Source organism: Bombina bombina, chromosome 8 (assembly GCF_027579735.1).
Source record: "Bombina bombina isolate aBomBom1 chromosome 8, aBomBom1.pri, whole genome shotgun sequence".
Lineage (NCBI taxonomy): Eukaryota > Metazoa > Chordata > Amphibia > Anura > Bombinatoridae > Bombina > Bombina bombina.
In genome coordinates, this window is record NC_069506.1 from 246616986 (window position 1) to 246689074 (window position 72089).

The 72089-nt window shown below is 38.1% G+C and overlaps 1 protein-coding gene across 1 annotated transcript; it reads right to left on the reverse strand.

The window, feature by feature from the left end:
• Positions 1-38966: 38966 nt before the first annotated feature.
• Positions 38967-39935, reverse strand: LOC128638971 (free fatty acid receptor 2-like). Its single transcript, XM_053691114.1, has one exon. It carries the CDS (start codon positions 39933-39935, stop codon positions 38967-38969), a length of 969 nt encoding a protein of 322 aa, XP_053547089.1.
• Positions 39936-72089: the final 32154 nt, after the last annotated feature.

Sequence of the window (72089 nt, forward strand, 5' to 3'; positions counted from 1 at the left end):
TTTAAATAGGAAACCTCATTCCATTTCACGTTAAAGGGACAGAAAGGTCAAAATTAAACGTTCATGATTCAGAGAGATAATGCAACTTTAAACAATTAAAGGGACATAACACTCATATGCTAAATCACTTGAAACTGATGCAGTATAACTGTAAAAAACTGACAGGAAAATATCACCTGAGCATCTCTATGTAAAAAAGGAAGATATTTTACCTCACAATCTCCTCAGCTCAGCAGAGTAAGTTCTGTGTAAAAAGTTATACTCAGCTGTTCCCAGCTGCAGGTAAACAAATTAAAAAAATGAAGAAATGAACAGCAGCCAATCAGCATCAGCAGTGCTGAGGTCATGAACTCTTACTGTGATCTCATGAGATTTGACTTAACTCTCATGAGATTTCATAGTAAGCTTCCTTTACCTGATTGGTGAAATAATATGAGAGTGCACGATGCTAGTCCCTTAAGATGTCCCAGGACAAACACACTAAAATGCTGCTTAGAAATCCTTTACAATGGGAGGTGGCTACTGAGGAACTTTTGAGGTAAAATATCTTTCTTTTTTACATAGAGATGTTCAGGTGATATTTTCTAATCAGCTTTTTACAGCTATGCTGCATCACTTTCAAGTGTTTAAACATTTGGGTATTATGGCCCTTTAAGGAGCATGCGCGTGTCTTTAGCATTTTATGGCAGCACTGTTTGCAACAGTGTAAACCATTTCTATAAACACTGTTGCAGAGACTGATAGAGACACATGCATTATCCTTGCTCACATTTGATTACTCTTGAGCAAAGGATATCAAGAGAACAAAACAAAATGGATAATAAAAGTACAGTGGAAAGTTGTTTGAAATACCATTCTCTATCCAATCCATGTAAAGGGAAATGATACCCAAAATTTTCTTTCATGATTTAGATACAACATACATTTTTAAACAACTTTCCAATTTAATTCCTTTATCTAATTTGCTTCATTCTCTTGGTATCTGTTGTTGAAAAGTATGTCTAGATAGGCTCAGGAGCTGGAAGCTAGCTGCTGATTGGTGCCTGCCCATATATGCCTCTTGCGATGGGCTTACCAATGTGTTGAGCTAGTTCCCAGTAGTGCATTGCTGCTCCTTCAAGAAAGGATACCAAGATAATAAAGCAAAAGTGATAATAAAAGTAAATTAGAAACATGTTTACAATTGTATACTTTATCTAAATCACAAAAGAAAAAAATGTGGGTTTCATGTCCCTTTAAGTTTAATTCTAACTTTACTGTCCCTTTAACTTGATAAAGCATATTCAATATTTAGTATCTTATCAATCCAAATTAAACGTATGTGTTGGCAACAGCTAATTTGAAGTATAACTATCTGTCTTACATTCTCATGTCTGCATATTTTGGTGCAACTCGTTTTAGTGAGCCCATGAGGCCGTCTTCAGACTCGCCAGAAACAGCAGTTATGAAGCAGCGGTCTAAAGACTGCTACTCCATAGCCATGTCCGCCTGCTCTGAGCAGGCGGACAGAGATTGCCGGAATTCAACCCAAACGAGTACGATCGGGTTGATTGACACCTCCCTGCTGGCGGCCGATTGGCCTCCGAGTCTGCAGGGGGCGGCGTTGCACCAGCAGCTCTTGTGAACTGCTGGTGCAATGGTGAATACGGAGAGCGTATTGCTCTCTGCATTCAGCGAGGTCTTGCGGACCTGATCCACACTGTCGGATCAGGTCCGCAAGATCTTTGATAATTCGGTCTCCATGTCTTAATTATTAATAATTTTTTTTTACTCTTGAGGTATGAGACAGGAATCTGTGGGATTTTTACTTTAAGAATACAAAAGGACAGAAACCTTATAAATCCAACTCTCAGCAACCTGCAGCTGTTAAATGTAAGAGCTCAGAAGAAGTCTGAGAGATTCAGAACAGCTGATCTGTGCTTTTCCTAAACCACATTACATGGGTCTGATATATGCTGAATTGTGGCCAGGCCTGAGAAATCTTTTTTTATTATTGGATTTTTAAGAACATAAAATAAAAGTACAATAAACTATTACCAAAATCAGGAAATAGAAAAAACAAAATAGCATAGACCTTGGCAATAGCACAACAGGTCAAAGTATGGAGGTTACAATTACCTTATATATTACCTATTAACAAAGGCAAGAAAATAAAAAAAAAAAGACAATAAAAAAGAAAAAGATTTTTCTTAGCCTACGCAGATTCATACATAACAAACTCCTATTGAGGTCCTACTGTTTCCTTCTATCAAGCCAAGATGTGTGTAAAGATAATAAGAAAAACAGTACAACACAACAAGACAAAACAAACCAAGACAAGACAAAACCAAACAAAAAGAAAATGAATTTGTCCCCTCACCTGTCGCCTCCTCCTCCCCTTCATTCCACTGAGAGACAGCTTTCTCATTAACACATTTCCCTTGCATTAGACACCCATAACGGAGGGAACATCCCATGTACCACTAAATCAGCAAAGGTCTGTGAACTTAGGAACGGAGACAGAATATTTTTCTGAACTGACAATGGGTAAGATATAATAATTGGTAGCCATCTATGGATAAATTTACTGATATGTTTTTCAGTAGAGAACTGAGTATGAAAAGCTTCAAACAGTATCTGGGACTGAATCTCTTTAAGAACGAGAGAAAAAGGGGGGGCCTTGTGCAAACGCCAATTCTTAAATAAGAGGAACCTAGCTGTAAGGATAATAGCTCTAAAGGAATCTAGAAAAATATTTTTTATTTGGTCATCTATTCTAAGAAAAAATACCAGCTCGGAAGTAAAATGACTGTCTAAGTTAAAGGACCGATTAACCCAGTACTGTATTTTTAGCCAGTATTGCTTCATCTTGGGACATGACCATAGCATATGTATTAGGTTAGCATTGATGTAGAAACACCTCGGACACGGAAAAGATTGAGAAGGGTAATAATGTGCCATTCTGGACGGGGGTAAATAGTATTTATTAACTAGTTTCAAGTTAGACTCTTTTATAGGAATGGGAAGAATACATTTATATACTGTTGCAAAGCTTTGAACAACCAATTCCGGATTTAAGTTAGAAAAAGTATTCTCCCAATTTTTACAAATTTTCTCTACTCCTAGTGCGCCTTGTTTAGCTAACATTATATCATATATAAGTGAGATTGAGGTTTTGCCACTTGAAAATTTATCAATACATGTGTCAATCTTGACCCAGTCAGATAGCCAATCCTCCCCGGGCAGTGTCTTCTGCACAAAATGCCTAATTTGAAAATACACGAATAGATTATTCCTCGCTAAATTAAATTGTTGAAAAAGAATACCTGATGGATACATTTGCCATGAATCCGCTAAAACCTGAGAAACCCTTGACAGCCCGTTCTCTTCCCATTTTTTAAAGACCCTATGATGTATTCCAGGCACGAACTCAGGGTTACCTCTTATGGGCAGATATTTAGAAAAGTGCGGATCTATTTCCAATTCCTTGCAAAATTTATGCCAGGCTATAATTATGTTTTTGATAGAAGAACACTTCGCTATTTTAGGAGATAGCTGCTTGATCCTGTTATGTAAGATTGCTTTTAATGAGAAGGGAAAAATGCATTGAGTCTCTAATTCAATAGTAGCAAAATTATTAGAATCAGAAATCCAATCAAGGGCAAATTTATCTAGCGTAGCTATATTATATATTTTTAAACTAGGAAGAGCCAAGCCAGCAAAAGTTTTTTTTTGCGTCAGCTTCACCAAAGATATACGTGATTTCTTGTTGTCCCAGATAAATTTAGATACATATTGCTCAAATTTTCTGAGATCCGCTTTTAAGAGGAACAGTGGAAGATTTTGTAGTGGGTACAAAATCTGGGGAAACACAATAACTTTTATTATATTAACACGTGCTGTTATAGATAGGGGAAAAGAGGCCCAAACTTCCAGGTTGATTTTTATCTTGTTAAGTAGGGATACAAAGTTCAGCTTGTACCATCTTTGGGGATTTCTATGTAGGATTATCCCCAAATATTTAAAGTGATCAACGACTTTGAAGGGATGATTTGAACAACTTGTTTTTGATTTATGAATCCAAAGTAACTCGCTTTTATCGAAATTAATTTTATACCCCGAGAATGAGCTAAATTCAGCAAAAATTTGCATAACTAAAGGTATATGGTACGCTGTGGTATCTAGGAAAAGTAACATATCGTCCGCATACAAAAGCGCTTTCAATTTTTGAGAGCCGATTGAGATACCGCTTATGTTTTGTCTTAGACAAATGGCCAGAGGCTCTAACGCAATGTCAAACAAAAAGGGAGACAAAGGGCACCCTTGCCTTGTTCCTCTACCAAGAATTATCTTGGGAGATAATATACCATTAATCAATAAGTATGAGATCGGCATCCGATAAATTTTATGGATAAAATAGAGAAATTGCCCTTGAAAACCAAATCTTTCTAAGACACTGAATAGATTCTGCCATGTGATGGAATCGAAGGCTTTTTCTGCATCTACTGTTAGAAGGGCCAGATCGGCGTATATATCTTTCTTTATTTTATCTCTATTCCAGAAATAATCCAAAAGCATCACTACTTTGCAAATATTTTTAGCCGAATTCCTTCCTTTAATGAAGCCTGTCTGCTCGGGGTGGATAATCTCATGTAAACCATTCGCCAATCTATCTGCAATAATGGAAGTTAGAATTTTATAGTCTACATTAAGAATAGATATTGGCCTATACGAAGCAGGGTCCTCTTTTTCCCCTATCTTTTTTCGGTATTAGGGTAATATTGGCTGCTGTGAAAATATTAGACATCTTGTTACTGGAAGAGAAATACTCATTATAGAGCCTTTCCAGGGTAAAGTTAATTTCTTGAGATAGTAATTTGTAAAATTCAGCTGGTAAGAAGTCTGGCCCTGCAGCTTTATTTAATTTTGCTTTCTCAATAGCCTTGGTGATTTCTTCTCCTGTGATATGTGTGTTTAAGTTTTCTAGACATTCTTTAGGAAATTGTGGAAGTGTGATCTGAGACAAAATTTTTTCAAGATTTACGATATTCACATCTGTTTTATTATAAAGTTTTTGATAGAAATTATGAAAAACCTTTCTGATCTTTTCCGGGTCCGTGAATCTATCTTTACCGTCTTTGATAGCTGTGATATAATTTTTGCTTTTCCTATTTTTAGTTAAGTTAGCTAGATGTTTCGCAGAGATACCATGAAAGCCTTTAAATTTAAGATTCAATTTAAGATCTTCATATTGTGATCTCTTCTTAAGATAAACCTCCCGATTATTTTTTGTCTCAAGATATTTACTCCAGTTGCTAGTTGATCTTTCATTGTAAAAGTTTCTAAGCGCGTTCTTATCCTGATACGCAAGCTGAATTTCAGTCGCTCTACTTTTCTTGTTCCATGCATTAATATATGCTTTTATTTCCCCTCTTAACACCGCTTTGGATGCTTCCCAGAATGACTCCACATTACAACTTTGTGCGATATTAAAAGTGACATCATCTTTCCATTTTTGCTTTAACCAAGAACCAAATCTAGGATTATTATATAGAAAACGTGGAAATATAAAACTTTGATTCCTATCTTTAGGTCTACTTAAAGAAGGGAAAGCTAATTATATGATAGCGTGGTCAGAAACAAGTATGTCCGCAATCTCAGATTTGGCTTTCAGTATCGATAAAGATTCTGACACTAAAAGCATATCAATCCTTGAAAAGGTCCTGTGTACTTTTGACTCACAGGAAAAAGTTCTAGAGTCTGGATACTCAATACGCCATATATCTAGAAGTTTGAGTTTCTGACAGACCTGTTTCAGACATTTGGCTCTTTTATCATAATCTCTTGTTTTTTTCTGCGATAGCCTATCTAACTCGGGACACATTGCGATATTAAAATCTCCCCCTAAAATAAGGTTTTGAGAGACAAATGGGAAAAGCTTGACTTTAATCTTCTCCCAAAACACCGGGTTGTGAATATTTGGCCCATAGATATTACAGAAAACAAAATCAACCTTATTAATCACAACTTGTAATATAAGAAATCTTGCCTCCGGATCGTACTCTACCTTTTTAACCTTGTACTCTAAATTTTTTTGCAGCAGTATAGCGACCCCTGCCTTCTTATTTTTCACTGGGGTGGCAAACACCTCTCCTACCCACTTTAGATACAACATACATTTTTAAACAACTTTCCAATTAAATTCCTTTACCTAATTTGCTTCATTCTCTTGGTATCTGTTGTTGAGAAGTATGCCTAGATAGGCTCAGGAGCTGGAAGTTAGCTGCTGATTGGTGCCTGCCCATATATGCCTCTTGTGATAATAAAAGTAAATTAGAAACATGTTTACAATTGTATACTTTATCTAAATCACAAAAGAAAAAAATGTGGGTTTCATGTCCCTTTAAGTTTAATTCTAACTTTACTGTCCCTTTAACTTGATAAAGCATATTCAATATTTAGTATCTTATCAATCCAAATTAAACGTATGTGTTGGCAACAGCTAATATGAAGTATAACTATCTGTCTTACATACTCATGTCTGCATATTTTGGTGCAACTCGTTTTTGTGAGCCCATGAGGCCGTCTTCAGACTCGCCAGAAACAGCAGTTATGAAGCAGCGGTCTAAAGACTGCTACTCCATAGCCATGTCCGCCTGCTCTGAGCAGGCGGACAGAGATCGCCGGAATTCAACCCAAACGAGTACGATCGGGTTGATTGACACCTCCCTGCTGGCGGCCGATTGGCCCCCGAGTCTGCAGGGGGCGGCGTTGCGCCAGCAGCTCTTGTGAACTGCTGGTGCAATGCTGAATACGGAGAGCGTATTGCTCTCTGCATTCAGCGAGGTCTTGCGGACCTGATCCACACTGTCGGATCAGGTCCGCAAGATCTTTGATAATTCGGCCTCCATGTCTTAATTATTAATAATTTTTTTTTACTCTTGAGGTATGAGACAGGAATCTGTGGGATTTTTACTTTAAGAATACAAAAGGACAGAAACCTTATAAATCCAACTCTCAGCAACCTGCAGCTGTTAAATGTAAGAGCTCAGAAGAAGTCTGAGAGATTCAGAACAGCTGATCTGTGCTTTTCCTAAACCACATTACATGGGTCTGATATATGCTGAATTGTGGCCAGGCCTGAGAAATCTAATTGTGAGTCTTTATTGGGGGGAGTGACAAAAATATAGACCATTGCTTGATTTTAGGAAAGAAGTTAGTGTCAGATAATTTAATATTATACTGATTTTATTATGTCTGTGTTCTTAAGTTCTGTTCCCCTTAGCACTTCTGAGAGTAAAGAAAAAATAAGTAACAAGTAACTGGTTACATAGTGTAATTAAAGGGACATGAACCCCAACATTTTTCTTTCACGATTCTGATAGAGCATACAATTTTAAACAACTTTCTAGTTTACTTCTTTTATCTCATTTGCTTAATTCTCTTTGTATCCTTTGTTTGAAGGAGTAGTAATGCACTACTGAGAAATAGCCTGAAAGCCAATAGCTGAAAGCCAAGAGGTATATATGTGCAGCCACCAATCAACAGCTTCAGTGCCTGCCTAGGTATAATTTTCAACAAAGGATACAAAGAGAACGAAACAAATTAGATAAGAGAAATACATCAGAAAGTTATTTAAAATTGCCTGTTCTGTCCAAACCACAAAATAACCAAAATAAACCAAATAAACCATGCCCCTTTATTCTGTCCAAACCACAAAATAACCAAAAATAAACCAAATAAACCATGCCCCTTTAAAATAGTAACAATGATAAAGATCAATGATTCAGTAAAAATTTACTAAATTCACTATTTCATAATGACTAAGAAATGTAAAGATGTTCAAGGGAGACTTAAAGGGGCAGTAAACCTACAAAATAATGTTATATAATTCTGCACATAGTGCAGAATTATATAACATTATCTTAGTGCAAACTTTATGCAACATAATATTGCTTCTAAAATTTGATTATAAAAGAGGATTTTTCAGACCGCCGCTCTTGCTCTGCACTATGTGCAGAATTATATACCATTATTTTGTAGGTTTACTGCCCCTTTAACAGCAGGGCAATCAAGTAACAATCAACAAAGACCTCATCTCTAATTTTCATGGACATACAGTCTTGCTAATGATACCGTGTTTCATGAAGATCTCATGATTTTAGGTTGTGAGGGATAAATTTTTTCTCTTGTGTTATTTAGTTTTTTCAGATGAGCGTTTATCCTTAAAAAGCAGATCTCCTGTCGTAAAAAGTCCTTATCAAGACACAAACCTTAGGTCAATTAGAGTTGAAACACTAGGATATCTTAAGACATGTTTTAATCACTTTTAAGTTACAGGGTGACAAAACATGACAGCATTCATGTTTGGTATCTAAATAATCCTTATGATGATGGGTTTGCTTATAAGGACGTGTGTATATGTACATAACTGAAATTATATGTGATCCTGTAGCTTCAGCCAGGGCTTCAATGAAGTTTATGGTGCGTCATAAAAAAAGGGGTGGCTACCCTCCTTGCCCACACTCTGGAAGGGGCCTGGCTAGGAACCTGACCTCAGAAAATATGTATTTAATTGTGAATGATTGTGAAGAGTTTTCTAATCAACTGAAATTCTTAGAAAGAGCTAATGCTTTTGTTTGTGATGCTGTTGTTGATGTTATTAAGATCAGTGCTAAGAAATTGGCACTGGCAGTTTTGACTTATGGTTGAAATCATGGTCTGCTGACATGGTTTCTAATTATAGACATTTGTCTCTTCCCTTTAAGGGAAAGGTATTGTTTGGGTCTGGTTTGGATGACATTTCTACGGTGACTGGGGGGGAAAGGTGCCTTTCTCTCTCTGGATAAGACGTCTAAGGGTAAATCCAGGGTTTCTAACCGTTTTTGTTCTTTTCGTCAATCCGAAAACCAGAAATCCTCTATCTCTTCATAGAGCAGGGTTCTTCCAGTTTCTGATGGAAGCGAAACCCTAATTGGAACAGGTCTTAGCAGTCCAAGAAGCCAAGTCTTCACAAAGGTGCGGCATCTGATCCAGATCTTCTGGTAGGGGGCAGATTATGCCTTTTTCAGGGGGCTTGGTTTCATTCCATTCAAGATCCTTGGGTTCTGAGCATTTTTTCCCAAGGATACAGAATAGGTTTAAGATCAAGGCCTCCCAGAAGTGGGTTTCTTCTGTCTCATGTTTCAAAGAAACCCAGTAATGGCTAGCCATTTTCAGTTGAATTCAGATCTGGAGTCTATGGGTGTAATAGTCCAGTTCCGGACTTGGAACACGGTCAGGGCTTCTATTCAAATCTCTTTATTGTTTACAATTAGCATGGAACTCAAAGAATTTTTCTGGATTTGAAAACTTTAAACATGTTTCTAAGGGTTCATATTTTCAAGATGGAAACCATTTTGACTATCATTCCTCTTGTTTGACAGGGGCTATTTATGTCCTCTTTTGATCTGAAGGAGGCTTAACGTCATATCCCTTTTTACAGGGATTATCATCAATTCCTAAGGTTTACTTTTATGGACAAGCATTTTTCAGTTGGTTTCTCTTCTATTTGGTCTCTTTTATTGGTAATAAGAGCTCAATGTGTGCTAATGGTTCTTTACCTGGACGATATTTTGGTACATGCTCCATCTTTACAGGTATCTCATTTCAACAAACTTTTGTTGTTTCTTCAAGAGTATGGTTGGAAAATAAACTTTCAGAGAAATTCTCTGTCCCTTCAGTCTAGGATCACTTTTCTGGGTGTAATAGTATACTCAGTCTCTATGACTCTGTATTTGGGTTAGAAGAAAAAGGACTGTAAAGGGCTTTAACATAGAGATGCATGATATAAATATGCATATGTATTTATATATATATATATGTGTGTACATATGTATTTATGTATTTACATATAAATATTGTAAATATTACACATTCCAATGTTCTTCACATAAGGAATATGTTCTAAGTATTTATAAATAGATATTCCTTTTATATATATATATATATATATATATATATATATATATATATATATATATATATATATATATATATATATATATATATATATATATATATATATATATATACACTCACCGGCCACTTTATTAGGTACACCTGTTTTTTTGTTGTTGTTTTTTTTTTTTTTTTTTTTTAAATTTTTTATTGAAGTTATAAGTCAATACAACAAAACAAATATGTCCATAGATAAAAAATAACATAGAACTATTGTATACATTGCAGCTACGAATACAGTACAACATAATGGGTTACTTTCTGAGACATCAGTACTGCGCTCTGACACAGTAAGACATATATAGAATAGATGGAGTAACAGTATACTAAAAACATGAGGCAATGACTAGCAGAATTAGTGCCTATATGGAGATAAAATATTCTGTAATTTGAGAGAGATATGTATAAATTAGATCTCCTACAATATAACCCCAGAAGGACATAAAAGATTTAGGACTTGCTCTATAGGAACTTCCATTTTATGTTATATAAGATAAAATGAGTAGAGAAATGATCCCCATATTGCCATGAAATATGCTCCTTTGTCTAGTTAGGTTTATTCTAGGCATAGGGGGTAAGCTTATTAAGTCTGGTCACTCTTGAACCAGAGTGTGTAAGGGGAAAGAGAGTAGAGGCAACGGGCAGGAGCCGTTCAAAAATAGAGGGGAAAATGAGGGGGAATGGGAGGAAATGGGGAAAATGGGGGGGGGGAGGTAAGACTTTTAAATTGACATGGAGTTGAGCTTTGTGAGATGAAAAGGTAGATTGGCTATGCGGATGTGGAAGAAGAGACGTCTAATACTACCCATGTTTTTAGACTAAGAGTGTTCAGTGCTTAATTACCCTAGAGATTACTGTGTGCCATAGAACTGGTGGGGCCTGTGTTATCTTTTAGGCTTTACAGGATATACAGGGAGTACCATTTACTGAAGCAGTGCCTAGCTGGCAGCCAAGATTATGTAGACTAAGGGGGACTGAACCATAAACTAGAAGGTACCTCTTCTGTGTGGTTAAGAGGTAGTCCAAACTACAGAAACTAAAACACATAATTCCTTCAATGAGTTTAGTGCCAGTGTGAGTCATAGAGGAGTTTATGCTAATAATGATAGGATTGGCTATTATATGGTAGAGAACCCATCAAATCTGACACCTTAGTCTGTCCAACACATCTAATTTACAGGAAGGAAAAGAGAGATGTGAGTGAGCATACAATGAGGGCCTAATCACATACTTTTAACAGGTGCAGAATAGGGCACTAAAGAAAAGGATATATATCTCCCCACCTCAGTTCCAAAATAATAGATAATGGGGGGTAGTTATCAAGCCGTCTACTTTTCTGGCTTCGCCAGCCCAATACGCCCGCCTAAGCTCGCCTACCTTCGCCGCCACGGACCTGAAAAAATACGCCTAAGTTATCAAATAAAGCTGTCAAAAAGCCGCGGGGCGATGAGAAGCGGACTGTGACAGTTATCACTCATCCGATCTCGCTGCTCTTCGGCTTTTTCCCAGCTTTATTGCTAGCCTGTCACTAAGCACCCACACTAACTACACTGTTCTATCCCTATACCGGCGCCCCCGGAGCCTCCCGCAACTCAATAAAGTTACTAACCCCTAAACCGCCGCTCCTAGACCCTGCCGCAACTCTTATAAATGTATTAACCCCTAAACCGCCGCTCCCGGACACCGCTGCCACCTACAGTATACCTAGTAACCCCTATCCTGCCCCCCCTACACCGTCGCCCTCTATAATAAAGTTATTAACCCCTATCCTGCTGATCCCGCACCTTGCCGCAACTAAATAAATAGTTTAACCCCTAAACCGCCGCTCCCTGAACCCGCCGCAACCTATATTAAACCTATTAACCCCTATCCTGCCCCCCTACACCGTCGTCACCTATAATAAATTTATTAACCCCTAATCTGCCTCCCCTACACTGTCGCCCCCTATAATAAATTTATTAACCCCTATCCTGCCCCCCACTACGCCGCCGCCACTGTAATAAAATTATTAACCCCTAAACCTAAGTCTAACCCTAACCCTAACGCCCCCCTAACTTAAATATTAATTAAATAAATCTAAATAAATTAACTCTTATTAACTAAATGAATCCTATTTAAAACTAAATACTTACCTTTAAAATAAACCCTAATATAGCTACAATATAAATAATAATTATATTCTAGCTATTTTAGGATTTATTTTTATTTTACAGGTACCTTTCAATTTTTTTAAACTAGGTACAATAGCTATTAAATAGTTATTAACTATTTAATAGCTTACCTAACTAAAATAAAGAGAAATGTACCTGTAAAATAAATCCTAACCTAAGTTACAATTACACCATACACTACACTATACTTTAATAAATTATTCCTATTTAAAAATAAATACTTACCTGTAAAATAAACCCTAAGATAGCTACAATATAATTAATAATTATATTGTAGCTATCTTAGGATTTATATTTATTTTACAGGTAACTTTGTATTTATTTTAGCTAGTTAGAATAGTTATTAAATAGTTATTAACTATTTAATAACTACCTAGCTAAAAGAAATACAAAATTACCTGTAAAATAAATCCTAACCTAAGTTACAATTAAACCTAATACTACACTATCATTAAATTAATTAAATAAACTACCTACAAATAACTACAATTAAATACAATTACATCAACTAACTAAAGTACAAAAAATAAAAAAAGCTAAGTTACAAAAAATTAAAAAAAAGTTACAAACATGTTAAAAATATTACAACAATTTTAAGCTACTTACACCTAATCTAAGCCCCCTAATAAAATAACAAACCCCCCCAAAATAAAAAAATGCCCTACCCTATTCTAAATTAAATAAAGTTCAAAGCTCTTTTACCTTACCAGCCCTTGAAAGGGCCATTTGTGGGGGCATGCCCCAAAGAAAACAGCTCTTTTGCCTGTAAAAGAAAAATACAACCCCCCCCAACATTAAAACCCACCAGCCACATACCCCTAATCTAACCCAAACCCCCCTTACAAAAACCTAACACTAATCCCCTGAAGATCATCCTACCTTGTCTTCACTCAGCCGAGCAGCGATGGAACCGAAGTGGACATCCGGAGCGGAAGAAGTTAATCCTCCAAGCGGCGCTGAAGAAATCTTCCATCCGATGAAGTCATCATCCAGGCGGCGCTGAAGAAAAGTCTTCGATCCGGCCGATGTCATCTTCAAAGAGGCGCTGAAGAGGTCTTCTATCCGGCCGATGTCATCTTCCAAGCCGGGTCTTGAATCTTCCTCCCGCCGACGCGGAACCTCCTTCTTCACCGACGGACTACGATGAATGAAGGCTCCTTTAAGGGACGTCATCCAAGATGGCGTCCCCTCAATTCCGATTGGCTGATAGGATTCTATCAGCCAATCGGAATTAAGGTAGGAAAAATCTGATTGGCTGATGGAATCAGCCAATCAGATTGAGCTCACATTCTATTGGCTGTTCCGATCAGCCAATAGAATGCGAGCTCAATCTGATTGGCTGATAGAGATTTTTCCTACCTTAATTCCGATTGGCTGATGGAATCCTATCAGCCAATCGGAATTGAGGGGACGCCATCTTGGATGACGTCCCTTAAAGGAGCCTTCATTCGTCGTAGTCCGTCGGTGAAGAAGGAGGTTCCGCATCGGCGGGAGGAAGATTCAAGACCCGGCTTGGAAGATGGCATCGCCCGGATAGAAGACCTCTTCAGCGCCTCTTTGAAGATGACATCGGCCGGATCGAAGACTTTTCTTCAGCGCCGCCTGGATGATGACTTCATCGGATGGAATATTTCTTCAGCGCCGCTTGGAGGATTAACTTCTTCCGCTCCGGATGTCCACTTCGGTTCCATCGCTGCTCGGCTGAGTGAAGACAAGGTAGGATGATCTTCAGGGGATTAGTGTTAGGTTTTTGTAAGGGGGGTTTGGGTTAGATTAGGGGTATGTGGGTGGTGGGTTTTAATGTTGGGGGGGTTGTATTTTTCTTTTACAGGCAAAAGAGCTGTTTTCTTTGGGGCATGCCCCCACAAATGGCCCTTTTAAGGGCTGGTAAGGTAAAAGAGCTTTGAACTTTATTTAATTTACAATAGGGTAGGGCATTTTTTTTATTTTGGGGGGTTTGTTATTTTATTAGGGGGCTTAGATTAGGTGTAAGTAGCTTAAAATTGTTTTAATATTTTTAACATGTTTGTAACTTTTTTTATTTTTTTTGTAACTTAGCTTTTTTTATTTTTTGTACTTTAGTTAGTTGATGTAATTGTATTTAATTGTAGTTATTTGTAGGTAGTTTATTTAATTAATTTAATGATAGTGTAGTATTAGGTTTAATTGTAACTTAGGTTAGGATTTATTTTACAGGTAATTTTGTATTTCTTTTAGCTAGGTAGTTATTAAATAGTTAATAACTATTTAATAACTATTCTAACTAGCTAAAATAAATACAAAGTTACCTGTAAAATAAATATAAATCCTAAGATAGCTACAATATAATTATTAATTATATTGTAGCTATCTTAGGGTTTATTTTACAGGTAAGTATTTATTTTTAAATAGGAATAATTAATTAAAGTATAGTGTAGTGTATGGTGTAATTGTAACTTAGGTTAGGATTTATTTTACAGGTACATTTCTCTTTATTTTAGTTAGGTAAGCTATTAAATAGTTAATAACTATTTAATAGCTATTGTACCTAGTTTAAATAAATTGAAAGGTACCTGTAAAATAAAAATAAATCCTAAGATAGCTAGAATATAATTATTATTTATATTGTAGCTATATTAGGGTTTATTTTAAAGGTAAGTATTTAGTTTTAAATAGGATTCATTTAGTTAATAAGAGTTAATTTATTTAGATTTATTTAATTAATATTTAAGTTAGGGGGGCGTTAGGGTTAGGGTTAGACTTAGGTTTAGGGGTTAATAATTTTATTACAGTGGCGGCGGCGTAGTGGGGGGCAGGATAGGGGTTAATAAATTTATTATAGGTGGCGACGGTGTAGGGGGGGCAGATTAGGGGTTATTAAATTTATTATAGGTGGCGACGGTGTAGGGGGGGCAGGATAGGGGTTAATACATTTAATATAGGTTGCGGCGGGTTCAGGGAGCGGCGGTTTAGGGGTTAATACATTTATTATAGTTGCGGCGGGGTCAGGGAGCAGCGGTTTAGGGGTTAATATGTATAGAGTAGCTTGCGGTGGGCTCCGGGAGCGGCGGTTTAGGGGGTAATAACTTTATTTAGTTGCGACGGTGTAGGGGGGGACAGATTAGTGGTGTTTAGACTTGGGGTACATGTTAGGGTGTTAGGTGTAGACAGCTCCCATAGGAATCAATGGGATGTCTGTCAGCAGCGAACTTGTACTTTCGCTATGGTCAGACTCCCATTGATTCCTATGGGATGCGCCGCCTCCAGGGTGGCGGTTTGAAAACCAGGTACGCTGGGCCGGAAAAGTGCCGAGCGTACCTGCTAGTTTTTTTATAACTAGCAAAAGTAGTGAGAATGTGCCGCACTTGTGTGCGGAACATCTGGAGTGATGTAAGAATCGATCTGTGTCGGACTGAGTCCGGCGGATCGAAGCTTACGTCACAAAATTCTACTTTTGCCGGTCTTGAGCCTTTGATAACTAAGGCGTATCAGCCTCGCCATAAATACGCTGCGGAATTCCAGCGTATTTGAGGTTGACGGCTTGATAACTAGGCCCCTATGGGGTTAAAATAGGAAATAGTGTGATCAGCTAACATTGCAAGGCCTACCAAAGTTAAAGGTAACACATCATCTCCCATCCCCAGCACAGCAAATGGTGGTACAAAAATGAGACAGGTCATTCAGTATTAAAACATTGAGGAAATACTTGCTCATAGAGGAACCTTTCGACAAAAATGCAGCTATATGATTACAAGCCTATATTATGAAGGGTTAAAGTGGTATAGCCATGGATTCTGCTACCATATACATAAGACAGCCTAGGATTAGAGACTATGCATATAAAACAGGGATTCTCTCAAGTGGTTGAAATGTCTCTCAGGTCTATGAGGAGATTAAGCTAAGCTATTGTAAATAAGGGACTTTGCAGTACACATATATATAAATGGGAGACCTGTATGCTATGGGACCATTTACTAGACTGAAAAGAGTGTAAGACCCTATGCTATGTAATAAATTAATTTGTCCCTTTGCAGAGCATAATGGAGGCCTACACCACAGGAGAGACTTGATATGCTTTACAGTAAGTATTTACTATTGCGCCATCTTCAAACATAGAGTAGTTACTGTACTGTAGACCCCACCCTGCCCATGGTGTACCAAAACTAAACATTTGGGTGAGAGAGTGTTAGAACTAATCTATGCAGGGTGAACAATTATAAATCCATTATCTCAATATAGTAAGCACTCAACTAGGTTTGTTAAAAATGTACAAATAACACTTTAGAACATATATAAATCACATTAAACTCCTAAAGACAAGAGATCAAATGTTGAGGAAAGGAGCTGGAGCGATAGTTGTGGGTGCTCTACTGTCTATACGGTAAAGGCTATTGGCAGAAACATATAGGAGCGAGGTGAGTGTCGCCGTCTGACATGCATTACACTCTAATGTCCTTACAGGGTTGTAAAATGGAGAGGTCTCTGGAACAAGGGATTCCATATGTTGCTGGGTTGTGGTACTAGTGACTACTGTCCCGGCAGTGTAAAGGGCTGCTTCTGATCGAGAGTGCTAGATTTATACAGAAAGCAGGCTATACTGCATGAGAGATCAGCTGATGCCAATTCTAGATTGAGGCAGTATGGGATCAGTTGCACGGGCCCAGATGTAAGGTAAGTTGCGGCTCCGGAAATGAAGTGCTGAAGTAGGGTGATCAAAGTCACTAGTCACCAGCCGGGTGGTTGTAGGGAATCGTGGTAGCCGGGGATAAAGCTTAGGTTCTGACTGCCTCACATCCATTGATCAATCTGACTTATGCAGGACACAGTCCCCCACCATGGAATATTCGCTACCCAGACAAAAGCAGTGGCTCATTCAGAACTACGGCAGGAACAATAGTACGGTCAGGCTGAGTCGGGACCGGGTAGGCAATAGGAGTACTACAGCAAGGTAATGCCGTCTCGGGTCCCTTTAGGCTAGCATCACTGCCTGCAGGCTCTAAGCACAATGAGTAAAGTAGGTTCTCATAGCACACATACATCATCCATTCGAAAGACTTGAGCGTGCCGATGATAAGGGTATGGGATAAGTTGTCTGCCATGTTGAAGGGGTTATAAGAGCTTTAATATTGCCAAAATAAGCCACCTCCGAAGAAGAGGTATCAGCGTGACTGAGCTATCAATTTGGCATCTTCCCCTCTTGCTGGAGCGATCTTTGCGGGACATAAGCCGAGAGGTGCAGAGCTGATCCAAAATTTTATGTCATCACAATTGCTGAGGGCATTTCTGTTGCTTAGTCCATTGTTGATCCACTAAGAAGTTGCCTACCCTGAGCGGTCAAGAAAAAGGATAAATCTGGTAAAAAAAAAGGTACACCTGTTTAATTGCTTGGTAACACAAATTGCTAATCAGCCAATCACATGGCAGCAACTCAATGCATTTAGGCATCTAGACGTGGCGAAGACGACTTGCTGAAGTTCAAACCGAGCATCAGAATAGAAAGGGAATTTAAGTGACTTTGAATGTTTGGTTGTTGGTGCCAGGTGGGCTGGTCTAAATATTTTAAAAACTGCTGATCTACTGGAATTTTCATGCACAACCATCTCTAGGGTTTACAGAGAATGGTCCGAAAAAGAGAAAATATCCAGTGAGCAGCAGTTGTGTGGATGAAAATGCCTTGTTGATGTCAGAGCTCAGAGGATAATGGGCAGACTGCTTTGAGATGATAGAAAGGTAACAGTAACTCAAATAACCACTCGTTACAACCAAGGTATGCAGAATACCATCTCTGAATGCATAACATGTTGATGGTGGTGGTGATCTAATGGTGGTTTAATGGTGTGGGAGATATTTTCTTGGCACACTTTGGGCCCCTTAGTACCAATTGAGCATTTTTTACTTTTAACTGACCAGATGTTTTGTAAAGTTCAGGGATCCTCAGGTGGAGTTTATGGATGCTCTAGTAGCTCCGTGGTTGTTTTGTCTGAATTACTTTTTTCCATCTCTTGTTCCGATACCAAGAGTTTGTAGATCTGGTGCAGATGTCCAGTTGTCCTTCATGGCTTCTTCTTTGCATTACGACTTTCTGTCTCAAGGTCTGTTTTTTATCAGGTGTTTAAATCTCTAAACTTGATGGCTGGGAGATAGAACTCTTAGTTTTAAGACAAAGGGGCCTATTTACCAAATGGTGGGTGGACATGATTCGGTGTAGTGAATTATGTCCATCCAACATCGCTGAATGCCGAAAGCATACGCTGTTGGTATTTAACATTGCACAAGCAGTTCTGGTGAACTGCTTGTGCAATGCCGCTCCCTGGAGATTGGCCTCTAGCAGGGGGTGTCAATCAACCTGATTTTATCTGATTGGGTTGATTGCTTTCTGCCACCTCAGAGGCGGCAGATGAATTAAGGAGCAGCGATCTTAAGACCGCTGCTTCTTAACTGCTGTTTCCGGCGAGCCTGAAGGGCATCAGGAGCCATTCGGCCCTTGATAAATCGGCCCCAGAGTTTTTTCTGATTCTGTCATTTTTGTTCAGGCCTGTAAACCTGTGACTAGGAATATTTATCACAATATTTGTGTTTTTGTTTCCTGGTATGTGGAACATGGGTTCAGTTGTCACTCCTTTAGAATTCCATTTTTTTTTTTAATTTCTTAAGGATGGCTTATATAAGGGTTTATCCACTAGTTCCTTAAAGGGTCTGATCTCTACTCTCTCTGTCTTGTTTCACAAGAAGTTTACTGAATATTCTGAAATTTATCAAGGCCTAGGTTCTGATTAACCCTTTGATTAACCAATTTCTTCTCCATGGAATTTTATTTGGTTTTCAGAATTTTGCAGTTTCCTCCTGTTTATACTTCTCCATTTTTTGGATATTCAGTTTTTGTTCAGGAAGGTTTTGTTTCTTTTGGCTATTTTAGTCTTCTAGAAACGTTTCTGATTTGTCTGTTCTTTGTGGTGAGCATTCTTATCTTGTTTTTTTTTCTTTAGGATAACAAAGTTTTGAGAACTAAGTCAGACCTTTTGCCCAAGGTAATTTCTTTTGTTAACTTCAATCATGGGATGATTGTTCTCTCTTTTTGTCCTAATCCAAAGAATTCTAAGGAGGAGCTTCTCCATTATTTGGATGTGGTCAGTGTTTTAAAGGTTTTTTTTGCAGGCTACTATGGAGTTTTTTACAATCTTTTAGCTTATTTGTTTTTCTGGTTATAGAAAGTTTCAGAAGGCTATTGTCGTTTCATTAGACTCTTTTAGGCTTTTTTTTCAAAAACTTACTTGGAGGCGGGTCAGTTTCCTTCCAAATGGGTTACTGCCCATTTTACCAGATCAGTTGCTACTTCATGGGCAGAGCAGTTTTTCGGTCTTCCTAACAATTTTTTTAAATTCTACCATTTTGATGTTTTTTGCTTCTTCTGAAGCAGCTTATGGTACATAAATCTTTCAGGCAGCTTTTTTCTGGGCATTTAAGATGATTGTATATATGTTTTCTACATGATAAACTTAAAAGAACAATGCTATTCATCCAATTTATTAGGAATAGTATAAGTCTGGTCTTGCCCAAATTACTCATGGACTCCACATCTTGGGCATTAGTTTCCAGGAGTAATGGGTTGTGGACTCTCACCACATTTATGAAAGAAATATAATTCATGCTTACCTGATAAATTAATTTATTTCATGATGGTGAGTCCACGACCCCCCACCCAATTTTTTTCCTATTGGGAATATTTTTTTCTAGCGCCAGTTTGAGTATGCATCTCTAATTTATCTGTTCCTTTTTATTGCTCTTATTTTCTTCCTACTTCTTTTCTAGCTTAGACTAGTTTCCAGTAAGGTGGGAGGGCTCTGGGAATTTGGTATCTTGGCCTCCTCCTAATGGCCAGGAGTATAAGTCCCAGGAGTAAGGGATCATGGACTCTCACCACCATGAAAGAAATTAATTTATCAGGTAAGTATAAATTATATTTTTTTATTTTTAAATACTTATTTGCTTGGTGTTTTTTTGTTTAACTTTATTTTTCATATAAATGCACTGTAACCCTTTTTTTGTTCATAGTAAATGTTCCTTTATTAAGTTTTTGCCTTTGTCTAATATTTGAATCATGTTACAGAGGCTGCTAATAACAGTACTGTGTTTTTTAGATTGATTTTTGCCAAATTGTGTTTTGGGATTTTTAATCTGTCAGTCTGGGTTTTTCTTTAGGGTTTCCCGTATAATAATCTGAAGGTGGTGGCAGCATAAGGGAAGTTAAGTTTGGGTGGCATTAAAGTAGAGTTGGGACATTTTTAGGTCTAGTGCAGAGTAGAGAGTGTTTGTTAACCATTGCACCCACCAAACAAAATCACAGGCTTGCCTGGAGTGGCTAGTCTATGATAAACTGGTTAAGGTGGAAAGGGTCTGTTAACCTTTTCTGAGACAAACTGGTGACTGTTGCAGGGTAGGTTAACCCGGTATGTCACACCGTGGGACAGGGAAATTGGGACAGTTAGCAAGTATGCTATTTAACTTTCTTAAATTATTTTATGAAGATTACCCTTTAATGGGGTAAACAGTTTGGATTTTCTTGTACTTCCTCTTATTGCTCATTGGCTGATAGGTACTAAGAGCTGTCTGTTACCCTGTTCCTGTGATGATGTGTGTGTTTTAACTATTTTGAATAAACTTTGTGGTTTTATATCATACCATTGGATCTTTTTTCAGGTACCAAAAGCTCTCTAGATACAAACATGTGCTTTGGGCTATAATCACTTGTTAGACTGAGGTGCATATAGACCTTCAGCCTACACTGGGGGTTAGGAAAGATTTAAGAGTTATAACATAATTGTATTTTTAAACATGTATTGGTGGTTTGGTGTTAAATTGTAACATCAATGCAAAATCCTACCTCCAAAAGCTTTATTTTGAGTATTTCACCATGTATTGACCTGACCGTATATTAGATATATTTGTAATATATACAGATGCATTTTGACATCACATAAAAATAGGTTTTTACCATTTTAATTTTAATAGAAAAATTCTCAGATTCTGCACTCCATGTTTCTACATGTTTTCTCTATTTTCGCCCTTCTTGTTTAGATCTACCAAAACTGATGGACATGGCCAGTAAGCCAATCAGTAGGGGTATATGTACATAGCTTCTAATCACTTGCCCGAGTACAACTTAGGAGTGTCATTGTGTTGCTGCAGTTGGCTTTAACTATATGGTTAACGGTTTTATGGGGGTTAAACAAACAGTGAGAGGCATGAAGTAGTGTGATCTTAAATGTTGTACCTTAGTAGAACATTTTACTGTCACACTATTATGTCCCTTTAAAACCAGTTTACAATAGAGTTTGTAACTTTAGTAGTAATAACTGGAACCTGTTGGGAGACTTCTTATTCTTTCAGTATCAATGCAAAAATATTAACAAAAAAAAACACAAACCCCCCCCTTACCAGCAGTTGTTACATTTTTATGGTTACCTACACTTTGGGGTTGATTTATCAAGCTGTGGCGGACAGGGGCGCACATACGTGCTCCTGTCTACCACAGCTCGCCTCTGACTGGCTGAATTCCGCTGCCGGAATTCAGCATTGCACAGGAACGCTATTTTGTGCTTGCGTGCAATCCCGCCCCCTGCCCGCGCAAGCCAATCACACGCAGGCAGGAGCTGTCAATCTCCCCGGTCGGACGAGAGCTGGGAGATTGAAATTTGCCAACTAAGAGGTGGCGAAAGGTTAGGAAAGCAGCGGTCTGAGGACCGCTGCTTGTTAAATACGGACTGCATGTTCTATTGTGAGAACCTGCAGTCGTAAGGTGTGCCTGCCAAAGGCTTTCATAAATCAAACCCTTTATATGAGGTCATCAAATGGTAATTATATGTTCCATATCAATGGAAGCACAATCTCTACTGACTGGTGTGTAAGGCTAAAGTCAACCTTAACTGGTGCTATATGTCATATATTTGACATAGGTTTTAATCCCACAGCAATAAGAACTGGCAACTATATAAAATAGTTGCATTTAAACGTCTAATTACTGAGGGATCTTCTAAACCCCCCTGGATTTGTCAGTTTTAGCATATGCCACCAAAGAGTTTAATTACCCATCTGCCTGAACTCTACTTTCACTGAATAAAACCCCACTGCTGCAATTAACTTTATCACAAATAATCCCAATACCATATGAAGTGACAAATATTACATTTAAATTCCTGTTTTCATCAGCACACCCATCTCTAACAACAATAGTACAATTCAAACCTCCATTTTAGAGAATTATTCAGTGATCTGGTTTTTGGGGGTCTCCTCTGGGTGGAGGATCGTAACCAAAGGGATACTATGGGTGAGATGTCTTCCAATTGGGTTGATCTTTGTTTAACTGAGGGGAGTAGGTGGATGTGACAGCCAACCAAGTCTTGAATTGGGAGATGTCTATTATGTACAGTAATAATTAAATCACTTCTGAAATATTGCTATACCCAATATCTGCTGGACCCCCTGCTGCTATGGGCTCATTATTAAGATTGTACCAGCCAGTCCGCTACTGCTGTTAATCCTATATAGGCTCGAAAACTCAATACTTTGTTACTCTTTGTTTTCCTAATCACAGACACTGTATATGAATCTGCAGTTCATGACAGTTTTTTTGTCTTGTGTAGTGAATTCAAAACTGAACACCGGTGTTGCTTAGTACATTGTTTAATATTTATTCTCATCCACTTTTCTAGGTCATTTTATTATTATTATTATTATTATTATTATTGTTATTATTATAGGTTATTTGTAGAGCGCCAACAGATTCCGCAGCTGAACTGTCTGTATTCTGGTGTGATTATCATTTTGTTGACTTGTGTTCAGGAACCCCTGATGCCTCTTGACCTGCGTTTTGATAACAACTCTGCTTTAGCTAGAATACCCATTAATGACACTGTTTTTTCTAGTCTGACTTCTGGACACTGCTTTAACCTTGTTTGAATTCCTGTGAATGTTCCTGCATGAATACTTGACTGAATTTATTATATACTATTACAAATGTTTCCTCTGTCTGAATGAATTCCCCCTGTTTTATCATACTTTTCTTGCTGAACTATGCTTCTTAACAATCTACAACAGTATGCTACAGCCTTGCAGTAAGTCTTGTTCCATTTACCCTGTTTGCCATCTACTGGACTACTCATATACTTTGAAGTCACTTCACTTGCATCCTCATTCTATTACCTGCTTGCATCTACAATTTTCATACATCTCAATATTTGATAAAACTACTGTTACAGATATTGTTTTGTGTGTGTGTGTGTGTGTGGGGGGGGGAGGTCTAACCTCTATTATTATTATTTTAATAACCAGTGGTTGCAATACCAAGAAAATTCAAGGGCACTGTTGAAATATGACACTATACACTGGTCATGCATTGTAGAGCTCAAAGTTGTAAGAGCAGTGACAAGTGCTTGGAAACCATAGAGCTCAATTGCAGACAATAGATATGAAGCTAATTGCAACTACTGCTGTTTTAAAATGTAAATGCTTCTATGCCACCTGCCTCTGCACATATGTTTCAGTATACTGCTTCTCACAGATCTGAAATTAATGTTTCAGTTAATATGGCTGTACCTAAGATATATGACAAATCTGATAAAGTCTGTAAAGACTTTGGGGTAGATTTACCAATGTCTGTCCGACGTGATACGCTGTAGCGTATCATGTTCGATAGACATCGCTGAATGCCGACAGCATACACTATCAGCATTTATCATTGCACAAGCAGTGGGTGTCAATCAGCCCGATCGTATAGGATCGGGTGGATTGAAGACCGCAGCCTCAGAGGCAGCGGACATGTTATGAAGCAGCTGTCTTTAGTCCACTGCTTCATAAGTACTGTTTCCGGCGAGCCTTTGCATGTCAATTCCACCTTAACTTTAATTTCAATCACAAGTTTTTTTTTTAGTTTCAAAGCAAAAAGTGACTTTAATATATTTATTACTTAAAGGGTATCTCCTTTATTCAAATTTAATTCACCTCTATGTAAAGCTTTCTAAACGTTTTTAAAACACTGTCTATTTTCTTTTAAGACCAACTGCAGTAGAGGTAACTTTTCTTGATTCATGTTCTGTTGCTCAGATTCTATTGAATTCCATACCATTATATATGAAACAAGTTGAAAATATTGGGCTTTTAAAGGGACAGTCTAATAAAAATTAAACTTTTATGATTCAGATAGGACATGCCATTTTAAAAAACTTTCCAGTTTACTTTTATTATTCAAATTTGCTTTGTTCTCTTGGAATTCTTTGTTGGAAGCTAAACCTAGGTAAGCTCATATGCTAATTTCTGGGGAACTGCTTGTGCAATACCGCCCCCTGAAAATTCATGGCCAATAGTATGATCGTATAGGATCGGGCAGATTGATGTACACAGCCTCAGAAGTGGTGTATTAGTTATGGAGCAGTGGTCTATAGACTGCTGCTTCTTAACTCCTGTTTCCGGCGAGCCTAAAGGCTCACACAGAAATAGGATGAATTAGCCCAATTCAGCCAATAATAAATTGACCCCTTGGAATAAACAGCTCTTCTGCAAACTCTGTATATGGACCTTGAATATATTCATATAAAGTAATGATATCACCTCTCAAGTCCTTTTATTATATAGTAAACAGACCTAATTTAGCAAATATCTCTTCATAGTTTAAATCCAGCATTCCCCTTATTCATTTTGTGGCCTATTCAGCACTGTCCATTTTTAAAATTGTTCCCCAGAACTACACTCCATACTCAAGGGTAGGTCTTACCAGGGATTTATACAGTAACAGAATTATGCATTCTTCCCATTCATCTACGCCTCTTTTAAGACATGCTAGTATCTTATTAGCCTTAGAAGCCGCTGCCATTTATTGCACACTCAATTTTAGCCTGTTAACTATAAGTAAATTAAAATCCTTTCCTCCTCTGTTCTGCTAAGTCGAGTCCTATTTCAATAATAGGGAGGCTGCATATTTTTTATTTAAAAATGTAGAACCTTGCGTTTACCAATATTAAATCTCATTTGCCATTTACCAGACCATTCCTCCAATTTTTGTAAATCCCCTTGCAAAGCAATTACATCCTGTGCTGACCTAATCACTTTACACAGCTTTGTAAATGTTGCTATTTAATCCGTCCTACAAATCATTTATAAAAATATTTAAAGGAACAGGACCCAGACAGATCCGTAGGGACCACACTATTTACTTTTGTCCAACCTCAGTATGATCCATTTACTACAACACGTTGCTCCCTTTTTTTTATCCAGTTATTTATACATAGCAAATATTTTCAGCTATTCTGAGTCCTTTAATTTTGTAATATTTTAAAGGCAAAGTCTAGTCAAAATTACACTTTCATGATTGAGAGAGGGTATGCAATTTCAGACAACTTTGCAATTTACTTTTACCATCAAATTTGCTTTGTTCTCTTGGTATTCTTTGTTGAAAACTAAACCTAGGCTCATATGCTAACTTCAAAGCCATTAAAGGCTGCTTCTTACTTCTGTGCATTTTGATAGTTTTTTACAGTTAGACAGCGCTAGTTCATGTGTGCCATATAGATAACATTGTGCTCACTCCCATGGAGTTACTTATGAGTCAGCACTGATTGGCTATAATGTTAGTATGTCAAAAGAACTGAGATAAGTGGGAAATCTACAGAGGTTTAGATACAAGGTAATCACAGAGATACAAAGTATATTAATATTACTGTGTTGGTTATGCAAAACTGGGTAATGGGTAATTAAGGGATTATCTATATTTTTAAACAATAAACATTTTCAAGTAGACTGTCCCTTTAAACACCTATCACTTTTACTTCAGTTATCTAATTTGCTTTATTCTCTTGGTATCCTTTGTTGAAAAGTATACTTAAGTAGGGTCAGGAGCAGCAATGCATTACTGGGTGCTAGCTGCTGACTGGTGGCTGCACATATTTGCCTCTTGTTATTGGCTAATCTGATTGCGGTAGCAATTAGCGCTTATAAAATTAACCAGAGATCAGATTGTTTTCATGCCTGCAACCACAGCAAACCTCCTAATGCAGCATAGGGGGCAAATCGTGCAGCATTGGGCAGCAATAAATAAATATATCTGTACACGTATTAACACATAAATATATATGTACCTGTATATAAGCATATACATTTATAGTTATAGAGAAAACACAGTACCCCATTGACCCACATGTAAAGGCACTTTAGGTGCCTTTACCACACATCCCCTCACTTTAACCCCTTATAACTGCATTGTGCAGTTTATTTAAAAATAAAAATGGTCATATTTATTGTACATGTTAATGTACTGTCCTCTTTATTTTGGGGGCAATTGGGGCAACTTTTTATTTTTAACCAGAGGTCTCAAACTGAAACCGCAAGCTTGTGGTCACATTAACCATCCACTTCTGAATAATAAAAGAAGAATTTCATAACAGAAGTTTTTGTAAAGTTTTTAAAGTTGCATGTTCTAACTGAAGTTACTAAGGATATAATTATACAAAAATACTTAATATATGAAGCTACCAACACAATGGAGATGACAATGTGTTCTTGCACTCTCTAGCAATCAAGGGGTTAATTTATTGTTGATTATAATGATATTTCAATAACAAAAACAAAACGGGCATCACAATTAGACTATACATCAAATACGTTACAATGTTACATTTTAAAGCTTTTTCTTAGTCACACTTTATTAAATATTTGTATGAATAATTTCATCCTATATGGAAGCAGCATGCAATGCATTAAAGCCCTGCATATTTCTGTCTGTCTGTACTATAACTCTGAACCTCCAGACATAACAGTAAAATATTAATCGGTCTTTGAATTTCTCTATGTGACTACCAGCAAAAAGATAAAATACAGCTGCAAGGTAAGCTCCTTATGGAAAGGAAATAGTGCAAAGGATCACTAGACTCTTGGCATCATTTAGCAACATAGGCAGCCCTAGTGTTAGGCTAAATAGGCGACCGCCTAAGGCCTCACTCATGGTGGGGCCTCGCATATGGGAATATCAAATCTGCACTATTTATTTTCTGTTTTTTTGTCCCTGGGACAGTTAGTTTTTTGTAGTATAGCAGCCCCATCCAACCAGCTTCTTTCTAGCACTGCCTGATATTTTAACCCTTGGAACCTCTAAGATGCAATGTTCTCTTGCTGCTATCAAGTGCAGGCTTCTCTCTTTCCTCCACCTTCTGCCTGCCCCAGTGCGGGGCTGTCAGCCTTCATGTAATCAGGGGGTAGGAGTACACAGGCAGCAATGAACATATGAGAGGGACAGGGGAGCTGCAATCAGTCTAGTTATCCTCAAGTATCTCCTAGGTTCCCTCCCTGCAGCTCACAGCAAAATTCATATTTTTAACCTCTGCAACTAGAGGTGATAAGATGCTGGTAACATTTCTTATACTCTCGCTCTTACTCTACCCCACTCTTCTCACTTCCTCTTGTCTCTCTCTCTCTTTACTTTCTTCTCTCTCACACCCTGCCGTCTTTTTTCTCTGTCACTCCTCTCCTTTGCTCTCCCTTCCCCTTTCTCTTCACTCTCTCACTGTCTCTCCCCCTCTCTCTTCCTCTTCATTCCCTTCTCTCTTCATTTTATACTCTCTTTTCAATCTTTCCCTCTTCTCTCTCCCCTTTCTCTTTATTCTCTCCCCCACTGTACTTCTCTACTCACCTGTCTCTCTTATCCATCTCTCTTCCCTCCTCATACTCCTTCCTCTCTCCATTCTCTCGTATCACTCATTTCTCCCTTCTCTATCCATTCTCTCCAGTCAACTCTATCTTTTCTCTGCATCCTCTCTCTCTCCTTGTCTATTTCCCACTATGGCCCAAATTTATCAAAGTCTGGCGGACTGATCCGACAGTGTGGATCAGGTCTGCCAGACCTCGCTGAATATGGAGAGCAATATGCTCGCCGTATTCAGCATTGCACCAGCAGCTCACAAGAGCTGCTGGTGCAACGCCACCCCCTGCAGACTCGCGGCCAATCACACAGGCCCACAAGCTCCGTACGGAGCTTGATAAATGGGCCCCTCAATCTCTTTTTTTGTCTCTCCGACTCTCCCTCTTTCTCTCTTCTTAAGCCGATCTCTGTATCCTATCTCCAATCTCTACCTTTTCCCTCTTGTATATCTCACTTTTTCTCCCCTTTCTCTGTCCTCTCTTACCCTCTCCCTCCCCTCTTTCTACTGTCTGTCTTCTCCCTCCTCTTTCTTCTCTCTCCTTTCTCTCTCTTTTCTCTCTCTTTCCTCTTTCTGTATCTTTTCATTATTATTAAGACATTTGGCGTAACGGAATGCCAAAACCTTAATTATCTAAATACATTAAAACATAGGGAAAACCTATTGTATACACACAGGTATAGAGAGCAAAAATTATTTTTTTGGTAAAAAAAATAGGATAGATGTTCACAAGAGATAGTGAAATACTGTGGAATAGCTGTCGTAACTCAGTTTACTATAATGCTTTAGCTACACATAATTACTTATTTTTTATAAAAAAAAATTGCACATATAAAACTATTACTGTGCAGCATGTAAGAGAAACAAGGTTCTGAATATCATTGGAAACACAGAAATATAGATTTTGATAGCAGATAAGAACCACTACAGCCTTTTTCAGGACTATGGTAAAAGTACAATACATAATTAAACACTTTGGCACAGATTGCAAGTGGAGTGCAAAAATATTAGCGAAAAATAGGGTTTTGTTTTGAAACACTGTATAAATGCACACACAAATACATACACATACATATAAACCTGATCATAGACCATTTTCCTCTAAAAAAAAATTTTTAATAATAAACCCTGACTTTCAGACTACGATAAAAGCAGACAATACTAAAGTATTGTAATGTGTTTTACTCTACATAATTAAACACTTTGGCACAGATTTCAAGTGGAGAGCAAAAATATTAGCGTCATTGGGGGGTAGTTATCAAGCCGTCAACCTCAAATACGCTGGAATTCCGCAGCATATTTGTGGCGAGGCTGATTCGCCTTAGTTATCAAGCCCTAGATACCGGCAAAAGTAGAATTTTGTGACGTAAGCTTCGATCCGCCAGACTCAGTCTGACACAGATCGATGCTTACGTCACTAAAGATGTCGGCACAATCTGACTACTTTTGCTAGTTATCAAAAAACTAGCAGGTACGCTCGGCACTTTTACGGCCCAGCGTACCTGGTTTTCAATCCGCCGCCCTGGAGGCGGCGGATCCCATAGGAATCAATGGGAGTCTGACCATAGCGAAAGTTCATGTTCGCTGCTGCCCGACATCCCATTGATTCCTATGGGAGATGTCTGCACCTAACACCCTAACATGTACCCTGAATCTAAACACCCCTAATCTGTCCCCCCTACACCGCCGCAAGTAAATAAAGTGTTTACCCCCTAAACTGCCGCTCCCGGAGCCCACCGCAAGCTATAATATATGTATTAACCCCTAAACCGCCGCTCCCTGACCCAGCCGCAACTATAATATATGTATTAACCCCTAAACCGCTGCTCCCTGACCCCGCCGCAACGATAATATATGTATTAACCCCTAAACCGCCGCTCCCGGACCCCGCCACAACCTATTAAATTTATTAACCCCTATCCTGCCCCCCCTACACCGTCACCACTATAATACATTTATTAACCCCTATCCTGCCCCCCACTACACCGCCGCCACTGTAATAAAATTATTAACCCCTAAGTCTTACACTAACCCTAACACCCCCTAACTTAAATATTAATTAAATAAATCTAAATAATATTTATATTATGAACTAAATTAATCCTATTTAAAACTAAATACTTACCTATAAAATAAACCCTAATATAGCTACAATATAACTAATAATTATATTGTAGCTAATTTAGGATTTATTTTTATTTTACAGGCAAATTTCAATTTATTTTAACTAGGTACAATAGCTATTAAATACAGGGAGTGCAGAATTATTAGGCAAATTAGTATTTTGACCACATCATCCTCTTTATGCATGTTGTCTTACTCCAAGCTGTATAGGCTCGAAAGCCTACTACCAATTAAGCATATTAGGTGATGTGCATCTATGTAATGAGAAGGGGTGTGGTCTAATGACATCAACACCCTATATCAGGTGTGCATAATTATTAGGCAACTTCCTTTCCTTTGGCAAAATGGGTCAAAAGAAGGACTTGACAGGCTCAGAAAAGTCAAAAATAGTGAGATATCTTGCAGAGGGATGCAGCACTCTTAAAATTGCAAAGCTTCTGAAGCGTGATCATCGAACAATCAAGCGTTTCATTCAAAATAGTCAACAGGGTCGCAAGAAGTGTTGGAAAAATCAAGGCGCAAAATAACTGCCTATGAACTGAGAAAAGTCAAGCGTGCAGCTGCCAAGATGCCACTTGCCACCAGTTTGGCCATATTTCAGAGCTGCAACATCACTGGAGTGCCCAAAAGCACAAGGTGTGCAATACTCAGAGACATGGCCAAGGTAAGAAAGGCTGAAAGACGACCACCACTGAACAAGACACACAAGCTGAAACGTCAAGACTGGGCCAAGAAATATCTCAAGACTGATTTTTCTAAGGTTTTATGGACTGATGAAATGAGAGTGATCCAAACCAGTTCAACTTGGGAAAGCGCTCAAACTGTAACTGTGTCCGTTCACACTCACGTGACACTCTTCACGCTCTTCACGTAGTTAGCACACACTAGACGTCTGATGATGTATCCTCTTTCACTCACAATGCTCCGGTGCAAGGGAAGCTGAACGCTCCATCAACGCTCAGATAACAACACAAAAGCAAATACTTCCGGCGCACCCGGCAGCAGTGAGACTTAATCTAAAAAAAAACACACAGCAAAATAGAAGTAAGTAGATATTTATACCTGTTTATTTGGAAATTCCTTCTCATATATAATAAGGCATAACGATATCCAACAGGTAGGATTGAAAAGCAGCTATAGACAGGCAGCAAGGTAGAAAAAATAAAGACTGGTCAGACGCGTTTCCTTGTGTTACATCCACAAGGAAACGCGTCTGACCAGTCTTTATTTTTTCTACCTTGCTGCCTGTCTATAGCTGCTTTTCAATCCTACCTTTTGGATATCGTTATGCCTTATTATATATGAGAAGGAATTTCCAAATAAACAGGTATAAATATCTACTTACTTCTATTTTGCTGTGTGTTTTTTTTGAGATTAAGTCTCACTGCTGCCGGGTGCGCCGGAAGTATTTGCTTTTGAAATTAGAGTGAGTCTTGATGGGCCAGATGGATGGGCCCGTGGCTGGATTGGTAAAGGGCAGAGAGCTCCAGTCCGACTCAGACGCCAGCAAGGTGGAGGTGGAGTACTGGTTTGGGCTGGTATCATCAAAGATGAGCTTGTGGGGCCTTTTCGGGTTGAGGATGGAGTCAAGCTCAACTCCCAGTCCTACTGCCAGTTTCTGGAAGACACCTTCTTCAAGCAGTGGTACAGGAAGAAGTCTGCATCCTTCAAGAAAAACATGATTTTCATGTAGGACAATGCTCCATCACACGCGTCCAAGTACTCCACAGCGTGGCTGGCAAGAAAGGTTATAAAAGAAGAAAATCTAATGACATGGCCTCCTTGTTCACCTGATCTGAACCCCATTGAGAACCTGTGGTCCATCATCAAATGTGAGATTTACAAGGAGGGAAAACAGTACACCTCTCTGAACAGTGTCTGGGAGGCTGTGGTTGCTGCTGCACGCAATGTTGATGGTGAACAGATCAAAACACTGACAGAATCCATGGATGGCAGGCTTTTGAGTGTCCTTGCAAAGAAAGGTGGCTATATTGGTCACTGATTTGTTTTTGTTTTGTTTTTGAATGTCAGAAATGTATATTTGTGAATGTTGAGATGTTATATTGGTTTCACTGGTAAAAATAAATAATTGAAATGGGTATATATTTGTTTTTTGTTAAGTTGCCTAATAATTATGCACAGTAATAGTCACCTGCACACACAGATATCCCCCTAAAATAGCTATAACTAAAAACAAACTAAAAACTACTTCCAAAACTATTCAGCTTTGATATTAATGAGTTTTTTGGGTTCATTGAGAACATGGTTGTTGTTCAATAATAAAATTAATCCTCAAAAATACAACTTGCCTAATAATTCTGCACTCCCTGTAGTTATTAACTATTTAATAGCTACCTAGCTAAAATAAAGAGAAATTTACCTGTAAAATAAAAACTAACCTAAGTTACAATTACACCTAACACTACACTATACTTTAATAAATTATTCCTATTTAAAACTAAATACTTACCTGTAAAATAAACCCTAAGATAGCTACAATATAATTAATAATTACATTGTAGCTATCTTAGGATTTATATTTATTTTACAGGTAACTTTGTATTTATTTTAGATAGTTAGAATAGTTATTAAATAGTTATTAACTATTTAATAACTACCTAGCTAAAAGAAATACAAAAATACCTGTAAAATAAATCCTAACCTAAGTTACAATTAAACCTAACACTACACTATCATTAAATTAATTACATAAATTACCTACAAATAACTACAATTAAATACTAAAGTACAAAAAATAAAAAAGCTAAGTTACAAAAAATAAAAAAAATAAGTTACAAACATTTAAAAAATATTACAACAATTTTAAGCTACTTACACCTAATCTAAGCCCCCTAATAAAATAACAAAGCCCCCCAAAATAAAAAAATGCCCTACCCTATTCTAAATTAAAAAAGTTCAAAGCTCTTTTACCTTACCATCCCTTAAAAGGGCCTTTCGTGGGGCATGCCCCAAAAAATTCAGCTCTTTTGCCTGTAAAAGAAAAATACAACCCCCCCAACATTAAAACCCACACCCACATACACCTAATCTAACCCAAACCCCCTTTAAAAAAACCTAACACTACCCCCCTGAAGATCATCCTACCTTTAGTCGTCTTCACTCAGCCGAGCCACCGATGGAACTGAAGAGGAGATCTGGAGCGGCAGAAGTCATCATCCAAGGGGCGCTGAAGAAATCTTCCATCCGATGAAGTGATCCTCCAAGCGGCGCTGAAGAAGTCTTCCATCCGATGAAGTGATCCTCCAAGCGGCGCTGAAGAAGTCTTCGATCCGGGCGATGTCATCTTCCAAGCGGGGTCTTCAATCTTCTTCTTCAGGATCCATCTTCATTCCGCCGACGCGGAACATCCTTCTTTCCCGACGGATTACCGACGAATGAAGGCTCCTTTAAGGGACGTCATCCAAGATGGCGTCCCTTCAATTCCGATTGGCTGATAGGATTCTATCAGCCAATCGGAATTAAGGTAGGAAAAATCTGATTGGCTGATTGAATCAGCCAATCAGATTGAAGTTCAATCCGATTGGCTGATCCAATCAGCCAATCAGATTGAGCTCGATCCTATTGTCTGTTCCGATCAGCCTATAGAATGCAAGCTCAATCTGATTGGCTGATTCAATCAGCCAATCAGATTTTTCCTACCTTAATTCCGATTGGCTGATAGAATCCTATCAGCCAATCGGAATTGAAGGGACGCCATCTTGGATGACTTCCCTTAAAGGAGCCTTCATTCGTCGGTAGTCTGTCGGGAAAGAAGGATGTTCCGCGTCGGTGGAATGAAGATGGATCCTGAAGAAGAAGATTAAAGACCCCGCTTGGAAGATGACATCGCCCGGATGGAAGACTTCTTCAGCGCCGCTTGGAGGATCACTTCATCGGATGGAAGACTTCTTCAGCGCCGCTTGGAGGATCACTTCATCGGATGGAAGATTTCTTCAGCGCCCCTTGGAGGATAACTTCTGCCGCTCCGGATCTCCTCTTCGGTTCCATCGTTGCTCGGCTGAGTGAAGACGACTCAAGGTAGGATGATCTTCAGGGGGGTAGTGTTAGGTTTTTTTAAGGGGGGTTTGGGTTAGATTAGGGGTATGTGGGTGGTGGGTTTTAATGTTGGGGGGGTTGTATTTTTCTTTTACAGGCAAAAGAGCTGAATTTTTGGGGGCAAGCCCCACGAAAGGCCCTTTTAAGGGCTGGTAAGGTAAAAGAGCTTTGAACTTTTTAAATTTAGAATAGGGTAGGGCATTTTTTTATTTTGGGGGGCTTTGTTATTTTATTAGGGGGCTTAGATTAGGTGTAAGTCGCTTAAAATTTTTGTAATATTTTTTAAATGTTTGTAACTTATTTTTTTTATTTTTTGTAACTTAGCTTTTTTTATTTTTTGTACTTTAGTTAGTTTATGTAATTGTATTTAATTGTAGTTATTTGTAGGTAATTTATTTAATTAATTTAATGATAGTGTAGTGTTAGGTTTAATTGTAACTTAGGTTAGGATTTATTTTACAGGTAATTTTGTATTTCTTTTTGCTAGGTAGTTATTAAATAGTTAATAACTATTTAATAACTATTCTAACTATCTAAAATAAATATAAAGTTACCTGTAAAATAAATATAAATCCTAAGATAGCTACAATGTAATTATTAATTATATTGTAGCTATCTTAGGGTTTATTTTACAGGTAAGTATTTAGTTTTAAATAGGAATAATTTATTAAAGTATAGTGTAGTGTTAGGTGTAATTGTAACTTAGGTTAGTTTTTATTTTACAGGTTAATTTCTCTTTATTTTAGCTAGGTAAGCTATTAAATAGTTAATAACTATTTAATAGCTATTGTACCTAGTTAAAATAAATTGAAATTCGCCTGTAAAATAAAAATAAATCCTAAGATAGCTACAATATAATTATTATTTATATTGTAGCTATATTAGGGTTTATTTTAAAGGTAAGTATTTAGTTTTAAATAGGATTAATTTAGTTCAAAATAGAAATATTATTTAGATTTATTTAATTAATATTTAAGTTAGGGGGTGTTAGGGTTAGTGTTAGACTTAGGTTTAGGGGTTAATAATTTTATTACAGTGGCGGCGGTGTAGTGGGGGGCAGGATAGGGGTTAATAAATGTAATATAGGTTGCGGCGGGGTCAGGGAGCGGCGGTTTAGGGGTTAAACTATTTATTTAGTTGCGGCGAGGTGCGGGATCAGCAGGATAGGGGTTAATAACGTTATTATAGAGGGCAGCGGAATAGGGGGGCTAGGTATAATGTAGGTGGCGGCGGGGTCCGGGAGCGGCGGTTTAGGGGTTAATACATTTATAAGAGTTGCGGCAGGGTCTAGGAGCGGCGGTTTAGGGGTTAGTAACTTTATTTAGTTGCGGGGGGCTCCGGGGGCGCCGGTATAGGGGGTAGAACAGTGTAGTTAGTGTGAGTGCTTAGTGACAGGCTAGCAAGAAAGCTGTAAAAAAGCCGAAGAGTAGCGAGATCAGATGAGTGATAACTCTCACAGTCCGCTGCTCATCGCCCCGTACTTGGTGCGCAGCTTTTTGACAGCTTTTTTGATAACTTAGGCGAATTTTTGCAGGTCTGCGGCGGCGATGTGAGGCGAGCTTAGGCGGGCGTATTGGGCCGGCGAAGGCAGGAAAAGTAGACACGTTGATAACTATCCCCCATTGTGTGCTAACATCGCTTATGTGCAATCAATAGCAATTTTATTTATTTTTGCACTAATCTTACAAGTTGGATGCAATATATTAGTGTTAGAGCAAAAATTTAGGTAGCTCCAACATCTGCATGTCAAATAGCGCGGGTGTGCTGAATTCCTCACATAATAAGCTTGAGCGCAACACCTGTAATAGCACATCATGAACTATCCATTTAAAATATAGTGTGTGCTAAAAAATGTCAGTTGCGTTAAGATTCCCTGGTAAATCTTTTTTTTTTGAACATCCACTTTTAATACCAGATTGTGCTTTTCTATCCCTTTAAACTTATTCTTTTATTTATAAATCTAATTAATGAGCACTGCATTTTTTGTTAAAACTAAAAAGTTTACTTGAAGGTACAGTAACTAGTATACTATACTGAAAGTGTTTATACTTAAAGGGATATAAACCACACACACACACACAATTTTTCATAATTCAGATAGAGCATGCACTTTTAAACAACTTTCCAATATACTTAGTTTTTCTAATTTGCTTATTTTTCTTGGTATCCTTTTTTGAAAAGCAACAGGCTCAGAAGCAGGAAGGGAGCTAGCGAATGATTGGTGGCTGCACATATATGCCTCTTGTTATTGGCTTAACAATGTGTTCACCTAGCTCCCTCCAACTAGTGCATTGCTGCACTTTCAACAAAGGATACCAAGATAATGAATGATAAATTAAATGAACAGCTGCTTACAAATGTATGATCTGGTTGCATCTCTCATGGCATTATCTGCCGGGATGGTCATGTTTTTGTTAATAATTACTTTCTATTTAGGTTATAAATGATTAAAACAAAGAACAAATACAACACAGCACCCAGTCACATACATAAACATACTCATTTTCCATACTGCACATATTTGTGTCCACACAATCCCATATTACCACACATACCTGTCATCTGTAATATGGTTTTACTCTTGCAGTTAGTAACACCATGGTATTGTGTCAACCAACAACCATTTTAATCACAGGACACACACACTCTCACATGACCACTTTAACTTTAAATTGGGCATGTATATAAGTTTCTTTGTACTTGTTCATAGATATTAACCAGTTGTTTGCTGAGTCTGTTTGTTCTAAAGCGGCACTCATTTTAGTTTATATATATATATACTATTTTAAAAAAGTTTCTGCAAGCAGTAACCATTTCTATTTAATAAATAAAAAAAAATGCAGAGAAATAATCCCGACAAGGAGGTCCTGGTTGAATTAGCGCAATGTGGTTTTACTCTTGCAGTGTCAGTAACACCAAGGTATTGCGTCAATCAACAACCATTTTTACTCACCGCACACACACACTCACATACCCACTTTAGTTTTAAAAATGTATTGAACCATTTGTTGCAGTGCTAAGCCATTGCTGGCTTTGCACTTAGTATATAAGTAGCATATAAGTTTTATTGTACTTGTTTATAGATATTAACCAGTTGTTTACTGATTCTGTTGGTTCAGTGGTTGGGACCAGCAGTGGTGGCGTGGCACCCCACCAGTCAAAAAACAGGCTTATTTTCTTAAATCTAAGCCAAAGCCACCAGCTGAGAAAACTAGTGAAACAGCTGGCAGTCTGTTTCAAATGTTTGGGTCATGAATTTCAGCTAGTGTTACATAAAACTTAAGTGTGACTGACCCAATTAAAAAGTAGCTGTGCATGTACCATTAGCATTACTACAGTGACTAAACCACCGGATGTGTTCATTGCCTCTTCTAGCTTCTCCACAGATCTGAGCCTCTGAGTACTCTGCAAAAAGTTAAAAATCACCCTTTCACTTCCCTCCCCCTAAGAATGCTGGTTGGCTCGAAAATGTCACAGGTTTCCACTGACAGGCTGAGAGAAACTGTCAATTATTCTGATACTTCTTCCTGGTTTGCATTCATTGGATATTGCCTGCTTGCATAAAAAAAAAAACAGTATAAACAAACTGAAAACAAAAATGAAAATTTTAAAAGAAAATAGAGCGCTTTCATTTTTGTTTTGGTTTCTTCAGTCATTTTAGTTTTTGGAAAATACCAAAAATTCAATTTTCGTTATTTTCTTTGACTTTTCCAAAAACGAATGCACATGTCTACAATTTAATACACTCTGTCAGTTAAAATGGATCACTGGGAACACGCTAATGAGGAGAAATATTTACAGCACCCTGTTTTCCAACCTTTAACAAAGGTTCCATCTCAAATTTTATTTTAGAAAGCATTTTGGACAGCAAATTGAACATGTTCTATATTAATTAATAGGGCTTTATAAAAAAATACCTAGGAACTTTGACTGGGGAGTGAGCTCGTTACAAATATACACTTTAATAATAGCTCAAAAAGAAGTGGTGAAGGCAATGTGTATGCTTTTTTAGAGTTTGATTACAAAACATGCTACAGTACCCAATAAAAAAGTGTGCTTTTCTATATTAGGGTGAACTATATGAAATAACAACAATGTGCACAAAATACAGAAAAATCTTTTTTTTATTTTTATTTTATTTTATGTGGGAGGTCCAATCCAGAATCATCTTCTACATCCTTGTGTTTCCTTGCTTGATACACTTGCAAAAGTCTCTCCAACTCAGTATTACTTAAAGCAGGTTTCATGAAAACTTTCACCTCTGTTAGTCAGTAAATAACATAAACAAATTAGAGTGACTGGGAATTTTGTTAGACAAAGACTCCCAATGTCAATATTTGACTCCATCAATATTTGACTCCATCATTCATCTCTTAACAGGGAAAATATACATACTTTGTTAAAGACTCCTCTTTTGCTCAATTTGATGGTTACAAAGGAGTTGCTATGGGAGTAATTCATAGCTGTTATCATGTTAAAGGGATTGTAAACCCCAAAATGTTCTTTTATGATTCAGATAGAACATACAATTTTAAACAACTTTCCATTTTAATTCTATTATCACATTTTCTTCATTCTCTTGTTATCCACTGCTGAAGGGGCAGCATTGCACAACTGACAGGAAGCTGAAAATATCTATTTAGCCAATCCCAAGAGACAATTTCAAATGTGTGCAGGCACCAATTAGCAGCAGCTCCCAATATTGTAGGATATGTGCGTATTCATTTTTTAACAAGGGATACTAAGAGAACGAAGCACATTTGAAAATAGAAGTGATTTTAAAAGTGTCTTAAAATGACATTCTGTATCTGAATCATGCATGTTTTCAAGTTTTTTCTGCAAGGTAAGTACATTTTTCTGCTAAAAAAATAAATGTTCTGTAAAGCTCATTCTAAGAAATTAACATTAAAACCAAGCATCAAGTACTAAGAATCAATGACAACAAGTACACTCACCACCAATAAATATCTAACAGATGTTATAACTTAGAGCTATCAATCTGATTTTCAGAAAATGGAGGATGTGCCAAAGTCATACTTTGTTTGCCAATAATTTTATGCAGAGCTGGGATAGAATTCCAGAAAGTTAATTTCATCAAACAGTATTTACAAGATTGCTGCACAGCTGTAGAGGAGAAGTAAAAGATGATAGGATCCAAACTAGCATTGAAGGTGCTGAGTAGCAAAGCTTCATCCCTCCATTTCACGTTGTCTTTAATAATAAAGCCCACCACATGTGAAGCGTTGTATGGGGCAAAACATATGGCAAAAACAGTCATGGTAGTTATGACTAATCCAATGGCTCTCTGCTTTTTCACTCTGTGAATGTGGGGTGAGGACACTAATATTTTGATAAAGCTACAGTAGCAGAAACATGTGATAAGAAATGGGCAACAGAAGAGGACAAGCCCTAGTTCTAGACGGAATGGTAAGAGCACCTCCATCTGCTTATCTGTGAAGTGATCATAGCAGACTGACTTATTAACGTTATTGTCAATATCATGATACTCTGTAATGTAGACAATACTACAATGTGCAAAAGAGGAGACCCATAGGAATCCACTTACAGCTACAGCATAGCTTGGCTTGCGGTACAGTTTGTACTTGATGGGGAAAGCTACGCCAAGATACCTCTCTACACTAACAGCAGTGAGAAACAAAGTGCTGGAGTATATGGTGCTAAAATAGAAGAGGCCACTCAGTGGACAGAGGAAGGGGGGCATGTCCCATTGGCCCTGAAGTGCCTCAGCTACCTTGAATGGGAGGAAGACCAGAAATGATAAATCAGAGATGGTTAAGTTAAGGAGGAGGATGGCATTAGGTGTGGCCTTGGTACGGAGCTTCCGTATGAGAGCATGGAGAGCCAGGAGGTTAGATGGGAATCCAGTCACAATTGTGATGATGTAGATCACCAAGTAGACACCTTTTTGTTCTGGTTGAGGAACCATGATAGATTCATTTCCTAAAGAATGAAAAGAAATGTGAAAAACATAAATTACCAGGTAAAATTACAAAATCAATTACAAACAATTGTATTTGGTGTCGAGATTTAAAGGGACATAATACACTCAAAAAAATATGGGGTATTCAAATAAAGAGTTAAAAAAAATAAAGTTTGTAATTGACAAGTTTTAGCAATTTTTCTGCTAAAGCTTCTAAAATTGATGATAAAGTGTCACTACATAAGAATACGTTGGTAGGACACACTAGCTACAAAGCAAGGAGTTTTTCCTTGCTCCCTAGCTAGTGTCCTTATAGCCAGCCCCCATGCTGGAGCTGCTAATACATGCCAATTACAATCCCCTCCCTGACTGTTCAACTGTGCAGGGGAACTCACTGGGCCCCATGCCAAGCACCCTGTTCCCCCTTCTAATTGGTTGCTTGCCTGCCAGCTGTCCCCCTCCGTTTTCAGACTGAGCCCCGCAAGACTAAAGTTCTGCAGGAGTGAGAAGGACAGTGGGAGTGTTACATTGAATACCTTGGGGGACAAGTGGAGTGGGACATGATCAGGCATCAAGTGGGTGCAGCTGGAGTGTTTCTTCATGATCAGATCTTCACCAGTTCCCCCCTTACACCACACGCTTTTGTCCAGATGTCCCACATGTGTGTGTACAGAGACACAATGTCACCGGTATACAGGAAGCGGAACATCTTATCAGGCATGGTCACTCATGGTCCGCACAGTGTTCAGTGCCCACTGCCTGTGGCTCCTTGTGCACAACTCCCAGAGACAAGAACAGGCTCCGCTATGTCACACACCGGCAGCACTCACAAGGCTTTACAGGCTGTTATTATGTGTTGCAGCATTGTGGGCTGTGCGTGATTATCAGTTACACAATAACCTGTAACAGCTGTGCCACCTTTTTGTTTTCTAGTGTCTGATTATTCAGGCTTATATATATTTACATAAGTATAGGCTACACTATTAGACAGTATGACACACAATCTGGGGTCTGTTCTCCAGGTCATGGATAATCAGTGATCGCATTGTCGAATTCCAGAAGCGATATCATTACAAGCCATTCCGTGTTATTACTTTGTAGCAATGTACAGGCTGTTATTATGTGTTGCAGCATTGTGGGCTGTGCGTGAGTATGATCATGCTTTCTAACATAGCTGTAATGCACATATTCAATGCTCATACTCACGCACAGTCCACAATGCTGCAACACATAATAACAGCTTGTACATTGCTACAAAGTAATAACACGGAATGGCTTGTAATGATAGCGCTTCTGGAAATAGCACATCCTGATGCAGTGGCTGCTGTGTGAGTTTACCTATCGGTCATATATATTTATTATAATGCGTGTGGTGTAGATTCTATGCGGTGGCATCTGAGCACTGTCCGTTCTCCTATGGTCCCTAAACAGAAGCCGTGTGTTGACATTTCTGAATTGTGTTAGAATGCCCATATTTAATATTCATATTCAGCTTCTGTTTAGGGACCATAGGAGAACGGACAGTCCTCAGATGCCACCGCATAGAATCTACACCACACGCACCACACTTGATGCCTGATCATGTCCCACTCCACTTGTCCCCCAAGGTATTCAATGTAACACTCCCACTGTCCTTCTCACTCCTGCAGAACTTTAGTCTTGCGGGGCTCAGTCTGAAAACGGAGGGGGACAGCTGGCAGGCAAGCAACCAATTAGAAGGGGGGACAGGGTGCTTGGCACGGGGCCCAGTGAGTTCCCCTGCACAGTTGAACAGTCAGGGAGGGGATTGTAATTGACATGTATTAGCAGCTCCAGCATGGGGGCTGGCTATAAGGACACTAGCTAGGGAGCAAGGAAAAACTCCTTGCTTTGTAGCTAGTGTGTCCTACCAACGTATTCTTATGTAGTGACACTTTATCATCAATTTTAGAAGCTTTAGCAGAAAAATTGCTAAAACTTGTCAATTACAAACTTTATTTTTTTTAACTCTTTATTTGAATACCCCATATTTTTTTGAGTGTATAATGTCCCTTTAAGTCACCATGGAAGTCTTCATTGTAATGATACAAATTAGAAGTGTCTTTTATATATAAATGAAATCAGTCTTAGGATATAGGGTCTTGTAAACATAAAATAGACATTAAAGTAAAAATGTAATTTTCTACAAATTAACCATTTAACTGCCAAGCCATATCCATTTGAGCTATTTTTGAGTTTTTAGGTGGTGCACATATTAAAGCCCTACTGTAGGCCACTTTTCAGTTCTTAACCCACACATATATTTTATTTAATAGATACAGCAGATTCAAATTATACTATTATTTTATGTATAAGTCATGACACGTGAGAACTGTACAATAAATTGTGGGAAAAATGTATATTAGTTTTAAAATAATTAACAAGGTTGTAAAAAATAGTATGTGTGTGTGTTTTTTAAATTCTTTAGACTAAAGAAGAATCTAAATAAAGGAGCCTCTCTGCTAATAAATGCAAATCTATTTATGCTAGGTGACCACTGGACCAGTGATCACCTGTCTATTAAAACTTATATAGGGACTTTATTTTAAAGAGGAGCTTTAGGGGTTTAAAAAATGGGTCATGGGGTGTCTCTAGGCCTTTTTGATAACCTAGAGGCACCCTTTTTTATTTTTATTTTTCAAATAAGCTTTATTAGCGAAATGGTACAACAAAAGAGGCAAACATATAAGTATGTTCAGTACATAACAGTATTCAGTTATTATATAATATTTGCAGTTGTATAGTTAATCAGAAACATTTCGCGATATGGTAGTTATTCAATTCTAGTCTAACAGCCTAGAGAGTGACATCAGGTATAAAACCACTATACACCGACTATACTTAACAAAACTCTTCACATAGACTGTTTATATGCCAAGAACCATCGCATCAGATGATTCTTTGTTTAAACAGTAGGTAATGCGCAGTGAAAATTATAATTCATCGAGAACAGAACAATAATAAAAATCTCAATTCCACAGCTTACTATTTACACACCGCTGTGGGTCAAGTTGTTCTCAATGTATTAATCTCTAACAAGTAGGAAAAAGAGTTTGGAGTAGGGTAGATTAGCCAACCTTCCGGAGAAGGGGGATGAGAAAAATGGGGGGGGGGGGGAGAGGAGAGAGGGAGGTGAAGAGAAGCAGAAAAAGAGAAGAAAGGAAAGGAAGAGAGAAAAAAAAAAAAAAAAAAGGGAAGGGAAGGGGGGGGGGAGGATTGGTGTATGAGTTGGGGAATGGAAGATGTGGTCTCCCATTTCAAGTTCAGTTACAGAAAATCTTTACAGAAAAGATTAGATTCCTCGTCCTTCCCAGGTTAACAACATCAATTTGTGTGTGCCCAGTTTCCCAATTTTAAGGTAATGGTATCTTTCAAGTCTCAGCAAATCGGCTACCTTGTTCTTCCGTTCTTGTATATTGGGAATGTTCTGCCTTTTCCAATATAAGGGAATTAGGCCTTTTGCGCCATTAAGCATCAACAGGAGAAGTAGATACTTATCCTCTCCGACAATTTTAGGTAACTGGTGGTATAATAAATAGCAGGGGTTAGGAGGTATGATAATACCAAGTACTCTACTCATTTCAGCTAGTATATTGTTCCAGAAAGGTTGTATCAGTGGGCAGGTCCACCAGATATGTAAAAGGGTTCCCTCCTCCCCGCACCCTCTCCAGCAGTTCCCGCTTGTGTGTGGGTATATATGTTTTAGCCTGTGGGGAGTCAGGTACCACCTGCTTAGCAATTTGTATTGTGTTTCTTGTATCTTGGCTGAAACAGAAGCCCGTCTCGTTCGGTCAAAAATTTTCCCCCAGTCCTTGTGCTCTATCTCTAGATCTAGTTCGTCTTGCCAGGACTGTGTAAAGGACGGGAGGAAGTGGCCGTCTCCCTGCAATAATATTTTGTAAAGTTGAGAGATCAAATGAGTCGGGTGTTGGGTCATCGTACATAGGGTTTCAAAGTGAGTCATACGTCTTGTCAGATTATGTTTGTCTCTGTGAGTGTCAAAGTAGTGTCTAATCTGTGCTATTCTGAACCATGAAGCAAATACTCCATTATCCCATGCCGCCAATTCTTCCTGGGATTTCAACCTGTCCTGTTGGAGTATATTATATACAGCCGAATCAGTAAGACCATAGGTCCTATTCGGGGAGGAAAGGCCAGTCAAGAAAATCAAGTCAGGATTCTCTCTGAGTGGGGTAACAGGTGATATAAAGGTAGATATGTGAGAGGTTTTCTTAATCAATCTATCCCAGCTCATTCACCCTTTTTTATTTTTATTTATTTTTTTAAAAAGTGTGCTTTAATTTATAGCCACCATTTGAAAGAGCAGACATTTGCCTTTCAAATGGTGGGGACTTCTTAGGCTTAAGGGAGCTAAGATTGAGGGGGTTAAATACTTTCCCCACATCCAGCTCCTTTAAGCTCCAGCCAGCAGCCTGGCTCTTACGTATTCCCCTGCTGGGGAGTATCCAATCTTCAAGTGTGGGGTAAAAGAGGGGGACCATAGTTTACAAAACTGCCCGGAAACGTGGTTGTCATCCGCATGTAAGCCATTGTGCAGATGATAACCACATGTTGCCATCCTCAGTTAAGGGGTATAAGTGCATAATAAAAAGACAATGCAATAGCACTTATCCTGAATTTCAAATGAGCAGTACAACTGTGATATGGTTAATGAGCTTGTTTTTTCTTCTTGCTTTGATGTACTGATCAATTACTTGTTGCTGATATTTGGCTTTGTTTCTGACTATGCTCCTATTCTGCTCATGCATACCTGTGTATCCAGTTACTCAGTTAAAGAGCTTTACCATCACGATCATTTCCTAATTGCAACACATCTCCTGCTTCCATGGTCCTAGCCTCCAACTCAGGTAATTATCTTATTACCTTGTGATTACTGTACATAGTTTGTTAGTGTACATGAGTTTATCTATTGCTTATTCCCAAGGGAGGTTATAGAATGTAACTCTCAGGTGCTTATTATCTTCCATACACAAGAGATCCTGTCACTGAATTTTCCAGGTAGCTGGATTTGCCCTTCGGTGTACTGTGATGTACACTTGGTGCATTCCAGCTTAAGACACAGTGAAAGGGACAGTGTTGTGGTTGTATATAAATACCTGGGCCATATTATTGTCACTTCCTGATATGGGTCAGTTAGTTAGCCTCCATTAGAGGTTTTATATGTGTCATTTGCATCTGCCTACATTTAAAAGGATGGTAAACAGCTTGAGATTGTAATATACTGTAAATGTTTAGTTATCACAGAGTAAAACACCTTTGCAATATACTTTCAGAATTTATCCCCCCCCCGCCTTTCATTAAGCTCTGAATTTTGTGGAGTTTCTAATTCTCAGAGTTGTAAATGCACAATGCAGACTTTTCAGGGATAACTCTGTTACAAATATTTCTGTTATTGGCTTTAGTTGGAAACAACTTCAAAACAATTCATGTTATACTCAATGTATGACTATGACTGTGTCTGCAAACTCAAGCCTCATTTTGCCCCTCCAATTAAGGCAAGTGGTGGATGGAATTTAGCAAATAAAAAAAACGATGTTAATTTTACAAATGTCTAGACTTGGCTAATATGTTATTTTATAGCAAGATAATAGACATGTCTTGCAATTACAATATCTTTATTAGACCTATACTTTCTCTGCAGGTTATGAGATCTTTATCGTGCCAATACTTTCTCTGCAGGTTATATTTCTTATTAATTGATGCTTTCGGTGATGAAGATAAATGCATCTTAACCTCTCTTAGGGGCCTATCTATCAAGCTCCGTATGGAGCTTGATGCCCCGTGTTTCTGGTGAGCCTGCATGCTCGCCAGAAACAGCAGTTATGAAGCAGCGGTCACAAAGACCGCTGCTCCATAACCTGTCCACCTGCTCAGAGCAGGACGGACAGACATCGCCGGAAATCAACCCGATCGAGTACGATCGGGTTGATTGACATCCCCCTGCTGGCGGCCCATTGGCCGTGAGTCTGCAGGGGGGCGGCGTTGCACCAGCAGCTCTTGTGAGCTGCTAGTGCAATGCTGAATATGGAGAGCATATTGCTCGCCATATTCAGCGAGGTCTGGCGGACCTGATCCACACTATCGGATCAGGTCCGCCAGACTTTGATAAATTGGGGCCTTAGTTTTTCTGTGACCTGTGAAGGCTGGTTCCTATGTGTTTTAGCAAACAGAGGGTGGTGGGGCACCTGCTACCCTTGTAAAGGATGCTGAGATTAAGGTGTCAATTTATTATTGGCGGAATTGAGCCAATTCACACAGGCCTAGATTTAGAGTTTTGTCGGTAAGGACCCGCGTAGCTAACGCCGGCTTTTTTCTGGCCGCACCATAAAAATAACTCTGGTATTGAGAGTCCACATAAAGGCTGCGTTAGGCTCCAAAAAAGGAGCGTAGAGCATATTTAACGCAGCTTCAACTCTCGATACCAGAGTTGCTTACGCAAGCGGCCAGCCTCAAAAACGTGCTCGTGCACGATTCCCCCATAGAAAACAATGGGGCTGTTTGAGCTGAAAAAAAACCTAACACCTGCAAAAAAGCCGCGTTCAGCTCCTAACGCAGCCCCATTGTTTGCTATGCAAAAACACTTCCTACGTCTGCACCTAACACTCTAACTTGTAACCCGAGTCTAAACACCCCTAACCTTACACTTATTAACCCCTATTCTGCCGCCCCCGCTATCGCAGACCCCTGCATATTATTATTAACCCCTAATCTGCTGCTCCGTAAACCGCCGCTACTTACATTATCCTTATGTACCCCTAATCTGCTGCCCTAACATCGCCGACCCCTATATTATATTTATTAACCCCTAATCTGCCCCCCACAACGTCGCCTCCACCTGCCTACACTTATTAACCCCTAATCTGCCGAGCGGACCTGAGCGCTACTATAATAAAGTTATTAACCCCTAATCCGCCTCACTAACCCTATAATAAATAGTATTAACACCTAATCTGCCCTCCCTAACATCGCCGACACCTAAATTAAATTATTAACCCCTAATCTGCCGACCGGAGCTCACCGCTATTCTAATAAATGTATTAACCCCTAAAGCTAAGTCTAACCCTAACACTAACACCCCCCTAAATTAAATATAATTTTAATCTAACAAAATTAATTAACTCTTATTAAATAAATTATTCCTATTTAAAGCTAAATACTTACCTGTAAAATAAACCCTAATATAGCTACAATATAAATTATAATTACATTGTAGCTATTTTAGGATTAATTTTTATTTTACAGGCAACTTTGTAATTATTTTAACCAGGTACAATAGCTATTAAATAGTTAAGAACTATTTAATAGTTACCTAGTTAAAATAATTACAAAATTACCTGTAAAATAAATCCTAACCTAAGGATTAATTTTACAGGTAATTTTACAATTAAACCTAACACTATACTATCATTAAATTAATTAAATAAAATACCTACAATTACCTACAATTAAACCTAACACTACACTATCAATACATTAATTAAATACAATATCTACAAATAACTACAATGAAATAAACTAACTAAAGTACAAAAAATAAAAAAGAACTAAGTTACAAAAAATAAAAAAATATCTACAAACATAAGAAAAATATTACAACAATTTTAAACTAATTACACCTACTCTAAGCCCCCTAATAAAACAACAAAGCCCCCCAAAATAAAAAATGCCCTACCCTATTCTAAATTACTAAAGTTAAAAGCTCTTTTACCTTACCAGCCCTGAACAGGGCCCTTTGCGGGGCATGCCCCAAGAAGTTCAGCTCTTTTGCCTGTAAAAAAAACATACAATACCCCCCAACATTACAACCCACCACCCACATACCCCTAATCTAACCCAAACCCCCCTTAAATAAACCTAACACTAAGCCCCTGAAGATCTTCCTACATTATCTTCACCATACCAGGTTCACCGATCCGTCCTGAAGAGCTCCTCCGATGTCCTGATCCAAGCCCAAGCGGGGGGCTGAAGATGTCCATGATCCGGTAGAAGTCTTCATCCAAGCGGGGCAGAAGAGGTCTTCCATCCGATTGAAGTCTTCATCCAAACGGGGCAGAAGAGATCTTCCATCCGATTGAAGCCTTCATCCAGGCGGCATCTTCTATCGACATCCATCTGGAGCGGAGCGGCAGCATCCTGAAGACCTCCGACGCGGAACATCCATCCTGGCCGACGACTGAACGACGAATGACGGTTCCTTTAAATGACGTCATCCAAGATGGCGTCCCTCGAATTCCGATTGGCTGATAGGATTCTATCAGCCAATCGGAATTAAGGTAGGAATATTCTGATTGGCTGATGGAATCAGCCAATCAGAATCAAGTTCAATCCGATTGGCTGATCCAATCAGCCAATCAGATTGAGCTCGCATTCTATTGGCTGTTCCGATCAGCCAATAGAATGCGAGCTAAATCTGATTGGCTGATTCCATCAGCCAATCAGAATATTCCTACCTTAATTCCGATTGGCTGATAGAATCCTATCAGCCAATCGGAATTCGAGGGACGCCATCTTGGATGACGTCATTTAAAGGAACCGTCATTCGTCGTTCAGTCGTTGGCCAGGATGGATGTTTCGCATTGGAGGTCTTCAGGATGTTGCCGCTCCGCTCCAGATGGATGTCGATAGAAGATGCCGCCTGGATGAAGACTTCAATCGGATGGAAGACCTCTTCTGCCCCGCTTGGATGAAGACTTCTACCGGATCATGGACATCTTCAGCCCCCCGCTTGGGCTTGGATCAGGACATCGGAGGAGCTCTTCAGGACGGATCGGTGAACCTGGTATGGTGAAGATAAGGTAGGAAGATCTTCAGGGGCTTAGTGTTAGGTTTATTTAAGGGGGGTTTGGGTTAGATTAGGGGTATTTGGGTGGTGGGTTGTAATGTTGGGGGGGGGGTATTGTATGCTTTTTTTACAGGCAAAAGAGCTGAACTTCTTGGGGCATGCCCCGCAAAGGGCCCTGTTCAGGGCTGGTAAGGTAAAAGAGCTTTTAACTTTAGTAATTTAGAATAGGGTAGGGCATTTTTTATTTTGGGGGGCTTTGTTGTTTTATTAGGGGGCTTAGAGTAGGTGTAATTAGTTTAAAATTGTTGTAATATTTTTCTTATGTTTGTAGATATTTTTTTTATTTTTTGTAACTTAGTTCTTTTTTATTTTTTGTACTTTAGTTAGTTTATTTCATTGTAGTTATTTGTAGATATTGTATTTAATTAATTTATTGATAGTGTAGTGTTAGGTTTAATTGTAGGTAATTGTAGTTATTTTATTTAATTAATTTAATGATAGTATAGTGTTAGGTTTAATTGTAACTTAGGTTAGGATTTATTTTACAGGTAATGTTGTAATTATTTTAACTAGGTAACTATTAAATAGTTCTTAACTATTTAATAGCTATTGTACCTGGTTAAAATAATTACAAAGTTGCCTGTAAAATAAATATTAATCCTAAAATAGCTACAATGTAATTATAATTTATATTGTAGCTATATTAGGATTTATTTTACAGGTAAGTATTTAGCTTTAAATAGGATTAATTTATTTAATAAGAGTTCATTAATTTCGTTAGATTAAAATTATATTTAACTTAGGGGGGTGTTAGTGTTAGGGTTAGACTTAGCTTTAGGGGTTAATACATTTATTAGAATAGCGGTGAGCTCCAGTCGGCAGATTAGGGGTTAATAATTGAAGTTAGGTGTCGGCGATGTTAGGGAGGGCAGATTAGGGGTTAATACTATTTATTATAGGGTTAGTGAGGCGGATTAGGGGTTAATAACTTTATTATAGTAGCGGTGCGGTCCGCTCGGCAGATTAGGGGTTAATAAGTGTAGGTAGCTGGCGGCGACATTGTGGGGGGCAGGTTAGGGGTTAATAAATATAATATAGGGGTCGGCGGTGTTAGGGGCAGCAGATTAGGGGTACATAAGTATAACGTAGTTGGCGGTCGGCAGATTAGGGGTTAAAAAAATTTAATCGAGTGACGGCGATGTGGGGGGACCTCGGTTTAGGGGTACATAGGTAGTTTATGGGTTTTAGTGTACTTTAGAGTACAGTAGTTAAAAGCTTTATAAACCGGCGTTAGCCCAGAAAGCTCTTAACTACTGACTTTTTTCCTGCGGCTGGAGTTTTGTCGTTAGATTTCTAACGCTCACTTCAGACACGACTCTAAATACCGGAGTTAGAAAAATCCCATTGAAAAGATAGGATACGCAATTTACGTAAGGGGATCTGCGGTATGGAAAAGTTGCGGCTGAAAAGTGAGCGTTAGACCCTTTTTTGAGTGACTCCAAATACCAGAGTTAGCCTAAAACCAGCATTAGGAGCCTCTAACGCTGGTTTTCACGGCTAACGCCAAACTCCAAATCTAGGCCTCTGTTTCCACGCAAACCTTTAGGCTCGCCGGAAACAGGAGTTAATAAGCAGCGGTCTATAGACTCTGAGGCTGCGTACAGCAATCCGCTCAATCCTATACGATCGGGCTGATTGACACCCCCTGCAAGCGGTCGATTGGTTGCGAATCTGCAGGGGGCAGTATTGCACAAGCATTTCACTAGAACTGCTTGTGCAATGGTAAATACGGACAGCGTATGCTGTCCGCATTCAGCGATGTCTGGGGGACATGATACGATACAGCGTATCATGTCTGCCAGACTTTAATAAATTGACCCCTAAGAAGCCATCCACAGTGATGCTTTATTTTTTATAGCTAAATTAGGATTTGTGATTGTTAAACTGTAGTAATAGTTTCCTCCTTCACTTCTGGTTCCAATTGTCAGATTTCTAGTTAGTGTTGTTTTTTTTTAGTGTAAAAGTTTTTAGACTTTCTATTTTGCTTTTATTATCTGATGCAAATTAAAGAAATACAGGTACAAAACCCTTTATTAAAACAGTTTGAGACCAGAAAAGATCTGGATTCTGGAATAGCTTGGATCAGAAAATGTGTATATTTGCATCTGTAAAATGGGACAGCTTGGGAAGGGGACGGGATCAAGTGTAAACAACAATATTTTATGTAAAATTGTCAATATATATATGTGATAATACAGCTTATAAAGGTAGTTTTATATTATTGTTAATACATTTGTATACATGGTACCCACAGAAAGACAGTACAGTAATAGTTTTAAATAAATATAAACATTAATTTGCATTTTAGAAAAAAAAAGGTCTGTATTAGCAGTACCCATAAGGTTAAAAATGTGTTATTATATTGTCTACTTGAATGATTCTTATAGTTATATTAAAAATGATAAATCTGTAAGCAATCTGTATTAAATTAAATTAACAGCAAAACAAGAAATGCACAATACTATAAATATCACAGTCCTGTAGATCAAGGAAAATTATAATGCTGTTACAGAAATTCAGGAACTGACATTAATTTTTATATCCTGTATGTATTGGCAAAAATGTCCCCTCTCATTTCTGCTAAATGATGTGTGCAGAATATTGCCTGGGGAGAGTTAAGGAATCAGAATTAAAATATGATTTATGTAAAACAATATCAATGAAAGTCTCATAAAATAATGGCTCTAGTTAGTAGAACTTTTAAAAAAATGTTATAAATGGTAAAAAAGGAAAAAAAAAGTTAACTTAATATTTAGGACAAGTAAAGCTTTAACGTTTGAATACCCAATTTATGTTTTTTTTTGTGGCATGGAAACGTGCACCTTAAAGGGGCATTCAACTCTTTGAGATTGTAATTTAAACTGATTAAAGGGACAGTCAACACCAACATTTTTGTTGTTTAAAAAGAAAGATAATCCCTTTATTACCCATTCCCCAGTTTTGCATAACCAACACAGTTATATAAATACACTTTTTACCTCTGTGATTACCTTGTATCTAAGCCTCTGCAGACTGCCCCCTTATTTCAGTTCTTTTGACAAACTTGCTTTTTAGCCAATCAGTGCTCACTCCAGGGTAACTTCACCTGCATGAGCTCAATGTTATCTATATGAAACACATGAACTAATGCCCTCTAGTGGTCAAAATGCATTCAGATTAGACTATTCAGATTAGATTAGTCTTCAAAGGTCTAAGAAATTAGCATATAAACCTCCTAGGTTTAGCTTTCAACTAAGAATATCAAGAGAACAAATCAAAATTGGTGATAAAAGTAAATTGGAAAGTTGTTTAAAATTGCATTCCCTATTTAAATCATGAAAGTCTTTTTTGGACTTGACTGTCCCTTTAACTATGTGTGGTAAAAATCTTTGCAATATACTTTCAATATTTATTTTGTATCCTTTTCCGGTACTTTTCTTCTTTAGAGCCTCTTTGGATAGCAGGCTCTCACTGTCCTCCTAGTTTAAAATCAGGTTTCTACGCGTTTCGGCATCTTGAGAAAGGCTGAATGCTGCAACGCGTAGAAACCTGATTTTAAACTAGGAGGACAGTGAGAGCCTGCTATCCAAAAAGGCTCTAAAGAAGAAAAGTACCGGCCAAAAGATGCGAGGTCCCTGAAAAATAACAACCGGCGAAAGCACTAGCCGAGTTAGGAGCACTCGCAAAGTACCAGTGAGCCAAAAAAAAAACCAGGACTTCCCGAAGGTATATTGCAGCGGATTCCTACACTTAAAGAGTGATAAACACTTGAAGAGGACAACCTATCGGAACATCCAGTAAACGGGGGCTGGAAGCCACAGCACTCCACCGGAACCATCTGTCCGACAAGGGAGAACATTGAAACAGTGCACTGTTGAACCGGAGGAGACTTCACAGAACGCCAGACGCAAACAAAACCGTATGTACATACTATGAGCTAAAGCAAGCTATTTACAAGTATCCAGCTGAACCTTTTGTATAGAGCCTTTAACAAAGGAGAACGGACACTATATGCAGCCTCACGTAAATGTGCACAGCTAAGCCCCAAACTGTTACACTTGTCGAAGCACTTGCCTAAATATGACAAGATAACTTATAATTTATAAGTTAAGATCTTATTTCAAGCCTAGAAAGGTATTGCAACCTAACCTTGAAAATATTTGCCACAACCAACAGAGGGTTTATCCGAAACAAGATTTTTTTCAAGAGACATATAATTATTAGCAACATTGTTTCAAGGACTTTTTATGTTTTCATTTTAATGTATCAAGAATGTTTTATTAATAAGTGTACATGCTTAAGATCTATTTAGATCAATTTAGTAATTGTAATATATATTGAATTTAGAGTGGTATCATTTAACACCAGTGTTTTTAAATATAAAAGTATTTTTAGCATTGTATTTTAAGAATTGGATATTGTATAATAAAATATGTACATTTCATCTCAATAACACACTGACTATTTTCTATTAGAAACCTCTCACGGAGTTAAACAACCCACAACACCATAAGGATAAATAGCGACATACCACCCATGTTATTTTGGAACACTTACTAATACAATATATTAGGGCCTTTATTATTATAAATGATATATTCCAAAAAGGGTCATATATAGTTTAATTAATCATAAACCTGATATCTACCCTGAAGGACATCCTAAAACCTATATAAAAACTAGCTTAAGTTTATTTGAGTAGAAATCGGCATTAGTTTGCGCCACCTTATATTAGTACTGTATGAATAGAAACTCTATTGTAGTGATTTCAAAGACATAAAGGCCTTAGTCGTTCAAGTTTTTTTTTAATCCTTGGATACCAGAAATGTGCTTGCATCCCTCTCTGGCATTGAAAAGGTTTAACAACAAGACATTTGTGCTGCATTTGCACTGTGAGCACTGGAAAAGTCACATTAAGGATATAAACTTCACCAAGTTTGTAAAACTTCCTTCCCACATTAAACAGGAGTCACCATGTGATCCTTTTCACATGGAAATATGACATCTACGTAAGAGAGAAAGGAAACCAATAGCACGTCTGTGCACTCCCAGCCAAATCATCTGACAGCACATATCAGCTACAATAATAATCAGCATCATTTGTTTAAAGGACAATAACACTTTGAGGTGGTAATGTAAAATGATAAACCATATATATATATAGTTTATCGCAACAAACACTCACTGGTCTTAGGAGGACGTCTGTGTCAACCAACAAACTTTATTCCATGTCAGATGTAATAAAGTTTGTTGGTTGACGCAGACATCCTAAGACCAGTGAGTGCTTATTGCGACAAACTTTACATTTCTTAGAGCACCCTGGCAGTTGTTCACAGATAGTGGGAGTGCATACACACCATCTGCTTTATATATATATATACACAAATACAAAATTAGTTTTTTTAGCACACCTTACAAAAAGTTTAAATCCACATCTGGGAGTGCTGCCAATATGACCCAGTAATTACACAAACAAAGAGGTATCAGCGCACATCCATTTTCCAAAGCACAACATATTTTTTACTGCTGCAAAAAATTGCCTGTAAATACATCAAGAGACAACTATTCTTTTTTTAAATAATATTGGGAACTTAGTCACACAATATGGCCATATTCTGCTTAGCCATTGTGTGACTAAGTTCCCAATATTATTTAAAAAAAGAATAGTTGTCTCTTGATGTATTTGCAGGCAATTTTTTGCAGCAGTAAAAAATATGTTGTGCTTTGGAAAATGGATGTGCGCTGATACCTCTTTGTTTGTGTGTGTGTGTATATATATATATATATATATATATATATATATATATATATATATATATATATATATATATATAAAACTATGTCATATACTTTTATTATTTATTTTATCCCCTTTTCCAGTAATTCCATTCTGATATTGTGAGCTTTTCATTTCCTGTTAGAAATGGAAGTGCAGAATACTCTTATATTCCACACAGCCATAGGCTGCACACTCTAGTGACCTACAGTTGCAAAAAAAAGTATGTGAACCCTTTGGAATGATATGGATTTCTGCACAAATTGATCATAAAATGTGATCTGATCATCATCTAAGTCACAACAATAGACAATCACAGTCTGCTTAAACTAATAACACACAAAGAATGAAATGTTGCCACGTTTTTATTGAACACACCATGTAAACATTCACAGTGCAGGTGGAAAAAGTATGTGAACCCCTAGACTAATGACATCTCCAAGAGCTAATTGGAGTGAGATGTCAGCCAACTGGAGTCCAATCAATGAGATGAGATTGGAGGTGTTGGTTATAGCTGCCCTGCCCTATAAAAAACACACACCAGTTCTGGGTTTGCTTTTCACAAAAATCATTGCCTGATGTGAATGATGCCTTGCACAAAAGAGCTCTCAGAAGACCTAAAATTAAGAATTGTTGACTTGCATAAAGCTGGAAAGGGTTATAAAAGTATCTCCAAAAGCCTTGCTGTTCATCAGTCCACGGTAAGACAAATTGTCTATAAATGGAGAAAGTTCAGCACTGCTGCTACTCTCCCTAGAAGTGGCCGTCCTGTAAAGATGACTGCAAGAGCACAGCGCAGACTGCTCAATGAGGTGAAGAAGAATCCTAGAGTGTCAGCTAAAGACTTACAAAAGTCACTGGTAAATGCTAACATCCCTGTTAGTGAATCTACAACACGTAAAACACTAAACAAGAATGGATTTCATGGGAGGATACCACAGAGGAAGCCACTGCTGTCCAAACAAAATATTACTGCACGTTTATAGTTTGCACAAGAGCACCTGGATGTTCCACAGCAGTACTCGCAAAATATTCTGTGGACAGATGAAACCAAAGTTGAGTTGTTTAAACAGAAGAAAATACGCCTTCTGAAGTGGCCCAGTCAGAGTCCTGACCTCAACCCGATTGAGATGCTGTGGCATGACCTCAAGAAAGCGATTCACACCAGACATCCCAAGAATATTGCTGAACTGAAACAGTTCTGTAAAGAGAAATGGTCAAGAATTACTCCTGACCGTTGTGCACGTCTGATCTGCAACTACAGGAAACGTTTGGTTGAAGTTATTGCTGCCAAAGGAGGTTCAACCAGTTATTAAATCCAAGGGTTCACATACTTTTTCCACCTGCACTGTAAATGTTTACATGGTGTGTTCAATAAAAGCATGGCAACATCTCATTCTTTGTGTGTTATTAGTTTAAGCAGACTGTGATTGTCTATTGTTGTGACTTAGATGATGATCAGATCACATTTTATGATCAATTTGTGCAGAAATCCATATCATTCCAAAGGGTTCACATACTTTTTCTTGCAACTGTATTTATAACTGTTCCTAATTGGATAAAGCAGAGAAGGTAACCTAAGTTACAACATGGCAGCTCCCATTTTTTATATACACTAAAACTTTACACTTATTTTGTCAGTATTTAAACAGTTAATGAAACTTTAAAAAATAGATCTACATGTTAACCTCAGACTAATCTTTTCTTTAAATGCATCATTCTATCTAGCATTTTTTTGTGTTTAATGTCCCTTTAAAGGTTCTGCAGTTTTGTCATCATTTATAAATGTGTATTGCTAAATATAAATTAGAAAACAGTCACATTTGTTATTAGAGGCACCATTAATGTGCTTATTACAGTACACCAAGCTTTATAACTGGTGCATGACAAAATATCTCATGTATAAGTCATACATAATACAAATTTTATATTATTACTTAAACCCCTGACAGAATATGGTAAGTTAATAGCAATTAACAAGCTCTAACTTTTATTTATTTTCTAGAGAGACCCTTCTCGCCTTATTTAAAAGAAGCAAAATCCATCTATTTATTATGAAGTCTTAAAGGGATAGTCTACTTGAAAGTTATTGTTTAAAAAGATAGGTAATCCCTTTATTACCCATTCCCCAGTTTTGCATAACCAACACTGTTATATTAATAAACTTTTACCTCTCTGATTACCTTGTATCTTTGCCAAACAGTGCTGACTCATAAATAACTCCGCAAAAGTGAGCACAATGTAATCTATATGGCACACATGCACTAGCACTGTCTAACTGTGAAAAACTGACAAAATGCAGATGAGATAAGAGGCAGCCTTCAATGACTTTGAGTTGTTTGTGATTTAACTTGCAGTTTATTTGCCTGTTAACTGACTCTTAGAGAAATAAATGGAACTGCTCGGAGACTACGCCTATCTCAGCCAACACTAACAAGTGTACAATGTCATAATTGTCTGATTCATTTTAAACAAGCTTTTAAAACCCACATACTCCTTAACCTTATAATAGGCTCATTAGTTCTAAATGATCATTTCAACCATGTATAGCAGCGGGTGCACAGCAAATATACAAATATGTTTCTTTACATAAATTAATCTAATCCGTATATCCGGGCTTGATGACCAAAAACTCGCCCGCATGGACAGGAATCTCGCCAATACTTTGGGGGCTTTTGAGCATTATATTACAATGTATTTGTCCCTTCTTCACATCTGGAAATGAACATAGAGAGATAAACAACTCTCAAGAAAAAAAATTGCCTTTTTAAAAGTCTTTGAGGGACCTTGTGGTACTCACAAGACGTCTGAAATCATCTCGCCAGAACGGAGAGCTTTAGATCATCAGGCCCTAAGTGCCATCAGTTTTAACGCTGAAACTGAGATCTAGTCCTTAAAGGGACATGAAACTGCATTTTTTTTCTGTCATGAATCAGATAGAGCAAACAATTTAAAACAAAACTATCCAATTTACTTCTATTATAAAATGTACTTTGTTCTCTTGGTATACTTTATTGAAAAGCAGGCTTAGGAGAATGCATATGTCTAGGGCACTATATGGTTGCAGTTTTGCAAGAATACTTTTAATAGTTTTATACATTTGCAAGTGCACTAGATATCAGCAGTATTTGTTGCCATGTAGTGCTCTAGATATGTGCATGTTACCCACCTAGGTATGCTCTTCTCTTCAACAAATAATAAAATGAAAATGAAGCAAATTTGTTAACGTGCGCTGGGGCCGAATTATCAAGCTCCAAATGGAGCTTGATGCCCCTGTTTCTGTGCGAGCCTTCAGGCTCGTCGGAAACAGCAGTTATGAAGCAGTGGTCTGAAGACCGCTGCTCTATAACTTTTCTGCCTGCTCTGAGGCTGCGGACATAAATCCGCCCGATACTATATGATCGGGCTGATTGACACCCCCTGCTAGCGGCCAAACAAATCTGCAGGAGGCGGCATTGCACAAGTAGTTCACAAGAACTGCTTGTGCAATGATAAATGCCGACAGCATACGTGCGGTGGACATGATATGCTACATCGTGTCATGTCCGTTCGCACTTTCATAAATCGGCCCCTCTGCCTCATAAAATGAACTTTTGGGTTTCATGTCATTTTAATTGTGATACCACCTTCTACTAGCTTGAAGAGCTATCTACATATTTATTATACTCTGTAGAAATAGCCAAAAAGTTTCCAAGATGACTATAAACAACCCATGAATTTAGAATGTGATAATTTGTCAGCAATACATATTTATCTATTATTTCTTCCTATATTTTTTTATTTCTAAAGAATTCATTGTTCTCAGATAATTTGTTAATGAAAAGTATAGTAGAACAGCTTATTTTCTAGCAGAGTTTTTATTCAAAATCATGGAGATTCATCCGACACAATAACATTTTGAGCTTCCTCTGTATGGAATTCCAGTGCTCGCTGTTGGTTTATGCTTAAACTTTTATTTTTTAAATTAAATTTTAATACATATGGCTTTATTCTGACACAGACCTTTTGTGACCCCTGGCGTTATTCTGACACAGACCTTATGTGACCCATGGCTTTTCTCTGACACAGACCTTATGTGAAATTTCAGGCCTGTCTTAGGCCTTTAGTCATGTATACATATATATATATATATATATATATATATATATATATATATATATATATATATATATATATATATATATATATATATATATATAAAAGTATACATGACTAAGGGCCTAAGACAGGCCTGAAATGTTGTATGTTTTTGTTCTCTGGTCCCCATGTGAAATAATAAAGGTCGTTTTTATCTTGGAGGATGGAATATACTTTTTGTTACTGGATTACAATTGGACCTGGCAAGTCCTGCATTCCGTGCCCCTCAACAAAAGATTGATGTGCTGTTTTCCAAACTTTTTTGAAGTTACAGACCTTATGTGACCCATGGCTTTATTCTGACACAGACCTTATGTGACCCATGGCTTTATTCTGACACAGACCTTATGTGACCCATGGCTTTATTCTGACACAGACCTTATATGACCCATGGCTTTATTCTGACACAGACCTTATTTAATCCAATTGAATGATAGGCAGATTCATTTTGTAGGTTGTGTCACTTGGTTACTTTGTTACTAAGATACTGTAAATGCACAAAAACAGAGATATCTTCTGAACACACAATATTTGTCATGGGACTTTGCTCTATGTATTGTCTTCTTAAAAAGTCCATGATAAAGATCAGTCATTCTTGACGTATGCTTAGTACATAATATGCTCATAACAAGATATTCACATATAGTATGATATACATGTACAAATTTATATCACTTTTTAAATAAACTTATATAGAAAGCTTTCCGAACATTTGAAATTTATTTTGCCAACAAATATTAATTTACCTAATATTGAATGTAACCTATGAATATTAAATGTACCATTCAAATATTTAAATGATAATTCTGTTTAAATATTTAATTTTTACATCTGATAAGTGAATGTTAAAATTACATAGATACATAGTATTATAGGTTGAAAAAAGACTCAAGTCCTTTAAATTCAACCGTTCACACACTCCTTTTACTATTATTAATCGTAAAGAAGGCAAAAAAAATCCAAACATGAAGGCCTGATTATCTCCATTCCCTCCCAATAAGTTGTCCACAAGAAAACCTACATGATGAACCTCACAAGCTGTGTGGTTGTCAAGATCAGAGTGACAAATTACCCTCTCTGTCCTCTTAAAAACAAACGGCCAGATTACGAGTTTTGGGTTAGGAGCTATGCGGTGTTAACGAGCAGTTTTATGTCACTGCTCACTTACCTGCAGCGCTGGTATTACGGGTTTTTGCAAACCCGGCGTTAACAGGCAAGAAGTGAGCGTAGAGCAAAAATTAAGCTCCATACCGCACTCCAATACCAGCACTGCTTAAGTCAGCGGTGAGCTGGTCGTAAGTGCTCATGCACAATTTCCCCATAGACATCAATGGGGAGAGCCAGCTGAGAAAAAGTCTAACACCTGTCAAAAAGCAGCGTAAATCTCAGTAACGCAGCCCCATTGATTCCTATGGGGAAACTAAAGTTATGTTTGCACCTAACACCCTAACATGAACCCCGAGTCTAAAACCCCCTAATCTTACACTTATTAACCCCTAATCTGCCGCCACCGACATCGCCGACACCTACATTATTCTTATTAACCCCTAATCTGCCGCTCCGGACACCGCCGGCACCTACATTATACTTATTAACCCCTAATCTGCTGCCCCCAACATCACAGACACCTACATTATATTTATTAACCCCTAATTTGCCACCCCCAATGTCGTCGCCACTATATTAAATTTATTAACCCCTAAACCTAAGTCTAACCCTAAACCTAACACTCCTTAACTTAAATATAATTTAAATAAATCTAAATAAAATTACTATCATTAACTACATTATTCCTATTTAAAACTAAATACTTACCAATAAAATAAACCCTAAGCTAGCTACAATATAACTAATAGTTACATTGTAACTAGCTTAGGGTTTATTTTTATTTTACAGGCAAGTTTGTATTTATTTTAACTAGGTAGAATAGTTATTAAATAGTTAACTATTTAATAACTACCTAGCTAAAATATATACAAATTGACCTGTAAAATAAAACCTAACCTAAGTTACACTAACACCTAACACTACACTACAATTAAATAAATTAACTAAATTAAAAACAATTAAATAAATTACATTAATTAGCTAAACCACAAAACCCCCCACTAAATTACAGAAAATAAAGAACAAATGGCAGATCTTTAAACTAATTACACCTAATCTAATAGCCCTATCAAAAGAAAAAAAGCCCCCCCAAAAGAAAAAAACCCTAGCCTAAGCTAAACTATCAATAGCCCTTAAAAGGGCCTTTTGCAGGGCATTGCCCCAAAGAAATCAGCTATTTTACCTGTAAAAAAAAATACAAACAACCCACCACCCACACAACCAACCCCCCAAATAAAATACTAACTAAAAAAACCTAAGCACCCCATTGCCATGAAAAGGGCATTTGGATGGGCAATGCCCTTAAAAGGGCATTTAGCTCTATTGCAGCCCAAAGCCATAACCTAAAAAATAAACCCACCCAATACACCCTTAAAAAACCCTAACACTAACCCCCTGAAGTTCGACTTACTGTTCTGAAGAACGGACATCCATCCTCAAGGAAGCGGCAGAAGTCTTCATCCAACCGGGCTGAAGTCCTCAACAAAGTCGGGAGAAGTCTTCATCCAAGCCACCAGACGGCATCTTCTATCTTCATCCATATGATGCGGAGCAGGTCCATCTTCAAGACATCCGACGGGGAGCATCCTCTTCATCCGGAGTCTTCTTACTGAATGAAGGTTCCTTTAAATGACGTCATCCAAGATGGTGTCCCTTAGATTCCGATTGGCTGATAGAATTCTATCAGCCAATCGGAATTAAGGTAGAAAAAATCCTATTGGCTGATGATGCCGTCTGGATGAAGACTTCTGCCCGTCTGGAGGACCACTTCGCCCGGCTTGGATGAAGACTTCTCCCGGCTTTGTTAAGGACTTCGGCCTGGTTGGATGAAGACTTCTGCCACTTCCTTGAGGATGGATGTCCGGTCTTCAGAACAGTAAGTCGATCTTCAGGGGGTTAGTGTTAGGTTGTTTTAAGGGTGTATTGGGTGGGTTTATTTTTTAGGTTAGGGTTTTGGGCTGCAATAGAGCTAAATGCCCTTTTAAGGGCAATGCCCATCCAAATGCCCTATTTAATAACTATTCTACCTAGTTAAAATAACTACAAACTTGCCTGTAAAATAAAAATAAAACCTAAGCCAGCTACAATGTAACTATTAGTTATATTGTAGCTAGCTTAGGGTTTATTTTATAGGTAAGTATTTCATTTTAAATAGGAATAATTTAGTTAATTATAGTAATTTTTTTTAGATTTACTTAAATTAAATTTAAGTTAGGGGGTGTTAGGGTTAGGGTTAGACTTAGATTTAGGGGTTAATACATTTAATATAGTGGTGGCGACGTTAGGGACGGCAGATTAGGGGTTAATAAGTATAATGTAGGTTGGCGACGATGTTAGGGGCGGCAGATTAGGGGTTAATAATATTTAACTAGTGTTTGCGAGGCAGGAGTGCGGCAGTTTAGGGGTTAATATGTTTATTCTAGTGGCAGCGATGTCCGGAGCAGCAGATTAGGGGTTAAAAAATTTATTATAGTGTTTGCGATGCGGGAGGGCCTCGGTTTAGGGGTTACTAGGTAGTTTATGGGTGTTAGTGTACTTTTTAGCACTTTAGTTATGAGTTTTATGCTACAGCGTTGTAGTGTAAAACTCATAACTACTGACTTTAGAATGCGTTAGGGATCTTGGAGGTAGCCGGTGTACCGCTCACTTTTTGGCCTCCCAGGACAGACTCGTAATACCAGCGCTATGGAAGTCCCATAGAAAAAAGGGTTTATGTAAGTCGTTTTGCAGGAAGGCCAAAAAAGTGTGCCCCTAAACCTGCAAGACTCGTAATAGCAGCGGGCGTAAAAAAAGCAGCGTTAGGACCTCTTAACGCTGCTTTTTTACCTTAACGCACAATTCGTATTCTAGCCAATAGTCTCCTACAACTGTATCACTTTATTTTTGTTTCACTTTTATTATTTGTTACTATTGTTGATACCATTGACGCTATTTTAATTATATTGTTGATACCATTGACGCTATTTTAATTATGTATGTTCAGCTTTAAACAAACGAATATGGTAAATATGGTAATTAAGAATTAATATTGCGAATATTCTTTGTGGATACCATACTTCTTCACAAGTCCACTATATCAAATCCATAAAAAATATCTGCAATTAAACCAAAATTCAAAAATTCAAATATACAGATATGTTTGTATAACACACTAAGTAACAGGGATTGGAAAACATATTATAACATTTTATTTTATTCACACTGTATGGTTGGCCAACCAGTTAGATTTGTTTTAAGAATCAATTTCTATTGTTTTAAATTTTATTGTATGTATTTATAATTCTAAAAATAAATAGATCTCATTGAATCCAACTACATAGTAAGACTATCTTTCCTTATTGGGTAATTAAGCACAAGCGCTTAAGAGTCTCATCCAATCCAGATCCTACAACCACAACCTGCCTAGTCTTTCCTGCAGTCTGAATCACATCCAAAGTATAGGGGCTGTTTCCTTAGAAGTTACAAGGAGCGGCTTCCTCCAGCACTTCCTCTTCTGATCCAACACTCCCAACATCTTCATCTAAACTTGCAACTCTGTTAAGATGTGTAGAATCAAGACTGACCACAAGCCTCCTCTTCCTTCCAAACATACAACACCAACTGTTACTGATCTGACATGTCTTCTCCCACACTGCTAGATGTCCCCACTAAACTCATGCTCAGTAAGCATTATTTCCGTTTCAAGGTTGTCAATCTGCCTCAGTGTTGCAATTCTCATCTTTAGATTGTCCATTTGAGCTTCTAGCGATGACAACTGCTTACACTCACCACAGACCATGGACCCTGGAATATCTGTTGCAAGCATGGATACATGCAGCACTCTCTACACTGATTCAAGTCTCCAAGCAGTCTATATTTATACATTAAAGGGACAGTGAAGTCCCAAAAAAACTTGCATGATTTAAAGGGACATTCAACACTTCCCTTAGAAATATAAGAACCGAAGAAATATAAGAACCGAAGATCCGCGCGTGCAATTTCTGTCCGAGGACTGGATTCTGATTTGATGATGATTTGAAGAAGAAGGCAGCTACGTAACGGTGGGGGGAGTCCGGCTGCCATATTTAACCGGTATTACACAAGTTACCGAAAGTGATTACTACAGAAGCAAGACGGCATGGCAGGAGGGATATACTGCAGGCGGATCTTCGGTTCTTATATTTCTAGCGCAAATAATGTTAAGGGAAATGTTGAATGTCCCTTTAAAAAGGGCATGCAATTTTAAACAACTTCCTAATTTACTATTATCACCAATTTTGCTTTTGGTATTCTTAGTTGAAAGCTAAACCTAGGAGGTTCATATGCTAATTTCTTAGACCTTGAATCTAAATGCATTTTGACCACTAGAGGGCATTAGTTCATGTGTTTCATATACATAAGATTGAGCTCATGCACGTGAAGTGACCTAGGAGTGAGCACTAATTGGCTAAAATGCAAGTCTGTCAGAAGAACTGAAATAACGGGGCAGTCAGCAGAAGCTTAGATACAAGGTAATTACAGAGGTATGCAAAACTGGGGAATGGGTAATAAAGGGATTATCTTTCTTTTTAAACAACAAGATTTCTGCTGTTGACTGTCCCTTTAACATTTGTTCTACAGAGATTTTTGAATAGTGGAATAGATGCATCACTGAAAAGATACTGACATTCAAATTTAACATCACAAATCTTAAAACAGATTGGGTAAGGGTTAATACAGCTGGAGGTATCATGTTGGGGCAGATGTGTGATGTGATTGGGATTCCTGGTTTTAGTGCTTATTTGGTCATTTAAAAGTCAAAATCTGCATTTCCAGATTGCAAGCACAACTGGAAAATGTATACATCTCCTTACTCAGGACTTCATTTAATAACATAATTAACCCTAGGAGGGATTATGGGATGAGGAGTTTGTTATGAAGTTTCATTGTGAGCATTGCACCAACACCAGGAATTTCTCTCATTCTAGGTTCATATAAACTATATTTTAACACAATACATAAATAAATCATCTATTTAATTTTATTTTCTAAAAAATAATATGATAAGATTGGCAGATTAGCAAAAGAATACTTGGGTAACGAAAACTCTGGTCACATAAATTACACAAACCCTGAGTTTTAAATGTCTAAAATTAAAGGGACAGTCAAGTCTAAAAAAAACGTTCATGATTCAAATAGGGCATGTGATTTTAAACAACTTTCCAATTTACTTTTATGACCAATTTTGCTTTGTTCTCTTGGTATTCTTAGTTGAAAGCTAAACCTAGGAGGTTCATATGCTAATTTCTTAGACGTTGAAGGCTGCCTCTAATCTTAATGCATTTTGATAGTTTTCCACCACTAGAGGGCATTAGTTCACGTGTTTCATATAGATAACATTGAGCTCATGCACGTGAATTTACCATGGAGACATCTCTGATTGGCTAAACTGCAAGTCTGTCAAAAGAACTGAAATAAGGGGGCAGTCTGCTGAGGCTTAGATACAAGGTAATTACAGAGGTAAAACGTGTATAATTATAACTGTTGGTTATGCAAAACTGAAGAATTGGTAATTAAGGGATTATCTATCTTTTAAAACAACAAAAATTCTGTTATTTACTGTCCCTTTAAACTTATCTCTCTGACCCTTACACTGTGTGCAGAATTATTAGGCAAATTAGTATTTTGACCACATCATCCTCTTTATGCATGTTGTCTTACTCCAAGCTGTATAGGCTCGAAAGCCTACTACCAATTAAGCATATTAGGTGATGTGCATCTCTGTAATGAGAAGGGGTGTGGTCTAATGACATCAACACCCTATATCAGGTGTGCATAATTATTAGGCAACTTCCTTTCCTTTGGCAAAATGGGTCAAAAGAAGGACTTGACAGGCTCAGAAAAGTAAAAAATAGTGAGATATCTTGCAGAGGGATGCAGCACTCTTAAAATTGCAAAGCTTCTGTAGCGTGATCATCGAACAATCAAGCGTTTCATTCAAAATAGTCAACAGGGTCGCAAGAAGCGTGTGGAAAAACCAAGGCGCAAAATAACTGCCCATGAACTGAGAAAAGTCAAGCGTGCAGCTGCCAAGATGCCACTTGCCACCAGTTTGGCCATATTTCAGAGCTGCAACATCACTGGAGTGCCCAAAAGCACAAGGTGTGCAATACTCAGAGACATGGCCAAGATAAGAAAGGCTGAAAGACGACCACCACTGAACAAGACACACAAGCTGAAATGTCAAGACTGGGCCAAGAAATATCTCAAGACTGATTTTTCTAAGGTTTTATGGACTGATGAAATGAGAGTGAGTCTTGATGGGCCAGATGGTTAGGCCCGTGGCTGGATTGGTAAAGGGCAGAGAGCTCCAGTCCGACTCAGACGCCAGCAAGGTGGAGGTGGAGTACTGGTTTGGGCTGGTATCATCAAAGATGAGCTTGTGGGGCCTTTTCGGGTTGAGGATGGAGTCAAGCTCAACTCCCAGTCCTACTGCCAGTTTCTGGAAGACACCTTCTTCAAGCAGTGGTACAGGAAGAAGTCTGCATCCTTCAAGAAAAACATGATTTTCATGCAGGACAATGCTCCATCACACGCGTCCAAGTACTCCACAGTGTGGCTGGCAAGAAAGGGTATAAAAGAAGAAAATCTAATGACATGGCCTCCTTGTTCACCTGATCTGAACCCCATTGAGAACCTGTGGTCCATCATCAAATGTGAGATTTACAAGGAGGGAAAACAGTACACCTCTCTGAACAGTGTCTGGGAGGCTGTGGTTGCTGCTGCACGCAATGTTGATGGTGAAAAGATCAAAACACTGACAGAATCCATGGATGGCAGGCTTTTGAGTGTCCTTGCAAAGAAAGGGGGCTATATTGTCACTGATTTGTTTTTGTTTTGTTTTGAATGTCAGAAATGTATATTTGTGAATGTTGAGATGTTATATTGGTTTCACTGGTAAAAATAAATAATGGAAATGGGTATATATTTGTTTTTAGTTAAGTTGCCTAATAATTATGCACAGTAATAGTCACCTGCACACACAGATATCCCCCTAAAATAGCTATAACTAAAAACAAACTAAAAACTACTTCCAAAACTATTCAGCTTTGATATTAATGAGTTTTTTGGGTTCATTGAGAACATGGTTGTTGTTCAATAATAAAATTAATCCTCAAAAATTCAACTTGCCTAATAATTCTGCACTCCCTGTATTTGTGACAGCACTATACAATCAAATATACACAATTTAAATGCTGAGAGACTTTTTAGGCAGAATGAATAAGTAATCAGAATCAATAAAGAATAATGAGTAAGAAAAATCCATCATATAAAATGATATTACACTTTACGCAGAAGTAAAATCATATGTGCCATGGTTTCCAAGTTTCCATGTTTTTAACAACTGTAACTTAATAAGTTACTGGGGGGTTGCAAACACAGTAGCCCTTATGTATATTGTAGTATATTGATTGTTCTTCTACATTGTTTTATTATGTTAAAAGCAATGAGAAGAACATAAGAGAGAAAAGAATGAATGCTCTCACGTCCCTGTAGGAAATTGTCTAAAGAAAGGGAATAAAGCTGCTGTGATTCCCCAGCAGTAATTTAATGAGAAATGATGTCTACTCATAGATATATGAAATACACCTGAGATGTTTAAATCCAGTTTTATGTGCAGTTGGCAGCTTTTCCCTTGAAGTTTTATGTAGAGGGAACATTGTGACATTCTATGGTCTACATTTCATTCTGCCTACTAGTAACCCTATCATGATTCCAAAATCATACTATGGGGCATATTTAACAATGTGCGAGCGGGCATGATACAAAGTAGCATATCATGTCCACTGCACATCGATAAATGCCGACAGCATACGCTGTCTGTATTTATCATTGCACCAGCAGTTCTTGTGAAACAGGGGGTGTCAATCAACCCATATAAGTTATGGAGCATATGGAGATTGATAAATATGCCCCATTATCTCTTATACAAGAGTATACATAGTTGACACAAATAAATATATTTAAGCATATTTAATTTGAGTCTAGCACATCTAACATTTCATTTGCTTTAGATACCACTCTATTCAGCAACAAAAGGATTCAAATTAACATTTCTTTTCTTTTCTATTAGTTTATTTCAGTATAATATTATCTGTTGTGCTGATATCTTAAACAATTATTTTACTTAGTGTAGTGCCATGTTGTGAATCTTCCAAGACCGTGGAACCTGATTTCAGTATTCAAGGAACCTCAGTATACTTAGAGTACATCATATGCCTGCAAGTGAGAATAAAAATGACTAAGGGCTCCATGTACGAAGCAGCCTAAACTTCTCGGGAGTCTGCTTCTCCCAACGTAAGAAGCAGCGATCATTACACCTCTGAGGTGGCGGGCGAGTTTGGATGATTGACAGACCATTCCCTCACATAATTGGTCACATGAGAGAAGGGGCAGCCATTACACACTGATCGGAGTGTGTAATGGTAATGATGCAAATGGGCCAGCGGATGAACAGATCTGCTGCCCGTATACAGGAAGGTGTGCGGACAACTTCTCAAGTTGAGGAGCTTGTCCGCATGCCGGTTAGTACATATGTCGTAGGTTGTGCCATCAACTCTCAAACTTGGATTGATTTAAAGTGATGGTAAATTCTCCAGCATAATGTCACATATTATGACAGCTACTGTGCTAACTAGCATATTGATCTGCTTTTAGCATTAAAAAGTCTAATCTACCTTTAACCCCTTAAGGACAAGGCCATTTTTACATTTCTGCGGTGTTTGTGTTTAGCTGTAATTTTCCTCTTACTCATTTACTGTACCCACACATATTATATACCGTTATTCTCGCCATTAAAAAGACTTTCTAAAGATACCATTATTTTCATCATATCTTAGAATTTACTATAATTTTGTTTTATAAAATATGATTAAAAAAATGGAAAAAAACACACTTTTTCTAACTTTGACCCCCAAAATCTTTTACGCATCTACAACCACCAAAAAATACCCATGCGAAATAGTTTCAAAATATTGTCTTGAGTTTAGAAATACCCAATGTCTACATGTTCTTTGCTTTTTTTTGTGTGCAAATTATAGGGCAATAAGTACAAGTAGCACTATGCTATTTCCAAACCATTTTTAGAAAAATTTAGCGATAGTTACATTGGAACACTGATATCTGTCAGGAATCCCTGAATATCCCTTAACATGTATATATATATATTTTTAGTAGACAACCCAAAGTATTGCTCTAGGCCCATTTTGGTATATTTCATGCCACCATTTCACCGCCAAATGCGATCAAATAAAAAAAAATGTTAATTTTTTCGCAAACGTTTTCACAAACCTTAGGTTTCTCACTGAAATTATTTACAAACAGCTTGCGCAATTATGGCACAAATGGTTGTAAATGATTCTCTGGGATCCCTTTTGTTAAGAAATAGCAGACATATATGGCTTTGGCGTTGCTTTTTCGTAATTAGAAGGCTGCTAAATGCCGCTGCCCACCACTCATGTATTATGCCCAGCAGTGAAGGGGTTAATTAGGGAACTTGTAGGGTTAATTTTAGCTTTAGTGTAGTAGACAACCTAAAGTATTGATCTAGGCCCATTTTGGTATATTTAACGCCACCATTTCACCGCCAAATGTGATCAATAAAAAAAGGGGTTAATTAGGTAGCTTGTAGGGTTAATTTTAGCTTGAGAGTAGAGATCAGCCTCCCACCTGACACATCCCACCCCCTGATCTCTCCCAAACAGCTCTCTTCCCTCCCCCACCCCATAATTGCCCCCGCCATCTTAAGTACTGGCAGAAAGTCTGCCAGTACTAAAATAAAAGTGTTTTTTTTTTTTAAAAAATATTTATTCTTCCTTTTAGGAGCCCCCCTTAGCCCTCAACCTCCCTGATCCACTTAAAACAGCTGTCTAACCATTCCCCCTCTACCTTATTGTCTGCCACAGCTGCCAGTTCTCAGTTGTCCACATCATTTTTTATGTTTTTTTAAAATAAAATAAAAAACATATTTTTCTGTAGCGTAGCTTCCCCCCCCCCTCAATACCCTACCCCTCCCCCTCCTGGATCCCTTTCCAAAAAATGTTCCCCTGTCCCTCTCCCTTTCCCCTTCGCCTGTCCCTCCTTTGGTTATATATTGTATACATTACTTATAGCCGTGCACGCTGCGCTACCGAGTCCTGCCCCCCGACTCTGTGCGTGCTCACGGACACTTTCATTACCGAATCTGGAGCAAGCACCGGTGATGGGCCATCCACCTCCCTCCCTGCATTGGCTGCCACCTATGATCGACACCATTGCTTGCCGATGCAGAGAGGGCCACAGAGTGGCCCTCTCTGCATCGACAACTCTGCAATTCTATTTCTGCAGTGCCCCACTCGTGGGACATGCAAAAATAGTGCAACCTTGCTATTTTGAGCGAGATAGCGGCAGAGAGAAACCCAGGACTGCAGTGACATACAGGGTACATCACTGTTCCTTAAGGGCATAACGACCAACATCCTACAGGGTACGACGTTAGTCGTTAATGGGTCTGGCTTGCCAGGTCAACCAGCTGCCCGGTAAATTTTTAACTGAAAAAAAAAACACATTTTAAATAGCCGCCGACAATAGCATCCACTTATCTAGGACAAGTGAAGACGTGCATGCTTTCCTTTGCGTGGGGTTGACAAGAAGGATATACGATCTGCACACCCCTCCCCCTTTCAGAGACCTGTTACAATTCACAGGTCTCCATTTGCTGCGGGGGAGGGGCATCATGCAGAGGAGTCTGTGGCGTGTGCAGTGTCATTCTCCCGACACACAGGCAGAAGAGAGGCGAGGATTATCTCAACCTCCATGCCCTGTAATTTGTAACTTGGAAGCCATAAATTGTTTGACTGGCAGTTGGTTTAGCCAATCAGAGCCTCACCATGCACCCCATGTAAAGTATTGACAACATGCTCCCATGCTTGTAACTCTGACTGCAAGAAGAACTGGGCAATTTGCTACGCTGTTTGCGCAACAGAAATCCCTGTTTACTGTTTCTGATGCACAAACAGCATTGCGAGTTGCGCATGCGCAGTTCTTATTGCAAAGAACAATAAGAAAGTCCAGCACACACTATATATTCGGGTGCACAAGCTGTAGCAGGAAACTGCACAAACCCTGAAGTAACATCCAAGGTATCAAAAGAACAGCAGCACTCCAGTCCAGTAAATAATTACCAATTTATTGCAGCATCTGCAAGACAACAGCAATGTTTTAGACTACATGTCCTTAATCATTCTATACATACATAATTTCCTCTCCACCTTATAAACCCTCAGTGGACACACCCACCTAAATACAATTACCAATCACATCTAACATCTGTTAGAAGTTATTGGTAATTGTATTTAGGTGGGTGTGTCCACTGAGGGTTTATAAGGTGGAGAGGAAATTATGTATGTATAGCATGATTAAGGACATGTAGTCCGAAACATTGCTGTTGTCTTGTTGATGCTGCGATAAATTGGTAATTATTTACAGTTCTTCTTGCAGTCAGAGTTACAAGCACAAGAGCGTGCTGTCAATACTTTACATTGTGCGCATGGTGAGGCTCTGATTGGCTAAAACAACTGCCAGTCAAACAAGCCAGAGAGAAATTCTGTGACAGAGGCTGCATTACAGCAGTTCACGGAGCCGGAGAAAAACCTTAAATATTAAAGGTAGATTGGACTTTTTAATGCTAAAAGCAGATCAATATGCTAGTTAGCACAGGATCTTTCATAATATTTGACTTTATGCTGGAGAATTTACCATCACTTTAAATACTCACTTAGGGGCCGATTTATTAAAGTGCGGATGGACATGATACAATGTAGTGTATCATGCCCACCACACATCGATAAATGCCGACAGCATACGCTGTCAGCATTTATCATTGCACAAGCAGTTCTTGTGAACTGCTTGTGCAATGCCACCCCCTGCAGATTCGCTTGGCCGCTAGCAGGGAGTGTCAATCAGCCCAATCGTATAGGATCGGGCAAATTGAAGACCGCAGCCTCAGAGGCAGCGGATCAGTTATGGAGCAGCGGTCTTTAGACGGCTGCTTCATAGCTGCTGTTTGCGTGGTGAGCCTGAAGGCCCGCTCAGAAACAGGTGCATCAAGCTCCATTCAGAGCTTGATAATTTGCCCCCATTGACTTGATTTATAGTTGGCTAGGTAAAGCATTTGTGTGTGCAGTAGTCAATACACCAAGTGTGCAGTGTTTATGATAATTAAATTATATGGCACTAATGTGTCAGTTTTGTTTGCACGTTACATGTAAAATATGTACCCCAC

Bases quoted from the DNA above. Each gene is read 5' to 3' on its own strand.
- LOC128638971 (XM_053691114.1), bottom strand. From the start codon at position 39,935: ATGGTTCCTCAACCAGAACAAAAAGGTGTCTACTTGGTGATCTACATC.